Source organism: Bidens hawaiensis, unplaced genomic scaffold, assembly GCF_021521415.1.
Source record: "Bidens hawaiensis isolate Kalapana, Puna unplaced genomic scaffold, B.hawaiensis_p1.1 tig00001088_1, whole genome shotgun sequence".
NCBI lineage: Eukaryota > Viridiplantae > Streptophyta > Magnoliopsida > Asterales > Asteraceae > Bidens > Bidens hawaiensis.
In genome coordinates, this window is record NW_027491063.1 from 2917589 (window position 1) to 2989677 (window position 72089).

General features: G+C 37.1%; 1 protein-coding gene and 1 pseudogene across 2 annotated transcripts; both read left to right on the forward strand.

Annotated features, from left to right (window-relative positions):
* The first annotated feature begins 16063 nt into the window (after positions 1-16063).
* LOC143559183 (rac-like GTP-binding protein ARAC11) lies at positions 16064-18804 on the forward strand. The gene is made up of 7 exons (XM_077047846.1): positions 16064-16202; positions 16272-16359; positions 16436-16545; positions 17349-17412; positions 17519-17583; positions 17844-17909; positions 18388-18804. Exons 1-7 carry the CDS (start codon positions 16104-16106, stop codon positions 18487-18489), a joined length of 594 nt encoding a protein of 197 aa, XP_076903961.1. The 5' UTR covers positions 16064-16103; the 3' UTR covers positions 18490-18804.
* Positions 18805-22253: 3449 nt separating this feature from the next.
* LOC143559323 (alpha-mannosidase-like) lies at positions 22254-53885 on the forward strand (annotated as a pseudogene). Its single transcript, XR_013139917.1, has 28 exons — positions 22254-22454; positions 39595-40235; positions 40716-40800; positions 48191-48424; positions 48492-48575; positions 48665-48746; positions 48830-49003; positions 49080-49284; positions 49423-49494; positions 49575-49688; positions 49783-49883; positions 49965-50058; positions 50143-50309; positions 50380-50460; positions 50545-50610; positions 51188-51244; positions 51309-51528; positions 51608-51732; positions 51815-51871; positions 52469-52525; positions 52601-52672; positions 52745-52801; positions 52846-52935; positions 53034-53144; positions 53213-53311; positions 53418-53465; positions 53554-53622; positions 53699-53885. The product of XR_013139917.1 is annotated as an alpha-mannosidase-like (transcript).
* Positions 53886-72089: the final 18204 nt, after the last annotated feature.

Consider the following 72089-nt stretch of genomic DNA (forward strand, 5'->3'; position numbering starts at 1 on the left):
GGATCGGGGCCTTACATAAACGATTCGTGTCGCGAAAACTGACACGAAAACGTCAAAAGTTGCTATTTTAAGAAAATGTTAACGAAAATGAATAATAACATTTTTTTGTAAAATAACTCCTAATACTTAACTAATATATATGTAAGGTTTTCCAAGACTTAAAAAGTTTTATTTTTTATGAAAAGTTGAACTGTTCGTTTTTAAACGCGAAACCGACAAAAACCGACAAGATCGATTAAAAATAATAAATTAATATTTTCTTAAAACTTTCCAGCAACTGAAACTTTAATATTTTATTATATTTACTTTGCTTATTATTTAATTTAGTTATTAAGACAATAGTTAACAAAACCCGAACTATACGTGCTCGTTAACTTGATAAGAATTTACTTGCTTAAGTGCTTGTGTGGACATTAGACTAGGATTAAAAAATAAAAGACTTTTATAAACGAAAACTCAAACCAAGTTTTATTAACAAAACGTGTACTAATGTATGACACACAATTTTTGGAACAAAAAGCTTCAATCCTGAGCTTCTCTAAAACCCCATCGGTTTTTAATTGAAATGTTTTTATTGTGTTTGGGGGGGGGGGGGGGATGTTGGAATCGGTCTGCCCAAGACACATATTATAATTGATGTGGCTAGTACGTTATGATCCAAGTCGGGTCATACCCAATAACAAGCTAGAAAAACACCATAATATTTATTGTAGATATGATCTAACAAATAAATGTGACCACTTATGATATTTAAAAAATGGGTTTCTAAATATTTGCATTTGAGGAATCGATAAATTATATGGATAATTTATTTAGAAAGGTTATCTTATGATATTATTTAAGTTGGTTAAATAATATATGATAATGACTATGATATATTGCATGAAACTTATGGCATGTTAAATGTGTTAAATGTCACAAAGTTTCAATACACATGCGACTAGTACATGAAGTATTAGTCCTGTGGCTAGTACATGGAGTATTAGTGTGTTGCCAGGAAAGAAAGAGAAAATGTTCCTTGGGACACAACACATGAGATAACCCAATAATATTACATGCAATATTATCACTCTTTCTCTCTCTCCTCTGTCTTTTCTCTCCAAAATCGGCCAAGAAGAAGAACCAAAGCGAGAAGCTTTTGAGGTGAAAAGTGTGATTAAATCTTAGCATACAAGGGTGTTTGTTGGATGCTTGTTGGTATACAAGCTGAGGCTATTCTCTCTTTGAAGACTAGACATTCAATTCATCATCTCCTTCATTTCTTGGAGTCTTGAAGGTATAATACATAAACACCCTTTGATTATATTGGTAAGCATGTAATATCGTATATGGATCTGGGCTTGGGTTTACATATAAAATCGGTTTTATATTAATCTAAATAACAAGATTTAAAACAAATTATCCGCTGCGTTTTATAATCTTGTTAAAACCCAACAATGGCATCAAGAGCCGCTTATACGGATGCATGCTTCAGTAGATTTAAAAAATTTCGGGTTTATGGTGTGGTTCACCATATGGCCGAAATTTTTGGGGCTTTTGGTTACCCCATGGTTTTTCAAGATTATTCTTTACATGCATGTGATAATCCTAAAGATCTAAGTCATTTGGATGCTTGGTTGTTTTGTTTGGACAAAACCCGAAACTTTTGGTTTTCTTATCTTTGGCAGAAACTTTGTGATTCAAAAGGGGAACCATTTTAGACATGTAATACTTGCATATTTGGATGTGCATTTGGATGTTCATAACCTAGCCATGACCTTGTGTTTGGATGTGTGTTTGTGTTGTGATTTATTCAATATTCAATTTGGTTGTAATATTCATTTATTTGGGTTTGTAATCTATTTATTCATTTCATATTGGTTTGTAATAATAAGTAGATTAGTTGTATTTCTTTTACTAGAGAAAAATGTATTATGATATATTTTTGTAAAATAAGAAGCAACAAATCTAGGGTTTTGGTTTTGGGCCTTAAAGGACCTCATAGTCCAAGATGGGATTCTAACCTAATAACCAAAGCCCAAACTTGGAGGCCCATGAAGCAAGGAGCTGAAGTTGGAGCCTAAAAGGAAGCCCAAATAAAGTGGAGAAGTCACAACACAAAAGTGGACACTTGAGGCATTTAGATGCGGAATCAAGTGGGAGTTCACCGACACATGCCGTTGTTCACTTGGACAGGCCTTTGTTCACCTGGATATGACTTTGTTCACCTGGACATGCCTTTGTTCACCTGGACATGCGACATGCCTTTGTGCATTTGGTCCCTAGGAGAGACTTTTGGCACACTTGTTTCGGTCAACAAGTGTAACCAAGATTAGGAGGCTATGGTTATGAACTTGTGGTTGTTTATTTATGCTTGCATGGTTGATTTATATATTTTGTTTTATCTTATTTGGATAAGGATAATTAACAAACTTAATATCAACAACTTGCATAAAATTGGTTCCTTAGAAATCATTAGGTAATAAAATTGGTTTTATTAAAGGTTAATAATTTCACAATAAAATGAGTTTTATTAAAAGGAACTTTGAAAATTGGTTTTCAAACAAAGTACATACATTGAATGCATGCAAGTGCAAGGTACATAAATAGTTTTCCAATCTAGAATTTAGAAAACTTAAATCCCTTTTAAAACAAGTTTAACACTATCCTTTTATACAACACTCGAATCACTTGGGAACTCGATGTGGGATATAGGTCACCTAACCACATTGGAGAAAACTTGTGAGTTTGAGGTGGGTTTGCCATATTTTTGGGATAAAGGTCACCTAACTACTTGTATGTCAAATTCACATGTGTGTGTAAGTAGGACGACTTGATTTGGAAACCATGTGAATAGGGCCACCGAAGCATGGTGTACAAAGGTGTTGATGGGATTAAACATGCCAACTAAACATATGATGTTTAACCGATCCCATAAAACTAGAAGTTGCAAAGAATTGCAATCGTCAAACGTTGACTACCTTGTTATTTCAATAGTAGGATAAAGGTCACCTGACTACTATGTGAATGAAACGTTGGGTTCTAGATTTTAATCATTAATTGTCTTAAAGACATAAAGGGTATTAACGATTAGAATTGATAAATGATACCGAAAATACTAAAATTGAGCTTTGTTAAATTATGTAGATTTCCGCAATCTACAATCCACATAACAAAATTATCCCACCCGTGCATAACATATCACTAAGACCTATAATTGATAAGGATCGTCTTAACTACAAAAATTTTATGGATTGGTATCGAAACTTGAGAATGGTTCTCAAGCAAGAAAAGAAATCCTACATATTAGACGATCCTATTCCCGATGAACCAAACATTGACGATGTGGATGCCTACAACGATTTGTTAAAATACACCGAGGATTCGGTACATGTTTCTTGTCTCATGATGGGAAATATGACTCCCGAAATTCAAAAGGACTTTGAAAATCATGGGGCATATGACATGATCACCCAACTTAAGGAAATGTTCCTTACTCAAGTTAGGGTGGAACGCTTTGAAAGGGTTCAAGCGCTTCATGCATGTTATATGTAAGAAACACAATCGGTGAAGAGGCATCACCCGGAACCTAAAGCAAAGGTTGCTAGAGGTAAGGGACATGTCAAGGGTAAGGTCAAAGGGAAAGCTAAAGCGGAACCACCCAAACCAAAGGAAAAGAAGCTAAAGGTTAGCTTAGACGATCCTCGCTTTGGTTGTGGTGAGATAGGACATTGGAAAAGGGATTGTCCAACCTATCTCAAAGAGTGGAAAGACAAGAGGGATGCGGGGCAAACCTCGGGTACAACTTTCATGATCCATATTAATCTTAATGTTATTTCTTCTAACACATGGGTCTTGGATACCGGATGTGGAACTCATATTTGCAATTTGTTGCAAGAGTTCAAAAGAAATAAACAATTCAAGAAAGGAGATACAAGTCTCTTCATGAGCAACGGAGCAAAGGTTGTTGTCGAAGCCCAAGGAGACTACATTATGAAGCTTCCTTTGGTTCTTATTTAAGACAATATGGTTATGATTTAAAGTTTGTGGACAATGGTATTTGTATTTTCATGAATAATGTCTTTTATTTTAAAGTTATGCCGTCTAATGGCATTTATGAATTAGTTTATGATAAGACATCCTTTGATAATACGTTGTACCAATCAAGCACCAAGAAACTTAAAATGGATTTGAGTACGACTCATCTTTGGCATTGTCGCCTTGGTCACATAAACAAGGGTCGCATAAGTACACTTCAAAAGAATGGTCTTTTGGAATCAAATTATGATTCATTTGATAAGTGTGAATCTTGTTTACCAGGAAAGATGACCAAGGATCCATTTGGTGGAACTAACGAAAGGGCAAAAGACTTATTAGGTATCATACATTCGGATGTATGTGGTCCTTTTAAGGCAATGAAAAGGAATGGTGAAAGATACTTCGTTACCTTTATCGATGGTTATAGTCGTTATGGATATGTGTACTTGTTAAGACACAAAGATGAAGCTTTTGAAATGTTCAAAGTCTTCCAAAATGAAGTAGAAAATCAACTCAATAAAACCATCAAAGTACTTCATTCGGATAGAGGAAGTGAATATCTTAGTGATGCTTTTCAAGTTCATCTTAGGAGTTGTGGAATCATCTCACAACTCACTCCACCCGGAACACCACAACATAATGGAGTGTCCGAAAGGAGGAATCGAATTCTATAGGATATGGTTCGATCTATGATGGCTAGAAGCACATTGCCTCTATCATTTTGGGGTTTCACGTTTCTCTCGGCAACCCGTATTCTAAATATGGCACCAACCAAGAAAGTGGATAAGACACCTTTTGAAATATGGCATGGAAGCGTTCCATCATTATCATATTTAAAGGTATGGGATTGTGAGGCTTATGTTAAGCACAACACCCAAAACAAAGTTGAAAGCCGATCCACTAAGTGTATCTTTGTAGGATATCCTAAAGACTCTATGGGATATTATTTCTACAACCCAACCGAGCAAACGGTGTTCATTGCTCGAAAGGCCGAGTTTTTGGAAACTAAGTTCCTTATGGAAGGAACTAGTAGAACGGTAGAACTCAAAGAGGATCGAGAACCACAAGCCGATACACGTTTGGTTGATACTAGCACTCAACAAGAAGTTGTTGAGAATGATCAAATGGTTGATCAAGACACACAAAACGTTCGAAAATCTGGTAGAATTAGTAATCCACTCGAAATATATGGATTTTTCATGGATGGATGCTATGTAGTAGATTCGGATAAACCCACCACATACCACGATACAATGTCACAATCCGATTGTGACAAATGGCTTGAAGCCATGAACGTTGAGATGCAATCCATGCATGACAACCAAGTATGGGATTTGGTTGTACCACCTCTTAACTCCAAACCGGTTGGAAGTAAGTGGGTTTTCAAAAGGAAAACCGATATGCATGGAAACTTGGATACTTATAATAAAGCAAGACTTGTAGCAAAAGGTTTTACTCAAACTCAAGGGGTTGATTATGATGAGACCTTTTCGCCTATGGCAATGCTAAAGTTTATTACTATTAGGATATTATTTGCCATAGCCGTATATTATGACTATGAGATTTGACAAATGGATGTCAAAACCGCTTTTCTAAATGGATATCTTGAAGAAGATGTCTATATGGTTCAGCTCGAGGGTTTTGTCGATCCACAACATCCTAATAAAGTATGCAAGTTAAAGAAATCAATCTATGGATTGAAACAAGCATCTAGAAGTTGGAATCACCATTTTGATGAAGAGGTTAGAAAAATGGATTCATCAAGAACGCCGATGAGGCTTGTGTGTATAAGAAAGCTAGTGTGAGCATCATTACTTTCCTAGTATTGTATGTTGATGACATACTATTGTTTGGAAATAACATTCCAACCATGGAAGGTGTAAAAGCCTGGCTTGGGAGTTGTTTTTCCATCAAAAATCTTGGTGAAGCCGCCTATATTTTGGGAATAAAGATCTATAGGGATAGATCAAGGCGATTGATAGGTTTAAACCAAAGTGCATACATTGATAAAATCTTGAAAATGTTCAAGATGGAGAACTCTAAGAAAGGTTTGGTACCTATTCAAAGAGGAACGATATTGAGTGCGACTCAATGTCCAATCTCAAAGGATGAGCAAGAGAAAATGAAAGGAATCCTATACGCTTCGGCTATAGGATCCATCATGTATGCCATGATATGCACTAGACCGGATGTGTCATGCGCTTTGAGCATGACAAGTCGATACCAACAAAATCCAGGAAGCAGCCATTGGATGGCGGTTAAGAGCATATTGAAATACCTTAGAAGGACTAAGGATATGTTTATAATATATGGCTCTGGTGAGGAGGAACTCGTTTTAAAGGGCTACACGGATACGAGTTTCCATACTGATCGAGATGATTCTCAATCACAATTGGGATATGTTTTCATTATGAATGGTGGGGCTCTCTCTTGGAAGAGTGCAAAACAAGATGTGGTAGCATTGTCCACCACTGAATCGGAATACATCGCCGCCTCATTGGCAGCTCAAGAAGCTGCATGGATAAGAAAGTTCATTGCCAACCTAGGGGTGGTCTATACCATTCGGGACCCTCTAGAGATCTTTTGTGACAACTAGGGTGCGATTGCTCAAATCAAGGAACCCCGTGCACATCAAAAGACAAGGCACATTGAGCGGAGATTCAACTACATAATTGTAACATCTTGTTTTATGGTTAGAAATAAAATATATAAAGTGTATGTTTTAAATATTGACAAACGAGTAAAATGATTACATGAGGTATGAGATGTTGAGGCCAAGCATTTAGTATTAGAAGACACCGTATAAAATTTATTATATTTGACCTTGTTCCGTTTTTAATAAACCTTAGGTCAAAACGTAGAGAAAAATGAGTATGTTTCAACGACATATTTGTAATTTTATAAAACATTACATTTTGAAAGTTAGAAAAGAAAAACGAAATTTGAGCTAAATTAATTATAATAATATAATAATAATATTATGATCATAAAATCCTTGAAAACAACACTTGGAGTGCACGAGTAATGGAGGAATCTTCCTTATTAAGATTTGTCAAGTATACAATAGAATTTAATATGTAAACCGGCAAAAATGAGTCGGTTACCTTTTCTTATATATTTTGAGATTCCTTCTTTTAGTATTTCACAAATTCTAACTAAACCTTTCGTTCTGCTTAGGAGACTCACACTAATAAGGTATATCGTTTTTCTTTTATTTTAATTATTTAGTTTTAGTGTTTTTTTAATATTAATTTATCCAAGTAATTTATTAGTACAGAAATGATCAACTGTATGATAAGAAATACAATCTTTTAATGTTTTAATAATAAATAACTTAGAGATTTGGAGGTAGTTGTCCATTAGAGTAGGGCGTATGGCATTGACATAACTTGTCTACTACGTGCACAACCAGATTGTGGTATGATATGGTCACTTTGATCATGGATGTTTAAGATAAACTGTAAAATGACTGGGTATGGTTGTTGAACCATACTACGTCTGGACTTGAATGATTGTGCGCGATAATGGCAGTTGTTATGTGAAAGGCCTACGGCTATTAGAATATTACTTAATGGATATAAATAAGTAACCAAGTTTATTAAATTATAGATTCCAGTTAAAGTGGGATAAGCCAGGGTAGTTGAAGAAAGCTTGTTCAGGTGAGTTACTTAAACTATTTTCAAAACTCTGATACATGCTCGTAAAACTGTTTGGACTGTAATTGATCTTGTATTTGCATGGCACATATGGTGTGGCACCCAAGGTGTTATATATATTATAATGATCATTATATTTTCCAATAGTATACATTTAGTTGAACATTAGGTAAACAAGAAATTCGATAGATAGCGATAAGCAAACCCAATGCTAAACAAGGAATTCAGTAGCTAGCAATAAGCAAACTCAATGTTGTTTTGATTTTATAGATGAGCGATACATCCAAAAAGGAATGCCCCAAATTCAAAAATTAGAATGTTAAAGGAAGATCCATGAATACTCGTAAGAATTCACTAAGTTATCACCTAATCTAATAAATGACCATTATTCTTGTACTAGTCGATACTAGAGCTGGATTAAGTTTGGTTTCTTAAACGATTAGGGTTATTTCTTGCCGAAAGACCAATCAATTTAGATAAAAGGTATTCATTAAGTTTATTTATGGAAATGAAAACTGCTATAGTCATCAGTGACTTTATTTTTCTAATAGAAACCCATAAACTCTGTAATTATCTACATACTTATCGAATTAGACAACCTCGATATAGGCATTAGCTAATTATCCGAAAATCATGCTAATATCGTGGGTTCGGAAGGGTTAGTACATTTACCACTCGACAATGATGAAATTCTAGCAATCCATGGTGATTAGTGTGATACCAAATTGATGATTGTTACCAAGACACACAAACTACTGCATGAAGGATATGCCTACAATTTTAGATTATGTAGAAGTTTTCCCATAGATTTCCCTAGATAATTCCTGTCAATACACATCAAGTTTAGACCTTGTGCAAAATGGCGCACCGATATGATATGGTTTGGAGATTTCCCTAGATAATTCCCGTCAACCACCACCACCACCCACCTTCCGCCGCCACCACCATCTATGATATTGTTTAAAATATACATATTATTATATAGATATTTCCCACAGTTTCAAGTATTTTGAGCCAGTTTTTATTTAATATATTTTTATTTGGCTCGTAATTGGATTTTAAAGATTAAATTTTTTTAAACGAGCTAAATTAAAGTATTTATGCTAAACTTGAGACCAAAATGGCATCAAAGTAATAATTGGTGGAATAAATAGCCACATATTTTATGGAGTTTCATGCTCACATGCTTAATAATAGATAAAATTTCACGTTAACCATGCTCCAATTACTTATGATTTTTGTTTTTTTTTATAAAGTGCAGGAGAGCTTGTTGAACTATTTCAAAAGGACCCCAAGGCTAAGCAAGTAAACAAAAAAAGAAAAAGAATTAAGCCTATGAAATTAAATTTGTTGGTGGAGTTTGGAGTGGGGCTCAAGTTGGAGAGTTATTAAAGAAAAACCCTACACTATAATATAATATATAGAGATAGAGAGAACCACAGAGGATTGGGCGGCTACCGATTTTGGTTGTCGTAAAGTATAAAGCACAACAACATAATATATTGAGTGGTGGTTTTTGTGTTTTCTTGGTGTGGACGTACAAGCAAAAGAAAGGGAGCAGAACATATATAATATATCAAATTGAGGTTTCTGGGATTTTGGTCCAAGAGGCGTAGGTTAAAAAGAAACGAAAAAGACAGAAGACTTACATAAGTCAATTGGGTGGTGCAGCTTTGGACACAACATCACATCAAATAAAAAAAAGGCATATTCTATTACTTCAAATTTTGTTTTATGATTTATAAAGACATGGTATATTCTTGTTTTGTGATGTTATTTATTATTATCAGTAGTTAAACTTTTATACTACCTAGGTTTTGGTTGAGTACTATGTTAAATTTGATGGTTTGATGAGCTATTATTATTTGACTTTGGTTGATTTAATATTATGGTAAAATTTTTAGTTGGTTTGGTCATAATATTGTTGAGTGATTAAATCTAGTTTCTTACTTTAATATTTATTCCACTTGTGTTCAATAGTTTTTGGTGATTGTTAGACACATGATTAGGTTGTCTACTTTGTGTTTTCAACTTGTTTGCGGTTTATGGTCGAAAAAATCGTAGGAATAAGTATTGAAAGTGGTTTAGAGTTTATTGTTCTTTCACTAGAGAGGTCGGGAGGTAATTTAGTGTTGTGTCATCTTTGTCTTTTGCGGGTTTGGGTAAAAATTGCACGGGAGTGGGTTGTCCTAGGTCCCTGAGATTATTGTGATACAAGTTGTGTTCAAGTTAATTAAAAATACTCCCTATATATTAATATATATATTGTATCCGAAGAGACCGGGAGGTGATTTGGGTTGTGGGGTACCATAATATTATTAGGTAAGGTGAGACTGGGAGGTGATCCAACCCTTTAACAATTGAGCTTTCACATGTCATTAGAGTTCTAGGGTGTCGTTGGTGAGGCCGTGAGGCGATCTAGCGTATTTTAGTGGTCTTTAGTGTCATATTTTTTTAAGATATTGTTTTTCAACCAAGTCAAGTTCGTTAACTATTAATTTAACTAGTATGATTCCATTACCTAGGTAGTCGTTTCTCATATTTGTTTAAAACCCAATTTTTATAAAGTTTTATTTTTATTTTAATTTTTAATTAGTTAACTATTATTAGTTTTATTAATATAAAAAAAATATAAAAAAATTCAGAAGAAAGTCTAGGTTAGTAATCATTAAGTTTAATAATAAGAGTTTACCCATAGTGTCCAAGGTTCGATATCCGTTCTTACTTGCTAGCTGCATTCCGTCCGGTACACTTGCCGATTGTGTGTAGTTTTTTTTTTAGGTGAATTCGGTAAAACTTGGTTTTAATATTATATACGTTTTTCACACATCAATCTACCACCACCACCCGCCACAACCATCCATCACCACCATAGTCCACCACCCACCACCACTGTTCATCATCACCACCACCCATTGTAGGCCACCATCACCGTCCACCACCCACCATTCACCGCCTACCACAATCGTCTACCACCACCCACTTCCATAGTTCACGCACCACTACCAATTATTTTAGCAGTCTACAAATGTGAAATGACTTTTATCAACTGTAATATATATGACAGGTAACTAATTTTCAGCTTATGCAGACGATATCCAGTTTATAAAACAAACAGTATTAATTTTCAGTTTGCAGACCTTCAGACCACATCTTCAGTTGCATACATTAAATCAGATGAAATCAGATTGCAGACAATTTTTGTCTTCAAAAACAAACAGCACCTTAGTCAAGGTACCCTAGAATTCAAGACTTGAATCCGAGTTCATCTGGGAATGTTAAGACCAGATAAAACATAATTACCCTTGTATTGTCCGAAACCAGTGCCATCTCCTAAATTTTCGGGACAAAAATTCTTAACGGATGAGAGAATGTGACACCCGGCTAAAAATTAGCCTAATTCAGTGACGAATATAACCGTACTTACGTAAATAAAATAATATAATAAATAAGTGATATTATTTTAATCCAAAAACTTTAAACATGCTGAGTTTAAGTTTGGAAAAGTCCAATTTTGTCGCGTAGCGAACACCACTTGAAATGACCGTTGGCGACAACTTAAAAACAAATAGAAGTCCAAAAGTGTCAGGAACAACTAGAAAAATAAAAACCTTTATGAAAATATTTGTAACAATATATAAAGTTATTTTTAGAAGATTCGAATCACGAAAATTAGAAAATAAGCGAACAAAAGCCAGTGTAAGACATCGTATGAGCCCGAAATCAACTATTTCCAAAAATTAGTTTCTTAGGCTTGCACTATCTGTAATCCAATTTCGTTCAAAGTCTGGCAAAAATTATTAAAAACGGGATTCGTTTGATTAGCTAAAGTTCGTTAGACTTTAAAACGAAAACTTAATATTAGTGTTTAAAACCCACATTTTCTCCCCACCCTTCCTCATTGGCCAGCCCACCCCCATGCCACATCACCCCTCCACCTCCCATTCTACCAATCCCTATCCACCACCTCAAACCTCAATCATTACCCATCTAAACTACCCTAATGTGTTGTAAACACTCCACTTAATCCACCATGCACCCTATCACAACAAGTCACCACTCTACTCCCTCCTTACTCTCTTTATATACACGGCACGCACACATTCACATCACATTCAAAATCCAAATCATACACACAGAGAAAACTTAAGATTAGTGTTTAAAATCCACATTTTCTCCCCACCCTTCCTCCTTGGCCGGCCCACCCCCATGCCAAATCACCCATCTACCTCCCATTCTCCCAATCCCCATCCACCACCTCAAACCTCCAATCATTACCCATCTAAACTAGCCTAATGTGTTGTAAACACTCCACTTAATCCACCATGCACCTTATCACAACAAGTCACCACTCTACTTCATCCTTACTCTCTCTATACAAACGGAACACACACACACAAACACATTCACATCACATTCAAAATCCAAATCATACACACACACACACACACTCATATTCAAGTAAGATCAAGATCAAATGGTGATTAGCAATTAGGAAGGAGGAATAGAGGAAGGAACACCACACATACTACCACCACATTCTCATCTTCATCCTAGGATCTTCAAAAACTCAAGTAAGTTATGATTATGAGTTGATTTCCATGATTGATTAGGTTAGATTATGAGTTCTTGAGTTGAGATTGACCTTACAGGTTGGAAATTATGAACGATTGTATGTGTTGAGCCGTGTGCGTGTATGTGTGTGTAAGGGGATGTGTTGAACCCACTTATGCATGCATACATTCATCTTGAAGATCATATTTTGATAGTTAAGATTGATTAGAAGTATTGCTAGAATATTTGATATTTAGGTGAAATCATGGATGAATTTGATGTTTGAGATTGACGTTAGGATGAATTTTGAGTAGTTAATGATCAATAGGATTAGTGATTTGAATATGAATAATTGAATTGCTAGTATTAAAATTGAATATAGAAGGCACTTGTTCATAAGTTGCAATTTGGGGATTTTTGAATTACTTGGATTATTTGATGATTTGATGAATTGATGAAGTTAGAAAGTGATATGGATTTATTTCAATTGATATTTAGGATAGGTTGTATGTTAGAAGATTCATAATCTATTAGTTTGAAAGATAATACTTGAAAAATGTTGAAATTGTTAGATTGCTAAATAAGGAAATTTTGTTGAGTGAATAGTTGAATCTTTGATTATGATTTGAATACTTAGAATATATGTTTTTGATAGACAATGAGTTACTTACTTGATTTAGGATATAATACATTGTTAAAGTGTACATTGGATTATCATACGGATTAATTGCCACTTACTTGTTAGAAATAGAAACTTTGAAAACTTGAATAATGGAAGAACAAAATATAAATAGAACAATAGGATGCATGAAATTATGTCAAACTAGTTGAATGAGATAAACAAAATTCATACTTAATCATGATTGAAAGATTGAATTAGATAGAATTATCAAAGATTAAAAGTTACTATAATAGGAAACTTTGTTAATTGAACACTTAGGAAATTCCAAAGGTTGATAATGAAATTCTTGAATTTGTGCATAGATGATGATATGAATTGATTATTTGATGAATATAAGAATGATCATATGATTGTTGGATTGATTTTTAAAAGAATTTACATGATTAAACACACGTGTTAGAACATTCTAAATAGGAATAAAGAATATAGTTGAAAAGTGTAAATTTGGCTTGTTGTCAGAATCATGATAATGGTTTGAATCTGGATTTTTAAGTATTATAATGATGTTTCTTCATGTATGAAATGATAAGTTTGATTATTGTCATTATTAAAACTTAAGTTATGAATTAGGAGCTTAAAATTGATTTAAATGTGTTATATGATATTATGTGATCAAATCCGGAAATAAAGGTGAATTATATGTTATAATATGCATATTTAGTTCATAGGATAATTGGTGTGGACTTACTTGGTTTATTTTCTTGTTGGTAACTTTAACGGTCAAAAAATCAGCTTTTAAACGTAAACCGACACGACGGTTAGGAACTGTTTTAGAACAGCCCATAAAGTTGAAAAATAATCATATATAACATCGTTTAATATATGATAAGAGGACAAGATAACAAAACTTAGTCCTAAACGGTTCGTGTCGCGAAAACCGACACGAAAACGTCAAAAGTTGCTATTTTAAGAAAATATTAACGAAAATGAAAAATAGCATGTTTTTGTATAATAACTCCTAAAACTTAACTAATATATATGTAACAAGTGTTTTCCAAAACTTAAAAGTTATATTTTATACGAAAAGTCGAACGGTTCGTTTTTAAATGCGAAACCAACAAAATCGACAAGATCCATTGAAAATAATAAATTAATATTTTCTTAAAACTTTTCAGCAACTGAAACTTTAATATTTTATTATATTTATATATATTTACTTTGTTTATTAATTAATTTAGTTATTAAGACAATAGCTAACAAAACCCGAACTATACGTACTCCTTAACTTGATAGGAATTTACTTGCTTAAGTGCTTGTGTGGACATTAGACTAGGATTAACAAATATAAGACTTTTAAAAACAAAAACTCAAACCTAGTTTTATTAACAAAACGTGTACTAATGTAGGACACACAATTTTTGGAACGAAAAGCTTCAACCGTGAGTTTCCCTAAAACCCCCTCGTTTTTAATTGAAATGTTTTTGTTGTGTTAGGGGGGGGGGGGGGAGCATATTCTTTTATCGATTTTATTGAAGTTTTCAAAAAGCATTTTATTTTGCAAACCGTGTAAAAAGTGGGATGAGTCAACAATTGGTTAAATAACTGGTAACCGAATTAATAGGGGCACATAAATTTTGGTAGATCTATCGGGCCGACCCCCCCCCCCCCCCCACTTCCAATCGCGTTGGGTTAAAAGTGGGAATATTTTGAGTATGGTATGTTTCGAGTTATCAATTTTGATAGTCATACAGTTGATGTATTATTTGCTCGTCTACAACAGTGCGATTTGTTTAAAAGATAAAATGCTTCGTTTTTATGGTAAACTCGATTATTATCAAGTTTAAAGATATAATTACCATGTTAAAAGAAAGGTAAGAAAAGATTACTGCCGTTGCTTATGGTAATAGATTATGAAAAGAATGGTCGTTAAACCATTGTATTGTGAGAGTTAAAGGTACTCGCTTACTATGTTTCATGATATGTTGATAAAGTATTATTTACTATGATTTTTATGATGAGTTGTATTGAATTTTCGTTTGCCATACTTTCATAATATATATATATATATATATATATATATATGGATTATTTTTGAATAAAGAGAACTCACCAACATTCATGTTGACGTTTGTTTTAATATGTTTTTCAGGTAAATAAATGAAATACTGAAACTTCGAGAAGAGCGCAGGAAAATAGTGACGTGTGTTTGAATGAAAAATGTTGACTTTATGCTGAACTTATAATTTGATTAAATATCTTGTAATATGACACGTGTAATGACTTGATGGTTAAATAAAGTTCAACTTTCGTTTGAAATATATTCTTAAATATGATTGGCTGAAAACAACGTCTGTCACCACCCGAATGACTTAGTCAAAGTCTTCCGTTGATTAAATTAAGATTTTCGGGGTGTGACAGTAAGGATTTAGTTTTTTGGTTTACATTCAGTGTCATAAGTTAATCGTGCAAGAATTCGCGTTAGTTCACCACTGCGACTCACGGTTTTTGTATTTTATTATTATTTCTTAATTTATTAAGTTAACTTTTTTATTTGGTCGTTTATAAATTTAGTTTTCGGGTTTTGTTTCGGTGTCGTAACCTAATACCGAAAAAATTCACATCTACTTATAGTCGCACTACACGTATTTTACCGACCAACTAGTAATTATGTTTTTTTATCTTTCATAAACTATATATTGTCAATACCATCATTCAAACTACAATCTAGGTTAGTTTCTTCTAATTTCATATATAATAGGTAAGTGTTTATATAATAAAACTTATTTTAAAAATGGTGCTATTAAATAACTTGATTTTTACTAATTCAAGTTTAAAGAACAATAGTATGAGTTAGGATTATTATCAGCTAAGCCAACAACATAAGCAAAATGGAATTTAATAAAATTCATTCATTAATTCTGTTAATAATACTTAATATTTATTTCAAATTTAATTATATTGAAAATTAGAAAACATAAAATTAGAAAGAGAGGAGAGAAAGTTGATGTCCACCACTCAAGTAACGATTCAACAGCATAATTTCGCGCCTAAATTAGCATTAATCACCCACCACATAATCTCTTGTTCCCATTTTCTTTCTCAACCAATTTGGATTACATATTACATTTCTAGGGTTTCAAATAAACCCCACACCCCAAAAAATGCTCTCTTCACCAATCAACCGTCAATAACAGAATAAATTAAGACGTCTTGTGGATACATAGAAGACGATCTGGAGCTCAGTTTTGATCAATATGAGTGCCTCCAGGTTCATCAAATGCGTCACTGTTGGTGACGGAGCTGTTGGGAAGACATGCCTCTTGATTTCTTACACCAGCAATTCATTCCCCACGGTCGTTATTCATTGATTGTCCCACTTTTGCATTTTTGATTTTGCTAATTTCATTAAATTGAACGAACAGGATTATGTGCCCACTGTCTTTGATAACTTCAGTGCCAATGTTGTTGTCAATGGCAGCACTGTCAATTTGGGCTTGTGGGATACTGCTGGTAATTTTTGGCACTCGCAGTCTCTAATAATTTGCTACTTTAAGTGTCGGAAATTGGCATTGTGCTTGTTATACAGGACAGGAGGATTATAACAGATTGAGACCCTTGAGTTATCGCGGGGCTGATGTTTTCATTTTGGCATTTTCTCTTATTAGCAAGGCTAGCTATGAAAACATCTCCAAGAAGGTGGGCTATTCGTGTTTTTGTCTTACCTGTTTACATACAAACCGGTCGATATAGGTTATGCTTTATGGCTAACAGATGTAAAGCAACGGGCCGAGAGTCTTCCTAAATGTATTCAAATGCATAACTCCTCCTATGCTGCTTTACTAAATTGGATTTATTTTTAGTATTTGCTCGTTGGCCCAACTCGACTCAACCCGTAAAGATAGGGGTGGTGCATGGGTCGGTCTGTGCTCAAACCAAACCAAAAACTGAAAATTCGGTTTTTGAAAGCGTTCATTCCGGTTTTGTCATTTGCGATTGGAGTTTTTAAGTAAAAAATAAGAAAGAAAAAAAAAAACAAAAAGAAAAAAACCGGCCCAAAATAATTAATTTGGGCATGATTAATGAAACTTTGAGCTTAAAATCTTTTTGTTACTTAATAGTTAATTGATTATCGCACATTTTGACCTTAAATTTATGGGCTACATTTATAATTATTTTAAAATAAAAAAAATATATAATTTATATATTTAATAACAAAATTTGGTTTAATAAGTTGGTTCGGTTTTTTTGGTACGTGCAAAACCGAAAAGCAAATTTGGTTTTTGAAAAAACATAAAACCAAATCATCGGTTTTGGGTTGGATTAGTCTGTTTCAATTATGTCGGTTATTTCAGTTACAGGTCGGTCCATTATTCTAGTTTTTTGCACGCAAAATTACCCATTTGACTTGTTTCTTAATCCCCCCCTCCCCCCTCCTTCCTTCAACCCCTAAGTAATAGGTATAACATGGTATGCTTACCTTTTGTACCATATGTTCTCAGTGGATTCCAGAATTGACACATTATGCTCCCGGAGTCCCAATCGTCCTTGTCGGGACTAAAATTGGTTAGTTAACATACATTTTTCATACATATAAACTAAATGATTTGATGGTTCAGATTATTTGTTAAAGATTATTGAAACTCTGAATTTGGATGTTGGTGGATTTTAGATCTTCGTGATGATAAGCAGTTCTTTGCTGACCACCCTAATGCAGTTCCTATAACAACTGCTCAGGTAAATTTTATTACTACTAAACTAAAACTATTGTCATTTGAAAGTTGCAACATAGCTTATGTAGTAAATTACTTAAGTATCCTTAGTTGACTGGAATGGCTTGGGTTTGACTTTGGTTACATAATGCAATGGATAGACTGCATACAGTGACTTTCTTCCATACCCTTGTAAACCGAAGCATCTTTGACACACTGAGGCTGTTTTTAAGGAAGTAGCTTATTTCTTTTTATCCAAACATTTATCATTATGACTTATTACAGGGAGAAGAACTAAGGAAGACAATTGGATCTCCCACATACATTGAATGTAGCGCCAAAACACAAGAGGTATATTTAATCTTATGTTGTGGTGAAAATTTAAACCAATTTACGGAATAATCGCTCGATTTGGCCTTCTTTTTTATTCTCATGGGTAAAATGGGTAAGATTGGAAAAAAAAAGAAGCTAAAATAAGAACAAATCACAAAAAAGAATCAGAATATCATTATTATTCTTATTATTTAATATTATTATTTGTGAAAATATATATGTTGCAATCATATTCAAGACATTAGTTATCAGATTCCAAGGCCGACTAGTTGGGTTAGGCGTTCAAAAGTCGGGCTGGGACTCTCTAAAAGTCGGGCTAGGCGGTCAAAATTCGGTTAGGGTACCCTTTTGACGTGAATTATGGTTATTTTAACATATATATAATATCCAAAAATTAAGTTTCTATATGTTTACTGTGTCCGAGTATTCCGAATTCCCCGGTCGGCCGCATAGCGACTTTTGCAACCTTGGTTCTTATATATGTTTATGTTGTCAGAATGTGAAGGGTGTTTTTGACGCTGCCATTAAAGTTGTGCTAGCACCCCCGAGTTCAAAGAAAAAGAAGGGAAAAGCTCAAAAAGGATGCTTTATATTGTGATCTATAACAGAGTCCATGGAGATATAGAATCTACATCTTCTGTTTTTAACATTCTGCCCTTTCGCTCATCAAGGAAGTCTTTTGAGGCTAACCAGTGATCTTTTACCTGAAACCGTCATTTGGCTCACGCTTCCCTTGTTAGGCCTTCCAGGTTCATCCTGCCCCGGGTTTTGATTTGTTCTTATGTGTTAGTTTTGTTTGACCAACTTATTAGATTTGAAAAAGAAAAACAAATAAAACTCGTTTGGATTTATAATGTATTCATTTTGTTCATTTTATTTGATTGTTAAATACTTCTGTTGACATGGCATTCAGTTTTCTCAACCCTCAGAGTCGGGTGGTGCCTAATTCTTGAGCGTTGAGAACACTAGATTTAATTGTGGATGATATCATATGATATCATTTATTTGTATATTTATTATTATTATTATTATTATTATTATTATTATTATTTTCTTTTGTGAATGAATATGGTGGTGTTAATATAAAATGTGAACTAAAACAAATCATTAAAAAGATAACTAATTTAAAGATTGGTCATAAATAAATAGCTGACAAAATATATTAAAACATGTATTTAAGATAGAAATTAAGGATGCATCATGCATGTAAGATAGAAATTTATGGCTTTGAGATAAACTTGAACAATTAATAAATAAATGATTTTAAATGTAAAATTGAATGTTTTTCTGCAAATGATAAAAGTTTTAGTAGAACTTCAATGTTTTTTAGTTTAAATTTGTAAATAAACTAGTGTTTTACCTGGCGCAATGGGCTGGACGGTAAAATCCGGACAGAGGTAAAAAACCCAAACGTTGTAGGTCTCTAGCGTTGAGGTGGTAAGGCGACGCGAATTCGCTCGGTTTCAGTTATATGTGTTATTGCATCGATGCTAAAACCAGAAATATAACAATTTCCTTAATTTTTTTTGGATGAGTATAACCGCAAATCAATGACGTTAGTTGTGTTCATGAAAAGCAAGATTTTCTCATTTATATAAAGTTGTTACAAAGTTAAAAGTATTCTATACTTACATTCACATGTTACTTTATTTTCTAATAGAAACAAAAAAACTAAAACAAAAACATTCACATGCCTATAGTAGGATTTGAACTACATAGTCATTAAAAACATAAAATATACTATATTTTCAATTTAATCACTTTTATAATACGAAAAATACGAAAAAAAAAGAAAAGAAAAACACTCATATACATGTCTAGAGTAGAATTAGAACCATGGCATTGCCAACGCAAACCAACTTAAAGAAATTCACACATGACACCCACCAAAGAGTTAGTCATGACTTCATTCTAAAAGTGTATCTTATACACAAAAAGCTTATAAAAATTTCTTTGTGTTACAAAGTGACAAAACTTTTCAATTATACAAATTAGATAATGAGTGTAATAAAGAGTGTTGACTGCCACATCATTTGAAGATGTTGAGTTGTCGACGATACAAGAAACTTAAGACTGATATTAGGGTGAAAGGGGTCGGGCTACTCAGCTGGGCCTAGTTGTTGCGCGGCTTGTATGGGGAAACCACCCCTCTTTTTGCCGAGTGGTTATGAGCGAGTACGGGAACTTGGAGCCGGGTGTCACACCACAACTTACGGCGGAACATGCCGGAGCGCGACATTGATTCTATCATAGCTCAGAAGACACTAAGTAAAATACACGTGTCAATATCTAAATTATACATTCATATATCAAGATTTAAAAGCACAAACATTGTCTCAAAAGAAATACCGTTACATTTAAAAATATTCGTAACATAAATAACTTAAAATACAAGTGTTCTTCATTCATCAAGCAACCTAAGGTCTCATCTAACTTCCAATACTTGATTTATCCGATAAAACTACCTGCGTCACGCGTGAAAATATATATTTTTGTCAACATAAAGTTGAGCAAGTAAACCACGGTTTTTGAGTATATATAATAATAAAATGACAATTCCATGCAATAATCGTACATTACTACAACTAGTAAACAATAAATAAAAGTTGTCTTTTCAGACGAATCGCATTGATAATGGTTTACTTTGACGGCGTATGATCATACTAATGACGTAAACACATAGTCATATTCGCACATAACAACTAGTCGAGCAAGTTCAATTATGCATATAGCGGAATTGTAGTGAAAGCAATAAGTTGATTTTGAACGCATAACGTCCCCAAAATTTGTAAAGCGGTAAAATGGGGAATGTGAATTTACTTACCTTTAATGAGTAGGATAAACGAGGACGAGATAATAAAAGAAAAGGCTATGATGGAAAACGATCAAGCTCCTCGAGGTTTGCCGACCATTATTCCTAGTTGTTAATGACAAAGTGAGTTAAATATAAATGACAAAAATAATAAGACGGATCTTGGGTCTCGATGAGGTTATTAATATGTAACTAGTCTTGTTATCATAATCATACAGTTTTTGTGATTTATTAATGTTTTTATTATTACTATTATTATTATTAATATTTAATTATTATTATTAATTATTTTTGATATATAAGATAAATATTACTTGTTGACAAATAAGTAAAATATTATGTAATATATATATAAACTAACATTGAGGTTTAAAAGAAAATTTATTATGAACAATCCAAAATAGTTCGGTTTATTAAATAACTTGTATATAATAATTGTATTATATATAGCAAATGTAAAAATGTGATTAAAAAGATTTTAAAAAGATAAAACTTTAAAACCGGGTTTCGTGAGGCTTAGAGGTTCGGTTTCGACAAAAAGTAGCATTTATCACTTGATATTTATGAGTAATATTAAGTATACTAAAAGAAAAAGTAATTAAATAAAATAAAATATACCAAACCGCGTCCAGGGGGTTCGAACCCGCACCTGGCCGGCTTTGAGTGTTTTAAACAAACGCGCACCAGCCATTGGGCTGGTGCCTTAACTTGGGAAAGAAACAGGATTTGTAATATATATACAGGTAGTCCCAATTACACCCCCAAATCAAACGAACCCTAAATCTGGGTTTGTTTAATTCTTTCATAATTGATTCAATTTGAGTTAGGGTTTTTGTTTGTTGGTTAAAAACGATCTAGGGATATTTGGACCATTTATGGGTTCCCGATCGTGAAGGTCTTCGCATGTTCATCCTCGATGAAGCTCATAAGTCACGATAATCTATTCATCCCGGTGCGGATAAAATGTATGCCGATCTTCGTTCCATGTTTTTGTGGTCGGGAATGAATAAAGTATCTTGGTATATGTATCTAAATGCCTCACTTGTTCTAAGGTTAAAGCCGAGCATCAAAATCCGTTTGGTTTGCTCGAGCAACCTCCGATCCCCGTTTGGAAATGGGAGGACATAGTCAAGGATTTTGTTACTAAACTCCCCACTACTCAAAGTCGCAATAATAGTATTTGGGTGATTGTTGATCGTTTGACCAAGTCGGCTAACTTCATACCGTTCCGTGAAAAGTCCTCCATAAGCGAATTAGCCCGAATCTATGTCAAGAACATCATTTGCCGTCATGGAACGCCTCTGACCATCATTTCCAATCGTGATGGACGGTTTACCTCTCATTTTTGGAGATCGTTGCAAACCGCCTTGGGTACACGTATTGATCTAAGAACCGCTTATCACCTACAAACCGATGGTCAATCCAAGAGAATAATTCAAACTCTTAAAGATATGCTCCGCTCTTGCATACTAGACTTTGGTGGAAATTGGGATACTCACTTACCACTTGTAGAGTTTTCCTACAATAATAGTTTCCACACTAGTATTGGCATGGCACCATTTGAAGCTCTCTACGGCCGAAAATGTCGTTCCCCGATTAGTTGGAACGTGGTTGGTGAATTGCAAATCACCGGTCTCGAGCTTGTTCATGAGACTTCTGATCGAATCGCTCTCATTCGTCAAAATCTTCTTGCCGCTGGTAGCCGTCAAAAGAGCTACACCGATAAGCGCTGTAAACCTCTCGAGTTCAATGTTGGTGATCGTGTTCTCCTTAAAGTATCTCCATGGAAATGGGTAGTTCGTTTTGGCAAAAGGAATAAACTATCTCCTCGTTTGTTGGCCCGTTTGAGATCGTTGAAAGGGTTGGCAAAAGTGGCATATCGTCTCAATCTCCCCGAAGAGCTCTCCAATGTTCATCCAACTTTTCACGTTTCCAATCTCAAGAAGTGCTTAACCGAGGGGAATCTCCATATACCCCTCGATGAAGTCCGAATTGATTTATCTATGCGTGCTATCGAGAAACCCGTTGAAATCACGGATCATATGGACAAACAGACCAAGCGTAGTCGTATTCCGCTTGTCAAAGTTCGTTGGGAATCTAGACGTGGTCCTGAGTTCACTTGGGAGCGTAAAGACCGAATGATGACCAAGTACCCACACCTCTTCGTTACTGCATAATGATGTACATAGAAATATACATCTTTTCGGCATCAAATAATCTCCAAAAACTGAAATTTCTATCTAATAACATAGCATAAAAGGCTACTTATCATAATAAAACATAATTTCAGGTGAAACCAAACCCCAAACGAAGAAACAAGCAAAAATACGAAGAAAAACAGAAGAAAACACAATAAAACAAAGAAACACGCCCCCATGCTTCTGACACAAGAAAAGACAAAATCTTGAAACAAAAGCACGGGGCCGTGCTCATCATGCACGGGGCCGTGGACGGGAATGCAGAAAAGACAAAGAAGAATTGAGCACATGTCACTAAAAACCACGGGGCCGTGTCTACTAACCACTGGGCCGTTGCCACCTCAAACAAAAGACAAAACAAATCTGGAACATGTCAGGTGTTCTTCGTGGTTGGCCTTGTTCTTGGAGTAGACGAGGATATCATCAATAAAAACGATCACAAACTTGTCGAGGTACGCCTTGCATACTCGATTCACGAGATCCATAAATACGGCTGGTGCGTTGGTTAAGCCAAAAGGCATAACCGAAAACTTGTAGTGACCGTACCGAGTTCTGAAGGCCGTCTTTGAAATATCTTCTTCGCGCACTCTTAATTGATGGTAACCAGATCTCAGATCGATCTTCGAGTAGTAACTCGATCCTTGCAGCTGGTCAAACAGATCATCAATTCGGGGTAAGGGATAACGGTTCTTGATCGTCACCTTGTTCAGCTCTCGGTAGTCGATGCACATGGGGAAAGTCCCGTCCTTCTTTCGGACAAATAAGACAGGGGCTCCCCATGGTGATGAGCTAGGTCGGATAAAACCTTTATCCAACAAATCTTGCAATTGAGTAGACAACTCCTGAAGCTCTGCCGGTGCGAGCCGATACGGGGCTAGTGCTATCGGTGCTGCACCGGGGGTCAATTCGATTTGGAACTCGACTTGTCGAATAGGTGGGAGTCCAGGCAAATCCTCCGGGAAGACTTCTGGAAAATCTCGCACAATCGGTATGTCTTCGATTTGTTTCTCCTCCGCGGGTTTCTCGAAAATATGGGCTAAAATCGCCGGATGACCCTTTCGTAAATATTTCTGCACCTTCATAAGGGTGATGACGTTGGTGGTCATGCCGCTCTTCTCGCCCTGAGTTGAAATGATCTCGCCGGAAGGGGTAGTGATGTAGACTATCTTGTCATGACATATAATCTCGCTCGGTTCTCGGATAACCAGTTCATGCCGACAACGACATCGAAACTACCAAGTGTAAAAGGTATGAGGTCGATATCAAAAGTATAACCCGACAGTTTCAACTTACATCCCGCAAGTACATGAGTTGACCGTCAGCTAATTCAACAGGAAACTTAGCATCTAACGGGGTTGGAGTTAAGTCTAAGAGTTTACCAAAGGCTTTCGATACAAAACTCCTATCAGCTCCGGTTACGGATCGTTGCGGGCTTGGCCCGACACAATGACGAAAGCTCTACCTTTACCACTGCTTCCGCCACTGTTGCTGCCTCCATTGTTCTCATTCTGCTTTAGTTTGGGGCAACCTTCTTGAAATGACCCTCTTGACCACACTCGAAACACCCTTTAGTCGCAGTAGGATGTTTAGGAGCACCCCTTGCCGCTAGGTCTCCCCTACATTCCTTAGCCTGATGACCCATTTTTCAGCATCTCAGACATTTGATACGGTCGCATGGCCCAGCATGGTGATAGTTGCACTTGTTGCATTTCGGGTACTTCCCAGCATAGCCACTCGAAACTTGTCCGCCACCGTTGTTGTTATTGTTGGAACTCTGATTATTGAAGTTCCGAGCGAGTTCGAGCTTACGGTAGTGTTGTTGCTGTGGGGGGTTCGATGATGAGGACCTGGCGTTGTCAAATTTGCTCTTTCCATTACTCGGGTTGTTGTTGCTGTTGTCAGTGCTCGGGTTGTCATGGGTTTTAGAGGTTGAACCTCTAGGTGGTAATGCACCTTGGGTCACTGCCTGATCCGTTAGTTTGTGAGCTAACCGGATCGCTTGTTGAATTGTAGCCGGTTTGGAAGACGTCACCATACCCTGAATTTGTGGTACCAACCCATCGATATACATCTCGATTCTCTTACTCGGCGGGTCTACCATCCGTGGACACATTACTGCTAGCTCATGGGAACGGTTGGTATAGGCTTCAATCTCGGAACCCACCATTTTCAACGACCAAAACTCAGATTCCAACTTCGCGAGGGACAATACTCTTCCCGCATCATATTCTTGAACTCTTCCCAGTCCTTAGCGTTTGCCAATTCCAATCCAAGAATTTGCACATTGGAGTTCCACCAAGTGAGAGCAGAATCTCCCAGTGTTCCAGTAGCAAATTTGACCCTACTGGCGGGTGGACAGTTACACATTTCGAAAGCTGATTCGGTCTTCTTAGCCCAACGCAGGAAACCTATGGCTCCCTCAGTGCCCTTAAACGAATTGGGCTTGCAATCCAGGTAGTTCATGAAAGTACACGTTCCAGCTGTACCTCCCGCTTGATTTTGAACATGTGCGGCTAGAGCTGCCGCCGCATGGTCATTCAATAGGGTTTGGAGTTCTGCTGTGGTTAGTTTAATGTTACCGCGACCATGACCAACGTTTCTTCCAGACATCTAGGTGTTATCATCCTGAGATGTCGTCGCCTGAGGACACGTCCGAGTGTGCATCCTCCTCAGTATCTTCCTCGGGTTCTTCCTCAGGTTCTTCTGTATCCGGGGCAATCTGCTCCCCTAGTGTGTCGCATCGGGCTAGAGCTGTCGTTGCAAGGGCTCTTGCACTAAAAATTTGGTCACGCAAATCTATCATCTCTGCTTGCATTTTGTTCATTATCTCCATTTGCTGTACATGAGCATCCTGAACTTCCTTCATGGCTTCAGTCAGGTGGGAAATTCTCTTCCTAGACTTTGCTCCATCCCATATCAATCTAGTAACATTCACTCTCGTCGAGTACATAATGTCAACTTCACGCTCTAAGCAGGAGGCGAGAGCTGCGAAAGAACGCTCCATTGGTTCGGTTATGGGTGGTAGCGTGTTGAAGGACATAGGACAGCCCGGGTGAGGTAATGGGGGAACTTGCTCACGGTAAACCATACGCTGGATCAAACTCGGGTACCAACTCCAGCTAACGTTGTCTTCGTACATGTTTCCAGATAGGCGATGTCTCTTCGGTGCAGGGGCTGCTAGTGTCGGGACTACTCGAGGTGGCGATGAGGTAGGTAGCTGCGGTTCCTTTCCATGAGCATGAGTCATATGGTCGGATGATGATGATGATGGCGTCGACATCCTTACAGGATACGTCGTGTATGGGTTACGCGCGAATGAGTGAATGAGGAAAAAGTTAAAGAAAACGAATAACTAAATATATAATACACATTTATATATGCAGTGCGTAAATTTATAACTAATGGGTCGTTGCGGTTATAGTCATGTATGAATGCATTTCTAGGTCGTTGCGGGGCCGTGCCTACTAACCACGGGGCCGTTGCCACCTCAAACAAAAGACAAAACAAATCTGGCACATGTCATAAAAAGCAACGGGGGCGTGCCTCAGGAAGCACGGGGCCGTACTTACCTTCCAGAAACGACAAAAACAAATCTGGCACATGTCATAAAAATGCACGGGGGCGTGCTCAGCAAGCACGGGGACGTGCCTCACCATCCAGATTGCCTATAAATAGTGGCTCATGTTGCATTCATTTGGTGTGCCTTGAAAAGAATTCTCTCCGGTTTTCACTTATAAAAACACACACTAACACTCACTTTGAAGATCTAGTGAAGAGTTTGAAGGTTTGGAGGTCATCACCACTAATCATCATCATCAACCATCATCAACATCATTAAGAAGAAGATTCATCTACATTTGGTTAGATTGTTCCAAGTTTAATCCCGATTAGTCGGAACGTGGTTAGTGAATTGCAAATCACCGGTCTCGAGCTTGTTCATGAGACTTCCGATCTAATCGCTCACATTCGTCAAAATCTTCTTGCCGCTGGTAGCCGTCAAAAGAGCTACACCGATAAGCGCTGTAAACCTCTCGAGTTCAATGTTGGTGATCGTGTTCTCCTTAAAGTATCTCCATGGAAATGGGTAGTTCGTTTTGGCAAAAGGAATAAACTATCTCCTCATTTTGTTGGCCCGTTTGAGATCGTTTAAAGGGTTGGCAAAAGTTGCATATCGTCTCAATCTCCCCGAAGAGCTCTCCAATGTTCATCCAACTTTTCACGTTTCCAATCTCAAGAAGTGCTTAGCCGAGGGGAATCTCCATATACCCCTCGATGAAGTCCGAATTGATGAATCTATGCGTGCTATCGAGAAACCCGTTGAAATCACGGATCATATGGACAAACAGACCAAGCGTAGTCGTATTCCGCTTGACAAAGTTCGTTGGGAATCTAGACGTGGTCCTGAGTTCACTTTGGAGCGTAAAGACCGAATGATGACAAAGTACCCACACCTCTTCGTTACTGCTTAATGATGTACATAGAAATATACATCTTTTCGGCATCAAAAAATCTCCAAAAACTGAAATTTCTATCAAATAACATAGCATAAAATGCTACTTATCATAATAAAACATAATTTCAGGTGAAACCAAACCCCAAAAGAAGAAACAAGCAAAAATACGAAGAAAAACAGAAAAAAACACAATAAAACGAAGAAACACGCCCCCATGCTTCTGACACAAGAAAAGACAAAATCTTGAAACAAAAGCACGGACCGTGCTCATCAAGCACGGGGCCGTGGACGGGAATGCAGAAAAGACAAAGAAGAATTGAGCACATGTCACTAAAAACCACGGGGCCGTGCCTACTAACCACGGGGCCGTTGCCACCTCAAACAAAAGACAAAACAAATCTGGCACATGTCATAAAAAACCACGGGGGCGTGCCTCAGGAAGCACGGGGCCGTGCTTACCTTCCAGAAACGACAAAAACAAATCTGGCACATGTCATAAAAATGCACGGGGGCGTGCTCAGCAAGCACGGGGCCGTGCCTCACCATCCGGATTGCCTATAAATAGTGGCTCATGTTGCATTCATTTGGTGTGCATTGAAAAGAATTCTCTCCGGTTTTCACTTATAAAAACACACACTAACACTCACTTTGAAGATCTAGTGAAGAGTTTGAAGGTTTGGAGGTCATCACCACTAATCATCATCATCAACCATCATCAACATCATTAAGAAGAAAGATTCATCTACATCTGGTTAGATTGTTCCAAGTTTAATCATGTATTTGTTATTATCAATCATCTTAATGTTTATCATCATGCTCATTATGAGCTAAACTCCTTTTACCATCTAAAATCTATGAAGAAGCTTTGTTTTACTTGATAATCAATCAAGACATGTGATGTAGTCTAGTAAAGTACATGGTTATATTACAATTATCTTTTGATAAGAAATGTTTCACCATCTTAAATCACTAATTCAAAGTTGGTGGTTGTCAATCTCATTGGCTATCGTTCATGATCGATTCATGTTCTTGAAAGATAGAAATACTTTGATACATTATCGAAACATGGATCCTTATATTGTACTTAGAAATGATGAGATATAAGTTATGGTGTATTTTTCTAAACCTTGGTAATCCGAAAATGGCTTTGCTTAGGATATCAAATTAGTAAAGGAACCATATGTTAACGGAATGTGTAATTATAACCTACTTAAATCAACCAAGGGGAGGTTATGTGATGAACTACAACCACCCGAAGTTGTTAGAATTGGTATTCGAGAAATTGAAGTCAATCCTAATCTTTCTACTTTACGAAACTACTTGCCAACTTAAATTGACATCAATGAGACGGTATGACATTAGGAAAGGGTGGACTTTAAAATGCGCATATGCCACACCCTCAAATCCACTAACGGAGTTTTACAGTCAGAGGGTGTGAACTAACAGGATCGGAATCATTAGTTATAATCAAACATCATAAGTAAAGTTTTCAAACCACGAAACATTTAAGTGTAAATAAGTGCGGAAGCGTAAAATCATAAACCAAGTGTTGCGTCAAGCAGGACGACTTAAAACCCAATTGATAACAGTTTAAAAACAAGTTTGCAAAAACGATAGAGTTCAAGGTAATGCATGATCCTATACCGCGCGCCCGCCTCGGCTACCTGAGAATAACATACTAAAAGTGTCAACACGGGGTTGGTGAGTTCACAAGTTTATATAAATAAAGCGTTTGCGTTTGCGTTTACGTTTTGCGTTTGCGTTTTGCGTTTGCGTTTGCGTTACCAGATAATGTTAAATCAATTATATATCTATAGGTAGCTAGCCTATAAAACAAGTATTACTAAGTGTTCGACATCGAAGCTGACTGTTTATCAATTGCCTTGACACCATGTCTATCCAGACCATGGAACATGTGTTAGCCAAGATTACACCCGCTCGACCTCCAGTCGAGTTTAGCGTTGGGTGGGGTTTGTCAAACCTAGTAGTACTACTCAACAGTGACTCGCTATTATCCAATACTAAACGGTTCGATGTTATGAAGGACTTTTGTTGTTTCGTTTGCCACTTAGCCTTTACAAGTGATATATAACTAAATAACAAAATCTAAAGCGGTTTGGAGTATGTATTCTCCCCCAAGTAAAAGCGTTTAAAAGAGTAAAAGGGGAACGTGAAACTCACTGTTTGCGAAGAATTCAAAAAACAAGTCAACCAAGAGATGCGCGTCACAGAAAATCCTCACTAGCGTTCTAAAACAAGAATGAGATTTTCTAAGTGTTGGAACTATTATTGAGTCTCTAGACTCGGCACATAATACCTATGCATAAGATACGTTTCGTGTTTCGTTTGTGATTTTGTGTGACTCAACAAACACATTGGTGGTACGTTACATGTGTGAACAACTACTTACGTGTCAAGTATTAATATTGTACATTACTAGCAATCATTCCCCACAAGGGCAATTTAGTCAAAAACATGGCAATTATCTAGCAACAAGCACGTTTCATGTATTTTCATATAGTTCAGCAGCTAGTTCTATCAGGACAGATTTCTACTTGAAAGATTACTCTATTCAACAGATCATAACATATAAATTAATTTACCAAAAATCGTCATAAAAGCACACATGAGTTAGGTTTCCAGAACTATTTTTATTGTATTTTTATTCCACATAGGTTTCTCACAATGGTCAAAACATTACAGTAAACTCACAGCAGTCAGAATCATGCGCAACAGAATGTTATTTGTTATTCCCGTTAAATGAAAAATCCAATTAATGCAAGACCAATTAGGTTAGTTCCTAACTCAATGTATTTTCTTCCAGAAGTGGAACCAACCCATATGGTCTTGTAGTTTATGAGATATATTTGTCGCAAAACAGCCTAACAGCAGGTCTCCCAAATCAGCCTTGCACAACAGTTTTGTAAAATAATAAAAACAGACTTTTATACGTCCAAAAATTACAAACTCGGACTTTTCAGAAACTAGACTCGACCTAGTATACTGTAGAATCAACAATCGTATCAAAACATAAAATTAACATCGAGTTACAGCCGCCCAAACACGAATTCAATAATCTGTCCAGCATCAGTTTTCATCAAAACTCAATAAACAATTAACCTATGAACTAACGATCTTGCATGTAACCCTAAATCATCAACAAACAACATATTTAACACTTAGGGTTTATGATTACAGGTTTAATCATACAATTAAATGATAGAATGGATTAGATATGGTGTTTATATTACCTAATTAGCTTCTTAACTCTTCGATCAAGCTTGAAACCGAGTTGTATACGTGTGTGTGTGTGCGCCTTGTGGCTCGGTCGACGAGAGAGGAGAGGGGGGGGGGTGAGGGATACCGCCAGGTGAGAGGGGAGGGAGAGAGGGGATTAGGGTTTAGGTTATTAATATGTTGTTTATATGTATAATTATGTTACACTTAACCCCCTTAAGCTTCTAATTAATCAATTTCTAGCATAACATAGACTTTTGCATCTTGAGTTAGTGTTTTACATATGAATATCAAATAACACATAAACCTAACACATAATTCTCAAATACTTATTGTTTGGATGTTTGTCGTTTATTCACCAATGGTTTGCGTCAACTCGTTTGCGTTTCGGTGCAATCTCGAAAGATTACATGTGTAGTGATTGTCAAGCGTCATTTAAAACCCTAGTTTAAATGTAATGAGATGTGCGTTATAGATCAAGTGATCTTAAGTTTGAATTGACGGAGTTTGAATTAACGGAGTTAACCTGAAATTGATGAGTGTCACAGCATATCATCTCCTTAGTGCCAAAGATGCTAACTTAAGGTTTAAGGAGCTATCTATCATATATTGCTACGGTAAGTTTATCACATGTCTACATATTAATTATCAATGCTAAAATGGAGTCGATTCTTGATCTTAGATGGTAACCTTCGCATAATTGAACAACTCGTTTAGAATTTCTTACCTTGGTCACCTATGTATATATAAGTATTTATATTTTATAAAAAGTTCAAAAATTAACCCCAAAATGATTAAAACCTCCGATTAAAGTAAAACAACGATTTATTATGAGAAACATTTGTGTCCACGGATTGATACTTGGTTGTTACCAATACTATTCTACATATACGATAGGTACACTTGCCTATTTTATGTGTGTTTAGTCTTTGTAGAAATCACTTTTATAAATTTAAAACACGATCTTGTGCTAAAGCAACTCATTCCATCCTTTTATATTTTATACCACACGCACGCACGCATCAAAGTTTTTGGCGCCGTTGCCGAGGACACGGTACGTTTCTAAGAACGATCCAAGTTTTAATTTAATTATTGTATATAATTGTACAAATTTTTTTACTTCTAATTTATTTTATCTTTATTTTTTTTACTAAATACTAAAATATATAATTTTACGGCTAGCCTAATTTTTACCTTTATTTACCTTGCCTTACTCTAATTAATTTAGACCTTAGTTTAGTTTAGTTTAAAGTAGCTTAGCTTAACTTGTAGCTTAATATTAGACTTACCTTTTAGACTAACTTTAGCTAACTTTTAATTTAGTTTACTTTTGATTTAGTCCCATGTATGTCCTCTACTTCTGAGCCTGAGCTTGTTTCTCCAATTTCTGAACCGGAACGACTCCTTCGTCGACGAACTCGTAAACAGACTACAGAAACCGCCGAAACAATCAAAGACGAATCAGTAGACGCCACCACATCAGGAGAAAATCAAACCGAAGAAATGATGGCGGCCTAGAACAATGAACCGAACATGAGCCAGTATGCCAAGCCAACTCTCGAAGGCTACGACAATGGAGTGGCTCCACCCGAAATCACCGAAAATTTCGAAATCAAATCTAGCACCATTCATATGATGGAAAATTCAGTTCAATTTCATGGTCTCCTCGACGAAGACCCTCTTTCTCACATATCCCGATTTCTACGAATTTGCGGAACCTTTAAAATCAAAAACTGTTCAGAAGATCAAATCAAGCTTAAACTCTTTCCTTTCTCTAAGGGGCCAAGCCCTAAAATGGATAGAATCTATTTCTTCTGTTTCCATTACCACCTGGGACCAGATGGTTGAACAGTTTCTCCTCAAATATTTTCTGCCCGATAAAACTGCCAAATACCGAGCCAGCATTACCGGATTCCGGACCGATGATGATGAATCGTTACACGTAGCATGGGAAAGATACAAAAGTCTTCTAAGAAGATGCCCACATCATGGACTGAGCGTAATGTTACAAGTTCAAACTTTCTTTGACGCAAAATCCAGTCAAAACAAACAGGCCATCGACCAGATCGTTGGTGGAGACTTGGGATCCAAATCACCTAACAAAGCATTTGAAGTCCTGGAGAAGGCCGCAAAGAAGAGTTTCGCTTATAACCCACCAAGATCTACACCTACCCATAAAGGAATACACCACGTTGATTCCAACACTCTTCTCATAGCACAGCTTGAAGCTCTTTCCAAAAAATTCGAACAACTTCAAGCCGAACTATCAAAAACCAGACTCACATGTGATACTTGTGGAGGAAATCATAAGACAAGTGACTGTAAAAAGTCAATATTGCCATGAAAGAAGTCGATTTCATCGCTCGACAGAACAACGCTTTCAGCAACAACTACAATCCAGGATGGAGAAACCACCCGAATTTCAGCTGGAAAGACGGAGGCAACACTCAACCTTTACCCGGATTCGAAAAGACCAATGAATCAACCCTTCCAGCCAAAACCTCAATTTCAAGATCAAAGTTCTAATAGCCATCAAAACCCAAGCTACTCAAAGATCGAAGAAATGATGATCCAATTAATGACTAAAACAAATGAAGTAAAAAAGAAAGCCGACTCAAAAGCTGTTGATATCAGCGGAGTATTATTAAAACATGAAGCTGATCTCAAAAGTCAACAAGCATCACTTCAGAACCTAGAAACCCAAATCGGACAAATTGCCCGACAATTATCCGAAAGACCACCTGGCACTCTTCCAAGCAACACAATCACTAACCCGAAGGCAACAACTAACGCCGTTACACTCAGGAGCGGTACGACCACTGTTGTCTCACCAACTTCAGAATCAGTTATGGAGAAAAAGTCTCCTGATGAAACGCAGGAAAAGCTGGACCCCAACAAGCATAGTCCAGCCTAAGGAGCCAGTCCGAACCTATGTTCCACCTATTCCATACCCCGGAAGACTGAAGCAGGAACGATTGGAAGCCCAGTATGGGAAGTTTCTAGAACTCTTTAAACAACTCCATATCAACATCCCTTTTGTCGAAGCTATTGCTCAGATGCCAAAATATGCCAAGTTTTTCAAAGAAGTGTTGACAAACAAAAAGAAGCCGGAGGAGCTCTCGCATGTCACCCTAAGTGAAGAATGTTCAGCAAACCTCCAAAGCTAGCTACCGACAAAGATGACCGATCCAGGGAGCTTTACTATCCCTTGTCTCATAGGAAATTTATCTGTTAGCAATGCCCTGGCTGACCTAGGAGCTAGTATTAATTTAATGCCTTATGAGGATTTTGCAAAACTAGGGATAGGAGAACCAAAGCCCACCCGCATGGGCATTCAGTTAGCTGACCGATCCGTTAAATATCCTCGGGGCATTGTTGAAAACATGCTTGTCAAAATTGAAAAGTTCGTTTTCCTAGTAGATTTTGTGATTCTAGAAATGGAGGAAGACAAAAGTGTACCTCTAATTTTAGGAAGACCCTTTTTAGCCACTGCAAAGGCTATCATTGATGTTTGCACCGGTAAACTCACTCTTAGGGTCAATGACGAGGCAATCACTTTTGACATAGGAAAATCTATGCAATATCCGCAACAGCACGATGACACTTTATATTGTGTTGACATCATAGACTCCATCATGAGTTGCTATATGCGAGATTCCTCCATCAACACTCCCTTAGAAACACAAGTCTTAGACAAAACACTCAATAAACCCATTTTAGAAAACGAAAATTTCAATAATAACCACCAAGAAGAATCAGAAATTATATACAAAATCATTGAAAACAATGAAAAATCAAAACCATCAATCGAAGAACCACCAGCCTTAGAATTAAAAGAACTACCAAAACATCTCGAATACGCCTTTCTAGAGAAATATTCTCAACTCTCAGTAATTATTTCATCTCACCTTTCTAAAGAAGAGAAAGACGAACTCCTTAAGGTTCTCAAAAACCATAAGAAGGTTATCGCATGGAAGATCATGGATATCAAGGGCATCAGTCCTTCCTTTTGTACTCACAAAATCCTCATGGAAGAAGAATACAAACCCATGGTCCAACATCAAAGGCGTCTCAATCCAAACATGCAAGATGTGGTGAAGAAGGAAGTAATCAAACTGCTTGATGCCGGATTAATCTACCTAATCTCATATTCACCTTGGGTTAGTCCCGTTCAAGTAGTACCCAAGAAGGGAGGGATGACGGTCGTAATGAACGAGAAGGATGAACTAATACCAATGAGGACCATCACAGGCTGGCGAGTTCGCATTGATTACCGGAAGCTTAATGATGCCACAAGAAAAGATCATTTTCCACTTCCTTTCATAGACCAAATGCTCAACGATTATCTGGAAAAATGTTCTACTGTTTTCTTGATGGATTTTCCGGATACTTTCAAATTCCCATTACTCCTGAGGATCAGGAGAAAACCACTTTTACATGTCCGTATGGAACCTTCGCCTACCGAAGAATGCCATTTGGACTATGTAATGCTCCAGCCACCTTCCAACGCTGCATGGTGGCCATCTTTCATGAAATGATCGAAAACTCTATGGAAGTTTTCATGGACGACTTCTCAGTCTTTGGAGACTCCTTCGATCATTGTCTGAAAAACCTAGACAAAATGTAGCTAGGTGTGAAGAAGTAAATCTAGTACTCAACTGGGAAAAATGCCACTTTATGGTAAAGGAAACATTGTTCTAGGACACAAGATTTCTCAAAACGGACTAGAAGTTGATATGGCCAAAATAGAAACCATATCCAAACTTCCGCCGCCAAATTCAGTCAAAGCCATTAGAAGTTTTCTAGGTCACGCAGGTTTCTACCGCCGCTTCATAAAAGACTTCTCAAAAATCTCAAGACCTATGACCAAATTTCTATAGAAAGACGCACCATTTGTCTTTTCTGAGGAGTGTGTTGAATCATTCAATACATTAAAAGACAAACTTGTCAATGCACCAATCATGACCACACCCGATTGGACCATTCCATTCGAAATCATGTGCGATGCAAGTGACTTTGCAGTTGGTGCCGTACTCGGACAACGCAAAGAAACACACTTTCATCCAATTTACTATGCCAGTAAAACTCCTACCGGTGCACAAGAGAATTACACCACAACAGAAAAAGAGTTACTATAAGTAGTTTTCGCCTTTGAAAAATTTAGATCCTACCTAGTTCTTTCCAAAACCATAGTTTACACCGATCATGCCGCAATACGGTACCTATTCAACAAACAAGATGCCAAACCTAGACTCATCCGGTGGATCCTACTACTCCAAGAATTTGACATCGAAGTTAAAGAAAAGAAGGGAGCAGAAAATGTAGCCGCAGACCATCTTTCACGTTTAGAATGTCCAACTCCCAAGGAACTTCATAAAGAAATTATCAATGATAATTTCCCACATGAAGTCCTCATTCACATTCAAGAAGTGATAGAAGAAAAGGACGAAAGTCCTTGGTATGCTGACTTCGCAAATTACTTAGCTTGTAGGATCCTCAGAAAAGGACTTACCCATCAACAGCAGAAGAAATTCTTCTCCGATCTTTAGTTTTACTTTTGGGAAGATCCATACGTATTTAGGATAGGTGCGGATCAAGTCATTCGTAGGTGCGTAGCAGGCAAGGAGGCCTTAGACATTCTCAAACACTACCATGAAGGACCAACAGGCGGACACCACGGTACCGTCACCACGGTCAGGAAAATGTATGATGCAGGATTTTTCTGGCCCACTATATACAAAGATACACATACTTTGATCCAAGCATGCGATGCTTGTCAAAGAGCCGGGAACATCTCATCAAAAAATGAGATGGCTCAAAAAGGCATTCAAATCTGTGAAATCTTTGATGTATGGGGGATAGATTTCATGGGGCCATTTCCTAACTCATTCGGAAATAAATACATCCTTGTAGCAGTCGACTACGTATCTAAATGGATAGAAGCACAAGCTCTTCCCACCAACGATTCTCGGGTAGTTGTAAGATTTCTGAAAAAGTTATTCTCAAGATTCAGTACTCCAAAATCCCTCATCAGCGACAGAGGTACTCACTTCTGTAACACCCTGATGGACAAGGTCTTAGCACGATATGGGGTCCATCACCGATTGGCAACACCATATCACCCTCAGACCAGTGGGCAGGTAGAAGTCTCGAACCGAGGAATTAAGAGAATTTTGGAAAGAAGTGTGGGGATGAATCGCGAAAATTGGGCAGAAAAATTAGATGACGCATTGTGGGCCCTCAGGACGGCCTACAAAACTCTCATAGGAACGACACCCTTCAAGCTCGTTTACGGGAAGGCATGTCATCTACCAGTAGAATTAAAACACAAAGCCTACTGGGCCCTCAGAGCAGTGAATTTTGATCTAACATCCGCCGGAGCAAACCGGGAAGATCAAATTCATAAGCTAGAGGAACTGAGAACAATGGCCTACGAAAATTCCTGGTCCTACAAGGAGAAGACTAAACGCATACATAACGCTCATTTAAAAGGAAATAAAAATTTTCAAACTGGCGTTCGTGTACTATTATATAACGCTCGTTTACGTCTGTTCCCAGGAAAACTGAAATCCCGATGGACAGGTCCATACGTAGTCGAAACAGTTTTTGACTATGGAACCATCAAAATTTCAAATTCAAATGGCCAGATGTTCAAGGTAAATGGGCATCAATTAAAACCATATATCGACGGTCCACTTAAAGAAGTGTTGGAGGTATTAACCCTCCAAACTTCTTGATTAAAAAATTAAGGAAATAAGGTCTTGCCAAGACCTTCTCAAAACCAGGTCTTGTAAATATAAAAAAAAAAAAATTATTAAAAACACGGGAGCGTGCTTCCAAAAGCACGGTCATGCCTAAAAAATGCGGGCCGGCATCTTCGCTGCAAAAATCTCAGTCAGACTGGTTTGTAACATAATTGTCAGAACAAAAACACGGGGGCGTGCTTCTAAAAGCACGGTACCGTGCTCGGTTTCCTGTTTGGTTATAAAAGGCACCTTGTGTCATTGCATTTCTTGCACAAACCAAAACCAAAACCAAAACCAAAAACCTCTGAAAATTCAGCATGCCAACTGAGATGAATGAAGCAATTCTCATTTCCCGACATCCGAGAAATGATGCCACCATGTTTCCAAAACCGAGCTTCTCTTGAAACTTCAAGAACTCGTGAAAGAACTCCCCGAAATGAATCCCCTTGCGGAGATGCATCTCGTGCAACTCACCGAATCGGTGGAAAACATGAAAATGGAACTCCGAGACATCAACGAGCAACTCCAGTTTCAAGTTCTCGATTTCACGTATTTTCCTCCACCAGGACCATTCGGAGGAGGAGAGCCTTTCGGGGAACTCTAGGAAACCTAATTTTATGCTTTTATGTGTAAACAAGTGAATTAAGCACAATGTGTTAGGACTTCGGGCTTAACCCGATTATTTTCTTTTCTTAGGAAACCCGGGCTTATCCTGAAATTGTTCTAGTATCTTTATTTAATGAAAAGTAATTTTTAGATGACCAAACTTCCAAATTATCACAATAAACGTCATTCTAAAAATTTCGGATCTTAAATCGTGTTGAAAATTTAAAAGAAAAAAATCACTGTGACAAAATGCACGGGCCGTGGTCACCCAGAATCTTCAGCATGATACGCGCTGACTCCGTACAATTCTCTGACTCAGAAACATTTATTCCTCTAGCAGCACATGGCCGTGCTTCCAAAAACACGGGGCCGTGTTCAACTTTCCAGTCTCTATATAATGCATGCATAAATTCACTATTCCATTCACACCGAACAAAAACTACCTAAATGGAAGGAAAACGGGTTGAATGGAGGCCAGTGAAGAAGGGGAAACAACATGAATCTTCCTTCCTCGAGGAACAAATCATGAAACTCCAATGCATCATAAGAGATCAAGTTGAGAGCAACATGCAAACCGAGGCTCGAGTAGTCGAGTTGATTAACAAAGTCGACCTGCTTAGGTTCGAGAACTTCCATGTTGTGGATGGCCACTACAAGGATGTGACTTCCAAACTTAACTTTCTCAACCGAGAAATCGTCACGCTCAACAAAAAGCTTGACGAAGTTTTGGAAGCCAAACGAGCACCACCACACATCCAAGACTTGTTCGGGAGTGGTGGTCGTTGAAGTTCTGACTTTGTTTCATGTTTAAGTTGTTCCCGCTAGTGCTATGTGTTAGGACCCGCGAATTGTTGTTGTACTTTTCATTTCATCTATCTTTAATTATGTTTTTAGTTTTATGTTTTTAATGAAAATTAGAATGTTTAATTACCAAGTTTAAAATAACCAGAAAATAAAAACCCAGTTAAAAACAAACCAGCTCGACAAATAAACAAAACAGTACTGTCTGCACTAAGCAGCAAGGTACCGTGCTTCTAAAATCACGGGGCCGTGTTTTTGGTGTCATGGCAGTTACGAGTTTTAACTTGATAAAATAACTTTCTCACACAACCAACCCTATTTTTCATTGCATTCTAAACCGAAAACCGCCGACCTTCAATTGTTTTGCTAATTTCTTCATCAATTCGTCAATTCTAAACCTAAGGTATGTTAATTTAACAATTGTGTTGTCCAAATTCGTCATTCTAGGTTTAAATTAACCCTAAAATCGTTCAAATTGACCAAATCGGGTCAAAACCCGAAGAGGGTATGGGTTATTAGGCTTGTTTATGATGAATAGATTGTTGAATGATTGATGGTTAGGGTTTAATTGAAAGAAACAATTCGGGTTTTTGGGTTTTTGCATAAATACCCGACGCACCATTAAAAACGAGGGTTTGAGTCTGAGTAAGTTAGAATCGATATTAAAAACACGAGCCGTGCCCAAAATAACACGAGTCGTGGTCAACCAAAAGTCAAACATCAAAGGAACTGAACCAGAAGCAGCAGCACGGTACCGTGCTTCTGAAAGCACGCCGCCATGCTTTGCTTTCTGTTTTAGCAAAATGAAAATTTTTCATGAAGTTTTGACTAATTTAAGTGTGAATTGCAGATGGCTGAGTATGGGGAAGATTTTCATGCATTCCTAGTCTTCGTAAACCGCAAGACAAAGGATCGATCGGAAAACGAAAGATTAACGTATCTCAACAACAGATATCCAGAAGCCCACTTCCGTGCATGTGAAGACACCCTAAGAAACGTAAACCAATGGGACCGCTATCAAAGCATTGTGAAGGGACCTAGGAGACGGGTTTTTAACCAGACAGGGGATTCAGTAACGGAACTCACAAAAGAATTCCTAGCCTCGTTCAACATAAAGAAGAAAAAGTTTGACATGTGGGATGCCAAGGCAGTCGAGTTCCGATGTGGGGGTGTTTGGTATACAACTTCTGTCACCCAGCTGGGAATTGATTTGGGTATTTACACGGCCGAGGAAACTGACACCGACATCTGGTTCGAAGCAAAAACAACATTTACAGATGAAGGTGACGATGATGAAGCCGTAGCAGGTGCCATAAGGGAAGAAGCTTGGGAACAATTGAGTTATGGAACAACAACGTATAGACCAAGCGTCTCTAAAAGCACAGCCCAACGTGACCCGCTGATGAGGTACATCCACCGTTTGCTGAGTCATACCGTCAACGCTAGAGGGCAGAGTGAGGGAGTTGTTAACCTGAAGGATCTTTGGGCATTGTACTGCATAAAAAACGAAATACCATGCAATATCACTATGCTATTTTGCAAACTTTTCATGACAAATGCTACTGCCCGAGGAAATTCCTCGATCTTCGGTGGTCCCTGGATCTACAACCTCTACCAGGCCTATAATGCAGACACAGAAGGAACTCCAAGCCCAGACACGATCGCTCTCAACCTTGATTACTGTGAGAGCATGAAGATGGTTCAGCAAATCAGCCCGGGTGTGTGGAGATTTTGTGACAAGAACAACCAAGTTTGGGACCCAGAAGACCCGTCAGAGATGATGATACAGGATGTGCATGAGAGACGACAATCACCGCCCAGACAATACCGCCGCCGAACTTACCATCAGAGAGGGGGCCCATCTTCATCAGGGGCCGGCCCCAGTTCATCACACGATAGCCGATACTCTTTCGAGGGTATTTATGGACTTATTGATTAGTTCTCAGCTAATACTACCGCCTTATTTAACAGGATTACAGACCAGATGACTGCCTCAGATGCACAGCGAGCAGCTGAATATGCAGAGACGATGCGAGAGATTGATCTTTGGGCTATCGCATGGACAGGCAGTGGGGACCATTTGACCCGGATGCGGGTAACTGATGACTGGCGGCACTGGTAGGTCGGGCACAGGCACGGGTTGGTAATATTTTATGAACTTATTATGTGTGTTTTGAACAATTTACTTTTCGTACTTGTTTGTTTGTTTTTATGTTGGTTTGGATACTTTTATGGCCGTGGGTGCCAAAGACATTATGCTAGGTACTAATTTAGCCCGATAGGGCAAGGGATGGATGATTCCATACCCAATTTTCAGCAGTTTATGCTTGGTTGTTTATGGACGTTTGCAGTTTTATATTATACAGGTACAAAAACAGGAAAACGGACGAAAAACAGGGGACACTCTGTCGAAATTTCATTAACCCGTAGGGAAGTAACTCTCTATTTTTACCCAGAATACTTATTTAGAATTTTTATATTTTCATGAATCTTGTCACATTGAGGACAATGTGAGATTCAAGTATGGGGAGGGGAATTACTTGACCAATTGTTTGTCCAACTAATTATTAAAATTCTCTAAACAAATATTTTTGCAGCAAATAAAGATTACTTAAAAACCAAAAGAGAAAACCAAGAAAATTTTTTGCAAATAACCAATCATTACATAAAAGTGAAAAGGTAAGAAAAAGTTTTGTAATATTGAGAATAAATTTATGCAAAATATGGCGTTAATACCCAATTCCTCCGTTACTGTGAGATAAACCTCATGCCATATAAATATTTTTTCGGAAGCTTTGAGTGAGTCATATGTTTCATGTGATTTAGAACTTGTCGCAATTATTCATTTCAAGACCACATGAAGCGTTGTATAAGGAAGAAGGTAATATCCACACAATTCCATCAAATCCATTATCAAATTACAAAACCCAAGAATCCGATCACCTTATCCACTTTCACTGGTAAAATACAACACTGGTCTTTTACCGGCAGACCCTAAAGAAATGGAAATGCATTCTTTCGATTTCAATTTCCTTTGTTGCATACACTTCAAAAAACCTAGGTTGCCTCCAGAACTTAGGGAGAGAATCTTTCTCTTTAGCAATGAGGTGAGGAAAAAGTGGCGCCAAAACGAACAAAGGCCACCATTCTGTGGAATTTCCAAAAACGCAATGAAGAGAAGAGCAAAAAGATATGAACGATGTTTAGGTTGCGGAAACTGGTCCCACGAAGGAAGATGTAGAAAAGTCAAACTCAGTCTCAGCATGAATATACCGAGCTAATGAGGGTGGGGGCTATTAGGCTCAAAGCCGAAAGATCCTTTAGAGTTGGAAGTTATATTCAGAATAGGATTGAGCAAGAATGGATCCACATCCTCGTTAAAACCGGTCTTGACGATCTGACCTTAAAAGAGTCATTAGGTTAAAAAAAAAACTCAGAGAAAAGGAGCTAACCAATGAAGACATCTCAACCTCCCGAGAATCAGTTGAAGTTGTATTTACCATTAACCCTTGAACCGCCACAAAATACCAATTCTTACTCACACTAAACCAAAACCCTTTTTACCTTCTGATCTATGCAACCCTTCAAAAGGTGGAGATTTGAACTTGTTACAAGCTTATTTATCACAGGTTGCATTTTGGCTAAGAGTGTTCACATAACTACATCACAGGTATGATCAGATATAAAACCGAGTGTGAGTGAACATTGTGAGAACGTGACGTTTTGCATAAACGGAAGCTCATAAAAACAAAAGTTCTCTCTCTTTTATCACTAACATAAAGATTGGTTATTTTGTTTCGTCTTCTTGGAGATCACTTAAGGGATAGCTATAATCTAAATTTGTTGTTTTTAGAGGATATTTATAAGAAGATTGCTTGAGGACAAGCAATGTTCAAGTGTGGGGATGTTTGATGTACATAGAAATATACATCTTTTCGGCATCAAATAATCTCTAAAAACTGAATTTCTATCTAATAACATAGCATAAAAGGCTACTTATCATAATAAAACATAATTTCAGGTGAAACCAAACCCCAAACAAAGAAACAAGCAAAAAGACGAATAAAAACAGAAGAAAACAAAGAAACACGCCCCCATGCTTTTGACACAAGAAAAGACAAAATCTGGAAACAAAAGCACAGGGCCGTGCTCATCATGCACGGGGCCGTGGACGGGAATGCAGAAAAGACAAAGAAGAATTGAGCACATGTCACTAAAAACCACGGGGCCGTGCCTACTAACCACGGGGCCGTTGCCACCTCACACAAAAGACAAAACAAATCTAGCACATGTCATAAAAAACCACGGGGGCGTGCCTCAGGAAGCACGGGGCCGTGCTTACCTTCCAGAAACGACAAAAACAAATCTGGCACATGTCATAAAAATGCACGGGGCGTGCTCAGCAAGCACGGTGCCGTGCCTCACCATCCATATTGCCTATAAATAGTGGCTCATGTTGCATTCATTTGGTGTGCCTTGAAAAAAATTCTCTCCGGTTTTCACTTATAAAAACACACACTAACACTCACTTTGAAGATCTAGTGAACGGTTTGAAGGTTTGGAGGTCATCACCACTAATCATCATCATCAACCATCATTAACATCATTAAGAAGAAAGATTCATCTACATTTGGTTAGATTGTTCCAAGTTTTATCATGTATTTGTTATTATCAATCATCTTAATGTTTATCATCATGCTCATTATGAGCTAAACTTCTTTTACCATCTAAAATCTATGAAGAAGCTTTATTTTACTTGATAATTAATCAAGACATGTGATGTAGTCTAGTAAAGTACATGGTTATATTACAATTATATTTTGATGAGAAATGTTTCACCATCTTAAATCACTAATTCAAAGTTGGTGGTTGTCAATCTCATTGGCAATCGTTCATGATCGATTCATGTTCTTGAAAGATGGAAATACTTTGATACATTATCGAAACATGGATCCTTATATTGTACTTAGAAATGATGAGATATAAGTTATGGTGTATTTTTCTAAACCTTGGTAATCCGAAAATGGCTTTGCTTAGGATATCAAATTAGTTAAAGAAACCATATGTTAACTGAATGTGTAATTATAACCTACTTAAATCAACCAAGGGGAGGTTGTGTGATGAACTACAACCACCCGAAGTTGTTAGAATTGGTATTCGAGAAATTAAAGTCAATCCTAATCTTTCTACTTTACGAAACTACTTGCCAACTTAAATTGACATCATTGAGATGGTATGACATTAAGAAAGGGTGGACTTTGAAATGCGCATATCATCTCCTTAGTGCCAAAGATGATCACTTAAGGTTTAAGGAGCTATCTATCATATATTGCTACGATAAGTTTATCACATGTCTACATATTAATTATCAATGCTAAAATGGAGTGGATTCTTGATCTTAGATGGTAACCTTCGCATAATTGAACAACTCGTTTAGAATTTCTTATCTAGGTCACCTATATATTATATATAAGTATTTATATTTTATAAAAATTTCAAAACTTAACCCCAAAATGATTAAAACCTCCTATTAAAGTAAAACAACGATTTATTATTAGAAACATTTGTGTCCACGGATCGATACTTGGTTTTTACCAATACTATTCTACATATACGATAGGTACACTTGCCTATTTTGTGTGTGTTTAGTCTTTGTAGAAATCAATTTTATAAATTTAAAACACGATCTTGTGCTAAAGCAACTCATTCCATCCTTTTATATTTTATACCACACGCACGCACGCATCACTTAATCTCTAATTTCAAGACGAAATTTCCAAAAGTAGGGAATGCTGTAACATTTCGGGTTTCCGATTTCTTGCATTTGTAATCATTACTCGACCCGGGTTCGGGTATTTTATCAATAAAGTTACATATTCATTTAGTTTTTACTTATTTATTTCTTTTATTAACAACTATAAGAGCTGTACAAAATCAAACCCCAAACTAACAATTTATCCAATCTTGCATCGAACACCATAGATCGAGGACAAGACTGCAAATATTATTCAACTTTTCCCTCCTCCTTCCTTGATCACCGTCGCGGGCATACCCCCCCCCCCCCCCCGATTTCGGACTGATTTACGCGTAATTGATCATGCCCTTATTATTCCTTACCTTAATTCGATCCTACCGACACCCTAAAACATGGAAAGCCCTAACTAATTGACCGTTTTTTTTGTTAAAAACGAACCGCGGACCAAATCACTCCTAAAACTCTATATAAATTCGTTTATATTTCAATTAAATATGTACACACACTCTCCTTCACCTCGCGCATCTAAACCCTAACATGTTTACATCACACCATCCTTCATCAAGATCGTTCTATACCAAAATAGAGCCGCGTCTTCTTGTTCTTCATTCCCCGTCAGTCCGTCACCATATCAGGTAATTAAATCACGCATCATGATCGCCTTTAACCAATTAACATTAAACCTAAATCAGTTTAAACAAAACTTGAACGAATTGGTCAATTTAATTTTTAGGGTTCATAAGGGAAAGAACGAAATCAGTTTTAGTATATAAGAAATGGGTGTCAAGTTATAACCGTGTTAGACACCTGCCCCAGTGGCAGGTGCGTTTATTTTAAAGCCTTTAAGCCGGCCTGGGAACGTGGGTTCAAGTATCCCCAGGCCCGGTTTTGCTTTGTTTTTTTTTGTTATTATTCATTTAGTATTTTCGTTGTTATTTTTGGTGTTCAAAACGTTAAATAAATTATTCTGATAAACCGAACTCTAAGATAACTCTTTTCTTTTAATATTTATGAATATATACATATATATATATATATATATATATATATACTTTGTTTAAATGTTATGAGTGAGACTACATATATATTATACACCTACACTTTATAAATAAAATGTATATTTATATCCCTTTTGCGACTCTCGTTAATGAACTAAATTATATTAGATACATAAACTATTCCATTTAACTTTTCTTTAATATATATAATCAATAATAATTATAATTAAATACAAATAATAATAGTAATAATTAAAAAATTAAACACAACAGCCATATGATTATGATAATAAGACTAATTACACATTAATAACCTCGTTGAGACCCAAGATCCGTCATATTATTTTGTCATTTATATTTAACTCACTTTATCATTAACAACTAGGATTAATTGTCAGCAAGTCTCGAGGAGCTTGACCATTTTCATCATAGCCTTTTCTTTTATTATCTCATCCTCGTTTATCCAACTCTATAAGGTAAGTATATTCACATCCCCCTTTTTACCGCTTTACAATTTTGGGGGCGTTATGTGTTCAAAATCAACTTATTGTTTTCACTAGCAATTCCGTTATATGCATAATTGTAATTGCTCGATTCGTTGTTATGTGCGAATATGACTATGTGTTTATTTTATGTTGGTTGATACCACATCCTCATTAGTATGATCATACGTCGTCGGAGTAAACCGTTATCAATGCGATTCGGTTGAAAAGACAACTTTTATGTATTGTTTACTAGTTGTAGTAATTTACGATTATTGCATGGAATTGTCCTTTTATTATTATATATACTCAAAAACTATGATTTACTTGATCAACTTTATGTTGACAAAAATATATATTTTCATGCATGACATAGGTAGCTTTATCGGGTGAATCAGGTATTGGAAGTTAGATGATACCTTAGGTTGCTTTGATAAATGAAGAACACTTTTGTTTTAAGTTATTTATGCTTTGAATTATTGATTTGTAAAGATATTTTTGAGACAATGTTTGTGCTTCTGAAATTTTTTTATATGAATGAATAATTTAGATATTAACACATGTATTTTTTACTTAGTGTCTTCTAAGCAATGATACAATCAATGTCGCGTCCCGGCATGTTACGCCGTAGGTTGGGATGTGACAGTGGTTTTGTACATGATCATATTAAAAGTTACTATTAGATATTTAGATATAAAATTTAATATATTAAAAGTTACTATTTAATTATATATAAAAATTAAAATATTATAAAAGTATTTTTATTTGTTTAAATATAAAGTAGTAGGTGATGATGTATTGGTTTCTGAAGGTTTGTTGTTATGGAAGTAAAAGCATCTACAACAAGCCACACCCCAAGGTTCGGGTGATGTGGAAGAAAGCAAACTTGATATGGCAAGGAAACACCATTGTGGTGCCGGTCCAAGGAAACAAAGTCCATGGCTGCAAATATGCTTCAAACTTGTATAGTGAGTCCCTCCCCTCTTATACACACAAATACTATATATACATATGCATACATATTTAATATTTTTAATAAAGTTTGTGGAGGTTTATTGTTGTGGTAGAAAGTTGAGGTTTTTAAGAAAAGTTTGGAATCTAATGTGGCGATGATGTGTCGGTGTCGGTTTGTATGAGTTTGTTGTTGTGGATGCTCTAAGAGCATCCACAACGGGGTGGGTTGCCCGAGGTCCAAATCCAGGTGGCAGGAGGCGGATGAAGATCCGGCAGACGTTACCGTTGTGGCGCACAAGTTTGGTGAAAAAGTCTGGTTCTGCAGACTTGATACAAACAAGTAGGGTGGGCCCTTTTAGATCTAATAAAAGAAATTCTTGATTTCTTACAATCGATCGACGGAAACCTCACCAAAATCTATATCAACCGCCATGGTTTCAGATCTAATCGATATGAAGGTTTAGAGCATTCATCTTCGATTGGTTGCGGTAACTATACAGTCTCCACCACGATTCGATTTATGGGGAGATCAATTTCTGTTCGTCGGCGACTGTTTGCATCCATTAATTTTGAAGCTCTGGTGAGAAGTGATGATTTTGTCTTTAGATAGAAGGGGATGCTATTGGAAAATGGTTCAGATCTAAAAATAGTAAAATGGGAGTGGTGCACACTGCACTGTGGTTTGTGGGTATTATATAAGATTAATATTAATTGATTAACTATAAAATAAAAAATGTTGTAAAAGTATTTTATATCTGATTAAATATGAAGTAGTAGGTGATGATGTGTTGATCTGTAGAGGTTCGTTGTTGTGGAAGAAAATGAAAATTTTGAGAAAAATTTGGAATATGACGTGGCGATGATGTGACGGTTTGTATGAGTTTGTTGTTGTGGATGCTCTAAGTATGAGTTTTTGAAAAATGTTTGAGATATGATATGACACTAATGTGACGGTTTGTTAATGTTTGTTATTATAAATGCTCTAAATTGTTTTCTAAAATTTGTGGCTCATAGCCCTTGATTTATTTTAACCCCCCTTGGCCTATGGACTATAAAAAGCATCGTTGAGATATTGCATTAATGACAAAATAATAATAATAATAATAATATACCTGAACCATAATCATGATTATAATTAGCCGGCTGAGGGACAAACAGTCTGTGTATATTTTGTTTGTATCCCACCAAACTAATGGCCAAAAGTCATTACATTTTGTCATCTTTCTTTCCATACTTGATCATAATATGTGGATGTAGATTAGGTTGTTTGAATTTGTTGAAAACATGTCTAATTTTTCAACATTTCCTTATCTTTTATGGGCTTTGGCGGTTTGTGTTCTTGTTTCTTGTGAGTTGACTTCTGGGTACAACACTGGAGGTGGCATTGTTGAGGGTAAACTGAATGTTCATTTGGTTCCACACACACATGATGATGTGGGTTGGTTGAAGACAGTTGATCAGTACTTTATTGGATCAAATAACAGCATTCAGGTTCATTCATTGTCATTTCAAGTTACTGTCATAGCGTACACTTGAATTTGAATTTGTTCTTATATAGGTTGCTTGTGTTGAAAATGTGCTCGATTCGGTTGTCATGTCGTTGCTTCGTGATCCGAACAGAAAGTTTATATATGCTGAAATGGTATTAATGTATTATTATACTAACCTCAATTAATCTGCTTTACATTAATCAACTTCATAACTAGCTGTTGAATTTTTGATCTACAACAGGCATTTTTCAGTCGATGGTGGCTAATTCAAACTGAAAAGATCAAGTGAAAAAGCTCGTTTCTGATGGCCAATTAGAATTTGTGTATGCAGCCAACACACGTTTGATAGTATAGTATCTTATAATAGTTAGAAACTAATGCTTGGAATAATTAATTATATTATTAGAAATGGAGGCTGGTGCATGCATGATGAAGCCGCTACACATTACATTGACATGATCGACCAAACAACTTTGGGCCATGGTCTAATAAAGTCAAACTTCAACGTGACTCCTCGGGCCGGTTGGCAGATTGACCCGTTCGGGCATTCTGCGGTTCAAGCTTATCTTTTAGGAGCAGAGGTAGGATAAAGTTAATTCTCGTTTATTATCGAATACATTTGAACAAGTTTATATAGATGGTTTTTGTGATACTCTGGTCGGGTTTGATTCAATGCATTTTGCACGTATTGATTATCAAGATCGAGAAAAACGCAAGGGTGATAAAAGTCTTGAAGTTGTGTGGCGAGGCTCAAAAACGTTCAGTTCGTCATCTCAGATATTTACAAATGTTTTCCCGAGACATTATAGTCCCCCCGATGGATTTAATTTTGAAGTTAGTGGAGATTTTGAGCCCGTTCAGGTATTGATATTAATTGTTTAGTTTGTCTATTAGAACCTGTTAGGGAAAGCTCATAGGACCCAACAATACCATGCTAACAAGGGGGACTAGGTAAATGTAACAAACAATTTTGTTTTATTTATGATGATGATATCACAGGACGAACCTCTTCTCTTTGACGTTAATGTTGTTAAACGAGTTAATGATTTCATCGATGCAGCACTCGCACAAGTAACTTTTTTTTAAGTTGTTTAAAAATAATTTACTTTTTTTTTTTTGGAAATAATGATACCTTTGGAAATATCAAACAGACAAATGTAACAAGGACTAATCATATTATGTGGACAATGGGAGAGGACTTTAGATACCAATATGCAGAATCTTGGTTTAAGCAGATGGACAAACTAATACACTATGTTAACATGGTATAATACTGATTACAATTATAATTATAATTTTCAGTTTATCCTCATGATCTTTAACTCAAAATTGATGTAATATGTTCATAACTAATTCCAGGATGGTCGAGTAAACACATTATATTCCACTCCATCTATATACACAGACGCAAAACTTGCTTCAAATATGTCTTGGCCACTCAAAACTCATGATTATTTCCCGTTAGTTTCTTCAAGACCTTAAATAGTTAAATCTAATCAGATACATCATACTTCATTATACTTCTTGTTTATTGTGTGAAGATACGCGAATAATGAAGATTCTTACTGGACGGGTTATTTTACAAGTAGACCGGCTCTCAAACGTTACGTTCGTTCATTGAGCGGATACTATTTGGTAAAAAACTACGAAATTAGATTTTTACTAACTTCCCATATTTAGAAAAAAATTATAATAAATATTTAGTGAGAAATTAATCAGGCATCAAGGCAGCTTGAGTATTTTGTGGGAAGGCGAAATAAGGGTCCAACACTTTTAGTCTTGGAGATGCTTTAGGAATTGCACAACATCATGATGCGGTTTCTGGTACTGCTAAACAACATACAACAAATGATTACCAAAAACGCTTAGCAATTGGAGCTCTCGAGGTAATACTATAATTAATATTTTATTACAACACGTTTTAGTTAACTCGGATTATGAGTTTTATTGCCATAGGCTGAGGCTGTCGTCAATTCAGCTTTATCATGCCTAACTAGTTCTACATCAAACTGCACCATATCCACATCCACATTTAGCCAGGTGTTTATTATTCAAACTTAATCTTTAGGTTTTATAATTTAGTTTTTGTAATTATTTATATGATGGTTATTTTGTATCTGACAATGTCCATTGCTCAATATAAGTTATTGCCCACCAGTGGATAACATTCCTTCTGGGAAGAGTTTGGTAATCCAGCTTCCAAAATATAAAAATTAGTTATTATGATAAAATTTGGATTACAGTTTTTGTCCTTATGTATGGTTAAGTGGTTTACTTGCAAATTGGGTCTTTAACTTCATGTTGTCACACTTTCATCCTCTCCACTAACCGATGTGAACTTTATCTGTTAGCTTTTTTAAAAGGACCATTTTGCCCTTACAAGTTACAACTAATGAAGGTGCATTGGTCCACTAATGAGAGGGCATTTTCTTAATTATGCATGTCGTCCTCTCCGCTAACCGTTGTTAACTTCTGTTATGAATTTTTTAAAAATGACCAGTTTGCCCTTACAATGAAGGCATTTTGGTCAACTAAGTATGTAGGTAGTTTGTTTAATTGCACATTTTGCTCTTTAGTCATATGGGCAATACAGTCATTTGAAAAAGCTACCACCAGTTCGTAGAAATGACAAAAAGTGTGACAACATATGAACTTTAAGGACGTTTCTTGTACTAATTAAAGTTGACACGAACTACAAATCACCCATACATAAAAGACGAAAACTGTAATCACCCGTTGATTAAAAAAATTTGTTCCTTTTCAGGTTATTGTAGCGTATAACGCTCTTGGATGGAATCAGACAAATATTATCAGGATTCCCGTAGGTCTATATAATTATCAAAATAGTTTCAACACTTGTTTTGACCTGTTAGCTGTTTTAACAGGTCCAAGATGCTAACTTCATTGTACAAGATAACGAGGGCAATACGATTGAATCCCAATTCATAGAACTTGACAACATAACAAGCAACTTAAGGAGCTTTTACATGGAGGCTAATTTGGGAATTTCATCCAAAGATGTTCCAAAATATTGGCTTTTGTTTCAAGCATCTGTGCCACCTTTGGGTTGGAACACTTACTTTGTTACCCAGACACATGAAAAAGGTACTTTTATGACTGTTTATCGTGTCTATAATGATTATTATTGTTGGTTTGTTAATTTATAACTTTGTTGAAAATGCAGGAGCATATGTTTCTGTGGAAGATACTCCTCAAAATGATACTATTGAAATCGGACCGGGAAGTTTAAAAATGTTGTTTTCGTTACAGTCTGGACAGTTAAAAAGAATTATTAATTCTAGGACCGGGGTAAGCTTTGGTTTTAATAAAAAAAAAAGATAATAAAATGCCAGGTTTTCTAGTTTATAATGATTTTTATTGGACTTTCCAGATTGATTTACCGATACAACAAAGTTATCTTTGGTATGGTAGCGGAACTGGCGACCAGGTTCAATAATATATATTGGCCCGTTTTCATTTTGTGGGTCACACTTCCATGACGGATGTGCATGGAATCAAAAAAAGCAATCTGTACATAAACGAACCCAACCCTAAACCAACAGTCTGGTTTTATGTTTTTTCAACCTAACCCTTAAAAACTGAAACGCCCACTTTTGTTATTGAATTTATGGCTTGTAATTTTGAATTTTGATTTTTAAGTCATAAAGAATTAATAAATGGTGTATCCCAAAAAATTTAGACCCAATGTGTTTTAATCCATTAATCATCACTTTAAATAATAAGAACCAAGCCCAAAGTGGGCAAGTTCATTATTTTGGGCCATTTTTTATAACTCAAAATTTCAGGTTCAAATACCAAAACCAAAACAACCGAAACGAACCCATTGCAACAACCAGAAAACCAAGAAAACTAAAACAGAATGATTACCAAAAACCCAAAAACTGAATTTTTGGTTTGAGCCCAAAACCGACCGATGCACAGCCCTAGATATAAGTCCTGCATAATAAAACCAAAAGCACTTTACGTAGGTAAACGGCCGTCCATAGTATCTTACCATTCCTATACTTGGTATGTTTTGCTATAGCCTTCGGGAGCATACATATTCCGTCCCAATGGACCCGCGGTTATTGTTTCAAGATCAGTACGTATTCTTTTTTTCTTTAATCTTTTTGGACCGGCTCGGCCCATTAGAATAATATAACGGGGTCATTTGTAGGCACCTGTTAGAGTCATTCGTGGACCACTTGTCGAAGAGGTACACCAACAGTTCAACCCGTGGATCTATCAGGTCAGAATCTTGATTCTTATCTAAAACCTTAAGTTTTTGTTTGAAATTTCTTGTTTGTTTGTTTGCTTACAGGTTGCTAGACTATACAAAGACAAAGAACATGCAGAATTTGAGTTCACTGTAAGTATCACCAAATGGGTCGCTAGACTATACAAAGACTAAATGTTATTTTTTAAAGGCGTATGCTGTATGACGATCATAGAGGGGTGCGTGAAGCCCTTGATGAGATTGTGTTTAATAAGACCGCGTGCCAAGGACTTGTGGTATGGTAGTTTAAACATTGTTACTTTCATTTATCTGATATTAAGAAAATAGATATGCTAACTGAATACTAAAACGATAAAACCTCGTAATTTTTTAGATTCGAGGGAATTATTATATGAGCGTGGACCACGTTGGTGTTGGCTCAAGGTGGCGGAGAACAATAGGCCAAGAGATATATTCACCCCTCCTTCTAGCCTTTACTCATGAGGTATCTTCCGGGTTGGGCTTTTTTCTTTTTGGGTAGATATCATAATCTAACAACTATTTACTTAACAGGATCAAGAAGATTATAAATCTTCGCACTCAACAAGGTCAACAACAATGGTGGATCCGAACTATGTTTTACCCCCAAACGTTGTGTTAATTACACTTCAGGTATATAATATAACCTTTGTTTATAATATAACCTTTCTTTTTGGGTAGTCATTACACACGATTTAAAATGTACTTTTGATATATAATATAACCTTTGTTTATGTAGGAAATGGAGGAAGGAAGTGTACTTCTTCGGTTAGCCCATCTATACGAGGTGACTCGACCTTACTTGCATATTATTCTTACGTAATTTTGATTTAGTTCTTCAAAATCATTTTGTTATATTTTATGAATGTTGTTAGGCTGGTGAAGACGTTGAGTTTTCGACCTTAGTCAAAGTGGAACTGAAGAAAATGTTTGCTAGAAAATCGGTACACTGTCAGGTCAATAATTTTTAAAATAAGCGAATTATCATGTTATTGTAACGGTATCGAATGTTTTTAACAGATCAAGACAATTAAAGAAACAAGCTTATCAGCAAATCAAGATAGGTTGGCCATGAAGAGGGTGCCATGGAAGGTTGAAGGCGGAAGTGAGAACGAACCAACAACGGTTCGAGGTAGACCCGTTGACCCTTCAGCTCTTATTCGAGTTGGGTCCTATGGAGATTCGTACATTTGTATTACAAGTTTGATCGATTAGTTTATGTTGAGACCAATGCTAAGTTCATGAATTTGAATTTTATAGTGTGTGTGCATGTAATCATCTACTAACAAAGTATCAAAATGTACCAATGCATGGGGTAAACAGTAAACACGTCCATATACGAGTTTCATCATAAATGTATTGATAGACGTATTTACTTAGAAAATGTCACTTTTTGGTATTTATTATATATATGGTAGTGTACGTTCAGAGACGGATCCAAAAATTTTTATTACGGGGTACAAAAAAGACCAGGTAAAATACCGGGTCTAGTAAAAAAGAACAGAGCCTGCCCAATCATAATGGACGCCCTAAATGAATTGAACTTTCGAGGCCCTATCTTTCCGGATTTCATTGAAATATTTATGTATTTATTAATACGAGATATAACTTTTCTTTTAAAGAAATTGTTCAAAGTTTTTAAATATAATTCAAATAAAAATCTATTGCAAAACCACACAATTATATAAGAGGGTAAAAACAAACCTTTATTTTTGTTTTACTTACGGAAACATGACCAAATCATTAAACAAGTAAAATGCCGGCTAGGGAAGCAAAGTAATAAACTCAGTCTAGCCTCGAGTCCGTAATTCGTTTACGAATTGAGTAAGGACTCGCCCTTAAAAGAGGGGGAGGGGTCCGGGGAGGGGGAGATGAAAATCTCACCACTCCAACCGGGAAATCCCTCCAAGAAAAAAAAACCAAAAGAAAAAACCGCTCCCTATACCTTTCCAGGGATATTGAACCCTTTAAAACTTGGAAACCATACTAATAAATTAGTTATGGAATTATATAAACATATAAAATAAAAAATGTATAGAATAAATTTATAAAACACACTAATAACTATAAAAACAAATAGACTTTTATTATCTATACATATACACCTAATAAGAATTTTTCTTCAAGAAAACATTCAAATATTATTTTATAACAAACTAAATGTTTATAAAAAATTAAAGTTGATGTTAGAAACAGTTGACGTAGTTAAATCAACCCACATCTCTCTAATATTGTTATTTTAATTATTTCACTACATATTTAACTTTTACCTTTCAGCATCTACTTTATTTTCATCATCTGTGTATCTGTTTCATCTTCATCATTCTTATCTTTCTATTTTCATTTAACAAGTAAATAGATACTTAAGTTATTTCAGATTTGGTTTCGACAGGAAGAATATGTTTTCGGAGTTTTGGAGGGTGGGCATTTTTGCTTAAACAAAAGAAGTGAACTATTAACTACACTAAGAATATCGGTTGGACGGTGGGCCTTTGCCCACCCTCTCTTGGCCTTGGATCCGCCCCTGTGTACGACTAGATACTGTTATTTTCTCTCGAACCATAATTATATTATTTCATCTAATCATTGAATCACTTATTTATCTAGTTTCTATTGCTGTTGAAATCTCTTCACTTTTTATTTCTACACGTCTTTTTATTTCACGGGTCTACATCTATTATGTTGTCGCACCCAACCTAAGGCGGAAATGTCGGGGCGCGAACTGATTGTCACAACTCTCAAGGTACTATCATGCAATATTAAAAGTTTCGATATCTATTAAATAAATTTCCAAATAACAAACATCCATGCAAAATTCAAATACACAAGTACATATATCAATCAATTACAATATGTCTCATTAAGTTTTCCTTCTAGCATAAATCCTTAAGTGATCTTGTACTTCACATCAAACAAATACCTGCATATGCGTTGAAAACAATATAGTTTTGTCAACACAAGGTTGAGTGAGCAACTGAAGTGCTAAAAGTAGTTATAAAATAAATAACTAAAATTATACTAATCTAGACACTAAGTAATACTCTAGACCTTTAAACTACTAACCGGGAAGTAAACCGGTCGACTCTAGTACAGCTAACTAAGTCTGGATATCGAACCCACGAGACTCTTTAAATTACGAAACTAGCAAATTAGACTCGATTACAAGACACGACTATTTATTAATAATATTTGAGAGAGATTTTAAAACTAATTAATTAAAACTCTAATAATAATTAACTAATTATTACTTTAATTAAACTATTAATAAACTAATTAATATAATAATATAACAAACCCTAATTATTTAAATAATAATAAAACATAATCATTACTTATTAATTAATTAATAAAACTTAAACCTAATTTAAATTAACTAATAAATAATTTAGAAAACTTGGATTAATTCAGATGATGAAAATAACTACCCAGGCCAGAATCCCCAAAGTTACGGTTATTAATTAAATGAAAGAACACAAGTTATGGAACTGGGATCATAAAATAGACCCTTGAAAGAAAACCCGAACAGGACCCTTGAACTTCAAGAAGACGCTTATGGATTTCTAACAAGTTTTAAGACTCACCAGTTTTATATTAAACTTCCTTACGGTTATTTAATTGCTTATGTCTAAGTATCGTTTATGATGAAAACCTACCTTACAGCGCGGAATTCAAAAGATAGCAAAGCAAACACAATTAATTTAATAGACTAAGCTGACAATCAAATCTAGACGTACTTCTTACGAATAATTAAATCTAGCAATCCCGACAAGCAAAGATCTATTAATAGCCTATCACTTTACAGTTTTTTAGACTAGCAGCTCACTTTTATTTATTTACTTGAGTTTTTTGTTTCTAAGATTTTAATCGATATTAGTCACAAACTAGTCAAAAACACAAAGTAAATGACCTAACAAAACCCTATCCTAATGAAACAATCAACAAGGGCAATGTGAAACAATAAATTCAAGTAAACAAAACCAAGTAATCATACGCATCAACTAAATCAAACTCAACCGTTTACTTAGAACATAATATCCATAACGAAGCGAAAATCCAAATAAAATCAAACCTAACTAAGGTTCATCGCGACCTAGGTAGTCTAATAAGTTTAGCCTAGCATCATAAAGTCTAAATCAAACAAAACGAATAATAACGAAAACATGGTGAAAATCTAAAGAACGAAGGATTAAAGGCGATAAAACCCGTAAAACTTCAAACGTAAACGTGTAGCTCTTCACCGGCTGTCCTCTTGCCTTCAAAATCACCACGAGACTCGAAAATATGCTCCAAGAACTCCCAAAATCGGCTGGTGGCTTTCAGGTTATGTCAGGTTTAAGTTAAATGTGTTTAAATAGTGAAAACAAGGCCCGACAAGAAGCAAAAAACGAAAACTCTAACTTAGATGTGCCTAGGCGCCGCGCGGAGGGCATTTGGACTTCCCCCTTCGCGCGGCGCGGCGTGCTCTTCCAAGGGGGCAGGTCAGACCGGCCCGGTTTGACCGGTTCTCTGTTCTGGTTCTTCATGACGCGTTCCGGATCTCCGTTTCGGCTCGTTTTAGCTCGTTTTTCGCCCTTTTTAATCACGATCAAATCCGGGAACCTACGACACACAAAAACGTTAGTAGTATACAAATCTTGACCAAAAACCAACAAAAACAATTAAAATATTAAATAAAATATACACGAGAAACATAAATATTTAGCATTATATCAAATATCCCCACACTTATTTTTTTTTCGTCCATGAAAAAGTTTGATGTAGTTGGATCAGAATCGGAAAATTATAGTCTAACAAACATATAAGTTAATTTTTAAAGCTCAGAAAAACGCAAAAACCGCGATCACCGATATTGTTGTCCACTTAAACCCATGCCTTAATCTTTACCGGGACAAAGAAGATCCGACAATTTTTTTACTCAGTGGTTTGCACAGTTAAGACTCGCTTATTTTCAGCCTTTGCCGGACCAGACCACCCCAACTTGACTTAAACCTCAAAATTAGCAGATTTAAAACTTTTTGTTGCTCTATTTTTTTTATGTATAGTTAAGATGATCAAGGGTATTGTTTATCCACCTAAGCTTAAGCATCAAAGTCTACCAAGCAGCCATTAGATATTATTAAGGTACAATTAATTAATTAGCTAGTGTTCCCCACAACATTACATACCCCCGTTATCAAGCAATACACCGAACCATTACCATAGGTGAGTATGCAAAATTTCATCTGTAGGGCTTACATGTAGCGTGTCCCTTGTGGTCCGTTTCTTGATGGTAATGAGACGCGAGCAAGGGGACCCCACATGGCTAACAGCGTGGATGATCAAGTCTGTAATGAGTTTGTACTTTTGTACTTATTGTAATCATGTTTATAGACTTATGTGGCAGATAGCTGCGGGTTTGCTCTCTTTTTTTTAGCTTAATTTTAAATATTCACAACCCCATTTTGAATTGTGAATACCCAGATGAATAGACTGCATACAGACCCATGGTCTCCTGATCTGGGGCATCCCATCAATATAAGATTTAAGGTTATAAAACCATACGTCAATGATGTGTAAAACACTATAACTAGCAGTTTAAGATTTATATCACAGGCTACACGGCATACTCTAACGTTAAACCTACCCAAGCATCATATGATAACGTATTCAAATTTTTTTAAACTTTTCAAACTTTATGATATTTTCCACTTTTTCATATCAAAAATGAGGCTTGAGTATGGCTGACATTTCATTACTTATTTTCTACAGACAAAACGCTTTACCCACAAGAGATTTCCGACCCATTTTATCAAATTTACCGTTTCATTTTCAAGGTTGAGCCTACCGACACATCCCAAGTTAAGTGCGCTTTCTTTTATTTATCTCATATTATTAGTAGTTTGAAAAAAATTTCCGATAAATTCATTATATCCCACTTTCACGCAATAAAAACTAGACTCGAGGGACATTTTTTTAAAACTTTTTCAATTCTTTTTTGATTTTTTTATTATTTTAGAACATAAATACGAAAACGAAAACAAAACTCAAATTAGTTGAAACCCTTGTGTCCCATCCCCACACTTAAATTTTGCATTGTCTTCAATGTGGGCACGGGAAACATGACTCGAAAATAATTAAAAGCAAAAGCTAAAATTAAAAAATATAAAATAAAAACCTAAAAAGATAAAAACAAAAACATAAAAAATAAAAGCATAAAAAACATAAAAACAAAATACAATGGAAAAGACTTAGCTGGTAATATGCAAGACTGTCAATGTGCCAGTCTATTTCCATGGGTGCTCTCCTTACCGACCGCTCAACATAAATTGGTAACTCAAGCTCTCTTTCTGAACGGACACGGCCTCTCCTCTCGATAAACCTAAATAACATCAAAAATAAAATCTAAAAATAAAGGTTACTTATAAGTTCCAAATATCCACCACTTCCAACCCGAACCCAACCAAAAAGTCTAAAACAATAATCCGTACAGACCAAATAAAAACAAAAATATCATATAAATAAAATAAAAACATCACAAAACAAAAACTCCCATGTCAGCTCGTCAACTCAATCCTCGTATTCTTCCCCCTCCGACTCCGACTCCTACTCAAGAATACGGTATGGCTCAGCATTATCCAATTCTGGATCACCCGTCCTATAAATAGGTAATCCATGACCATAACCCGAACCACCCGGAGCGCCTGACCCGCTCGGACCCACATCGTCCAGCTGTTGAAGAGAAGCAGGCAAATCAATACTCAGTGCACTCATCATATGCCTCATGTGCTCATCCTGTCTCCTCTGGTTCGCCTCTATCATCTGTCTCAACTCGTCTTGACTCTCGGTCACATAACCTCTGATCTGATCAAAACCGGACTCCATCCGGTCAAATAACGAATCCAACGTAATATCCTCGGGGCGAGGCTCTCTGACCGGGAACTGAACACCTGGTCTCTCTGATCTATGAAGCGGCCTCTGGTTACGGGAAGGTAAACCGGCTCGCATAGTAGCAGCAACCGCGGTCCTCGCCGGTGCTTGAATCTGTGGGCCTGTCTTGACATCCTCCCACACTACCGGATCGGTACCTTTCAAAATCCCAGCATTCCTCAAATCCTTAACCTCCAAAAACTCTCTACCGGGTCCCTCTGTCAATATTTCCGGTTTAAACCTATCAAACACACCCAAATATCTAGCAATCCGTGTAACGTACGGGCCCATATCCAACTTTGACCTATTTTTTGTTCTCCCACATCTCGTCCGATGAAACGACCACGCCAAAAGACTCACGTAGTTTATCAAAACCTTATCAACCATAGCCATCAAACAAAAAATATCCAACCAATTGACTTTATTGTCGCCCGAACCGCGACCAATCAAAGTGTTAACCAAAACCCGATGGATAAACCGAAGCACGGGATCTCTAATATTTGACGCCACATTCGCTGCCAAAAATCTTGTTCCAAAAAGTGGCCAACTCGTCCGAACCGATACTCACATCATGCTTATTCAAAAACGCACCCTGTAGACCCGTCACAAACCTGGTTCTCTCACTTCCGCATCCGTATAAAAACCACTTGCTATCACGAACTGTGCGATAGTCATATTGTACAATTGTCGACCCAATGAAAACGACACCGCATTTGACTGAGTAAAATTTCCGTCTTTGTATTTAAACGTGCTCAGGAACTCAAGTGTCAGCTCGTGAAACTGCGGTTCGTTTAAATCCAACATCGCCTTAAATTTTGGGCCCAATAACTCTTCAATGCGCTCTTTTTGACCAATCGAATCCAATAAATCCCAATTTATCGTTTTAAACGTGAGAAGATCCGAATTAACCAACTTACATAACTGCTCATACTCGGCCAAATCAACATCAAATTTGAGTAATGAATTTTTCTTAAGGTTGGCAGTTTTTCTAAACACAATCTGTCCGGGTTGATACTCAATCACCCGAGCTCTCGGATCCATGAAGATAACCGGTTCCGGATCACCTCGTGCTCGCGCGGCCGGACCTCGTTTTCTCTTACCGACTTCTTTTGACATCTAAACACATTTAAACAAGCAAACCAAACATGGGAGTAAGTAAACGAACTAAAAGGAGTAAAAACAAAATATTTTTTTAATTTTCGGATTTTTTTAATTTTTTTTATTTAAAAAAAACTGAAAATAGAATAAAATTTTTGAAATTCGGGTTTCAAAATATTTTAAACCGACTCATTTAAATGAAAAACGAGTAAGTGCGAGTGGTTTTATTTTTCACTTAAAAGCTAACGGATAACCAACTTGTTAAGACTTTCACTAGCTTAAAAATCCGAAAACGATCACACTGACTCAACAAACATCACCTCCTCCCGGCACTTTGTAATTGTCCCAATTAAACCCAAGTGCCAAAAACCCGCAAAATTGAGTCGAAAACGAGCGAAAAACCACACTTTTAGTAAAATATATATTGCTTAAAATTTGTTTTCCGGCTCGTTTTAACCACTAAAAACACTAAAATTCAACATCTCAAACCAAAAATCCAACGCTAGATATACTCGTTTAGACCCCAAACCGACAACCTGACCGCAACCGAAAATAAAGTTTCAACAAAGTCCAACCCAACAACCGCACCCAAAAAAAAATCCTAACGAAACTGCCAGCCCTTCAACCCGCACACAATAATCTAACTTAAACAACTTACTTGAACAAAACCTAACAACAAAGTTTGCAAAACTTAAGCTAAAACTAACATTAAATTATACAAAGATTACAAAAATTACAAGAAATCATACCTTGGATAGTGAAAACCGGGATGAACTTGCAAATAATTAAGAACTAAAGTGTGTGCAAGTGAGAGATTTAGTGAGTCATAAGTTAAAATTAATGGTGGGTTATGGTTTTAGGATGATATGTAAGTGATTAGGAGGTTTAATTGGATGATTAATGGTGAAAAATTGATGGTTTTAGTGAAGAAGATGGTGTTTTTCGGTTAGGGTTTTGAAGAAGAAAGAGGGGTTTTGAAAAAATATGAAAATTAAGCATAGAATGGTTTGAAAATAAAACACAAATTCGGAATAATGGAGTTGAGGGCGCCGCGGCGCGCGAACCCTGAGGGCCAAACCGTCCGCGGGCCGCCTAGGCGGCACTGTAGGCATTTTTTGTTTGCTGCTTGGCTTGGCGCACGCGGAGGCAAAATAAGACCCCCGTCGCGCGCGCGACGGGGTGTTTTTACAGAAAGTTTTGAAGTTTTGGACTTCAATTTGCCTTAGAAAAATTTTTAGAAGATTACCCACTTATTCTTTTGCCCATTGTATGTTAATTTTACGTGCAAAACTTACCTGGCAACCTTCAAATCCTCGTACAACCTCTCGTTTATGTAAGGCCCCATTACCGGTAGCCCTACTTTGGTGTTGGATTTACTCATAAACACAGTTCTTAATATCAGAGTTAATTAAAACATTCGCGGAACATTAAAACTTCAACCATAATATGTTACCTAACCTTCAAATCTTGTCTTATAAAACATTCATGGTCAATTAAATAAAACATAGTCTTTAAAACATCACAACATTTCTTCGAGATGCCAGTATCTTCGATTCCATGCCATGTGTCTTCAATCACGCGAGCTGCCTCAGCCTATTTGCCTACGTGCATACTAAAAGTCAGCTACACTGAGTGAGTTCCAGTTAATCACATAACTTACTTTACATACACATACATTTGCCCAAAGGTACACATTACATACTTAACCGGTCCATCAATCATTCATACACATACATAACTAACCTTACATTATAAAGAGCATTCACCCTACATACCTCGGATATTATAGGGTCCGGTACCCTCCATCCTCGGATATTATTAGGGTCCGGTTACCCTTCATCCTCGAATTGTATTAGGGTCCGGTACCCTTTCTTCCATACTTCCTTAACATACTTTCTATATACATAATTGTAAGTTTCACACATACATACATCATTCATTCTTCATCTTACAACATACGTATAACATCAACCATTTCCTGACAGTACATGCAATTCCGAAGATCGTTCATGTATCGATAAGAAAACATTCATACATTTCACATAATACATATATGGCATACACTTATCACTTAGGATAAGTGTATTAACTAATCACCTCGAGTATGCACACAGCCCCGAAAGCATAACAAGGAATGGGGCTAGAAACTCACCTGAAGTCGGTTATGTTCACCGTTAATGGTTATTCCTTTCTTGAGCTGTGCACAACTGTATAACAATTACACATATCAATTAACTATCACTATCTATATCGCGTTTCTAGTTTATTCATAACCCACAACGAACGGAGGTCAGGGGGCAGTGCCCCTGGCAATGGGGTCTAGGGGCGGCAGCCCCTAGCAGGGTCCAAGGGGCAGAGCCCCTGGCTGGGGTCGAGCTTCTTTGTAATTAATTCATTCTTTTCTAAGTTCAGGGACCATTCAGTCCATTTGTTAAACTTCTAATTCGTTATATTAATGAATTGGCTTATCTTGGCGAAATGGTCCATATAGCGAATTGAACCCTTTAACGAATTGGCTATTAAGCGAACTGGACCTTATAACGAACTGGTCCTTGACAAATCAGTTCATGTAGCGAATCAGTCCATGTAACGAACTGGACCTTCCAATTCGTCATCTCTTTTAACGAATGACTATAACGAATCAAGGGTGATTCGTTATCTTTTCCCTTAACGAATTGAACACGAACTGAAGCAAGTTCGCTATGCTTTCTTTAACGAATTACTTGGCGAATCGCCCCTAATTTGTTAACAAATTAGGGTTAGGGTTTGTTAGAGAATGTCAGGAACATTCCCTGACATCCTTAAATACATACGCCGCCTTTCCGGCGCCGCCATGCCGGAAAACCGGGGGGTGGCCGGAAAAACGCGGTTTACCCCATTTTACACCGTTTTTCGTCGTTTTTTGTCCCGTTTCATCCAGATCTGAGCTAGGGTGACCCCTAAGCTCATCATTGGTTCGGTTTATACCCGATTCCACCCGGATATCGTGACTTAAACGGTTTAACGGGGTCGGCTCGTCGTTTCGTGACTATATCTAACGGGTTAAGCTCATACAATATTAAACTATCATTACCTCGGGTCGGTAATAGGTTTCCTTCTTGGTCTTGGCTTAGGCAAGGAGAGAACTAGAGAGATATCTTAAGTGTGTGTTTTGGTGGTGTATGGAATATGTGAGAAATGAATGAAAAATGGGTAATTAAGGTTTATATACTTATGGATCATGGGCTTAAGCCCATGGTCTTTTCCTTCTTTCCTACATAACCCAAGTCCATAACCCATATCCATTATACCCAACACTAGCCCGACTTATAATAATTCATATTCTTATTTTATTAACCGAAACTAGAAAAACAGGATGTTACAGTTTAGTTGGTGATAATCTCTTGCAATGACTCGACGATGCAATCAAACTACAAAAACAAAAGTTAGTGACTCAAAGAAACGAAAATAAAGTAAAGTGAATTATACAAACTTTACACTTGAGTTTTCACTCAAGAACCGGTTTTGATGATTCAGTTCGATGGATCAAGGGGAGTTTCTTCCACTTCGGTTGAATCCTACGGTCTTACAAGATAATGCTTTAGACGATGACCGTTCACTTTCCACGAAGTTCCATTGTCCGGATTCTCTAACTCCACCGCTCCATACGGGAATACTTCTTTCACCAAATAAGGTCCCGTCCACTTGGATCTCAGCTTACCTGCAAATAACTTCAAACGAGAATTATATAACAAAACTTTATCACCTTTCTTGAAGTTTTTACCTCCCTTTAAACGTCGATCGTGCAACACTTTCGTCTTTTCCTTGATATCCAATGATCGAGAATATTCCGCATCACGAAGCTCCTCTAACTCATGAATTTGAAAATATCTCTTTCTTGCGGCCTCAGTAAGATCAACATTCACCGTCTTCAATGCCCAAAACGCTCGATGTTCCAACTCAACGGGCAAATGACAAGCTTTACCGTAAACTAACATAAACGGTGTAGTACTCAATGGTGTCTTGTACGCGGTTCTAAATGCCCACAACGCGTCATCCAACTTCTCCAACCAATCTTTCCGACTTATCCCAACCGTCTTCTCTAATATTCTCTTCACCCCTCTATTAGCATTATCGACTTGACCATTCGTTTGAGGATGGTAAGCGGTAGAGGTGCGATGAGTAACTCCATAACGAGCTAATGCTTTCAAAATGACGGAATTGCAAAAATGGGTACCTCGATCACTAATAATTGCCCCTGGAGTTCCGAATCGAGTAAACAACTTTTTTAAGAACTTCAAAACAACTCTAGCATCATTCGTGGCCAACGCTTGGGCTTCAATCCACTTTGAAACGTAATCTATCGCCACTAAAATATACTTGTAACCACCGGAAATGGGAAACGGTCCCATAAAATCGATGCCCCAAACATCAAAAATTTCAAAAGTTTGTATGGGGTTTTGAGGCATCTCGTTTTTTGATGAAATGTTTCCGGTGCGTTGGCAAGCGTCACACGTTTTAACAAATTCCATCGCGTCTTTTACAACCGATGGCCAATAAAAACCACTATCAAATACCTTTTGAGCTATGACATGCGCTCCATGATGACCGCCCGTTAAACCTTCATGAACATGCTTTAGAATATTCAACCCTTCTTCTTTCGACACACATCTTCTAAGAATTCGGTCACATCAATCTTGAAGAGATAAGGATCATCCCAAACATATCGATTGACATCCCGGAAAAATTTCTTCTTTTGTGAGTAGTCATCCCTTTCAACACAAGGCCCGTAGGCAAAAAATTAGCAAAATCGGTGAACATGGCAAACCTTGCTTTTCGGTCGTAACAAAATCAATTGACTCATGCGGGAATCTATCACCAATTTCTTCTTCACGAATCTCTTCTCTCTTCTGATCTTCTAGACGAGAAAGATGATCCGCTGCCACGTTCTCCGCCCCCTTCTTGTCTTTAATCTCTATATCAAACTCGGAAAGTAAAAGAATCCACCGTATGAAACGGGGCTTCGTGTCTTTCTTGTGAAAGAGAAAACGCAACGCCGCATGATCGGTAAAAACGGTGGTCTTTGAAAGTACAATATAAGACCGGAACTTGTCAAATGCAAATACAACGGCTAAAACTTCCTTTTAGGTGGTGGTGTAGTTCTCTTGGGCATCATTCAACGTCTTGCTTGCATAATAAATAGGGTGAAAATGCTTTTCACGTCTTTGTCCCAAAACCACTCCAACCGCATAATCACTCGCATCTCACATGAGCTCAAACGGTAAATTCCAATCCTGTGACACGAGAATAGGAGCACTTACAAATTGATCTTTCAGAAACTTGAACGCCTTCAAAAAATCTTCATCGAACACAAACGGGACATCTTTCTCTAATAATCGGGTCATCGGGCGGGTAATCTTTGAAGAGTCTTTAATAAACCGCTGGTAAAAACCCACATGACCAAGAAAACGTCTTATAGCCTTAACATTTGTCGGTGGAGGAAGCCTACTAATCGTATCAATCTTCGCCCGATCCACCTCTGTACCATCTCTTGAAATTTTATGACCCAAGACTATCCCTTCCGTCACCATAAAGTGACACTTTTCCCAATTCAATATCAACTTCTTCTCAATACACATCTTCTACATTTTCTCAAGATTAACCAAGAAATGATCGAACGAATTACCGTACACCGAAAAATCATCCATAAATACCTCCATGGACGTCTCTGTCATGTCTTGAAATATTGCCACCATACAACGCTGAAAGGTAGCCGGAGCATTACACAACCCAAACGGCATGCGAAGATAAGCATATGTTCCATACGGACACGCAAAAGTCGTATTCTCTTGATCTTCTGGTGCGATGTGAATCTAAAAATAACCTGAAAAACCGTCAAGAAAACAATAAAATTGCTGACCTACGAGACGCTCCAACATTTGATCAATAAACGACAACGGGAAGTGGTCTTTGCGAGTAGCATCATTCAACCTCCGGTAGTCAATACAAACCCGCCAACCGGTAACCGTACGCGAAGGAATAAGTTCATTTTTCTCGTTCATGACAACCGTCATCCCCCCTTTCTTCGGAACAACTTGAGTTGGACTTACCCATGGAGAATCCGAAATCGGATAAATCACTCCGGCATCCAACAACTTAAGCACCTCTTTCTTAAAAACTTCTTGCATATTCGGATTCAAACGCCTTTGGGGTTGAACCACCGGTTTATACTCATCTTCCATTAAAATCCGGTGGGTACAATAAGCGGGGCTAATACCTTGAATATCCGAAAGTCTCCATGCAATCGCCCCTTTATTAATCTTCAACACTTCTATCAACTTTGACTTTTCTTCCTCACTCAACTTAGACGAAACAATAACGGGCAAGTCCGAGCCCTCTTCAAGATACGCATGCTCTAAATGTGACGGAAGTACCTTTAATTCCAATGGAGCGGGTTTTTCCGCCTCTTTCTCACAAATAATTTCACTAACCTCCATGATCTCCGCCGAACAAGTAACGTCATCTACTAATTCCTCCTCATCATCCTCCATAATTTCCATCAACTCGTCATCCAACTCCATCCCAACCAAATCGGTTCCACAAATATAATCAAGACACTTATCAAAACCCGGAATAAAAGAGTTAAGAAAATAGACCGAATGGCATGGACCGCTAACATCATCACTATCATCCCGGTGCTTCATCGATTTTGCAATATCATAAGTAACATTCTCATCACCCACCCGAAGTGTGATTCGCCCCTCATACACATCAATAAGAGCTTTAGCCATTCTGAAAAACGGCCAACCAAGAATAATGGGGACTTTCTCGTCGGCCTCCATGTCAAGTACCACAAAATCAACCGGAAATACAAACTTGTCAACTTTTACTAATAAATTTTCAATAATACCTGTGCTTTAGATTTGATTGAATGAAGGTGGACGAAGCATTTGGTTTAGATAATTAGCAGACCTCAGGACATAAATTGAACAGGGATTCGATAAACGAAAGTATGTATACCGTAGGGGACAAGGTGCATGGTCCTACTATTAATCCTGTTGTCACTTTACTTGTTGGATCCTGGTACAAACGATCTAGCCAAATTACCTGTACTCTAGAAGAGTAGCCCCCCCGTCATTATCAATGAATTCCCATTTTCCTCTGATGCAGGTAAAGGGATAAAAAACCTACTTTGTTTGGAAACGTCAAGTCCCGCCTGCTTATGCGTACCTTCGTTAACTGCAAGGGTTGTCGTAGGCTCACTAAAATCTTTTTGAGTGCATGTTTCTCATCTGATCGCCTGCCAGGTTAGCGAATCCCTTCGTTGATACTTAACCGAACGATCCAACAACGACAACGACATACGATTCGGTGTAAGCTCACCCAACTCCAACTTTTCAAACAACGAATATGGCATGAGATTAATACTCGCGCCCAAATCCGCCAATGCTTGACTCATCATATCACTTCCGAACGTGCACGGGATTGTAAACACACCCGGATACGACAACTTTTCCGGGACCCGGTTCAACACTACCGCCGAACAATCCCCGCTAAGCGGAATAGACGAAACCTCTCCCAACCGATCTTTTCTCTTAAGTAAATCTTTCAAGAATTTTGCATACTTTGGCATGTGTTGGAGGGCTTAAACAAACGGAAGATTAATCTTTAATTGTCGGAACATATCTAGAAAATGCCCGTATTCCCTCGTGTATTTTTGATTCTTGAGACGTGAGGGATATGAAAGATGGGCAATATTAATATCGGGTGGTGGCCGAAATACGACCGGCTCTTTCTCAACTTGTGGCTCAATAATTGGTGTTTTACTATGTGACTTACCCGGAGCCTCCAACTCGATCTCTTCATCCACCGCTTCCTCTTCTTCAACTCCACCCGTTTCTTTAACTACCTCGGGACCCAAAACCCTTCCGCTACGAGTAGTAATCTCTTTCAATTGAGCGGTTGGATTAGTCTGAGTAGAACCCGAAAACTGTCCTTGAGGCCTTTCTTCGAGACGACGAACAATATCACCAACGGTTCTTTGATTATCGAGAATAGACGATTTTTGATTCTTGATGAGCATATCGTGTTCGGTCAACTTTTTCTGTGTGACTTGATCTCTCTCCAATATTTGCTTCATCATCTCCTCTAGACGTCCAATGCTTCCACTAGGATCCTGCACATTATTTTGAACATTAGTACCACTGTTATTATTATTATTATTGTACTGACCTTGTCCTTGATTATAAGAATTTTGATAGCCAGGTGGTGCGCCTGACGGACGCCAGTTGGAGTTATTCTGATTCGGGTTCTTGTAGGTGTTCCAATTCTTATTGTTGTTGAAGTTGTTGTTTGGAAACCTATTCTGCCCACCAACATAATCGACTTGCTGATTCATCACCGGGCACTCCAAAGTGCTGTGTCAACCTCTACAAAACTCCCACTTTTCCACCTTTGTCTTAAGATCCTTCACCTCTCGGGTTAGTGATTCCAAAGCAGAAGCCATAGTAATATCCAGATTAACCTGGTGTACACCTCGTGAAGAAGAGGATGCACTGCTAACGGGAATGGAATTCCCGCGTCGTGGCCCTTTGGCGAGGTCCGATTGAGGGAAGCTCTCAAACATCTCGTTACATTCGACGACATTCTTCCTAGCCAGTAGACTTCCTCCCGCGGCCGTGTCAAACCGAACTTGGGTTTCGTAGTTCAAGCCATTGTAAAATTTCTCCACGAGAGCCCATGGTGTGAGACCATTCTGTGAGCATCGAGATAACAAGCTTTGAAAACGCTCCCAAGCATGACAATATTGTTCATCCGGCTCCATGTGAAACGAGTGAATCTGATCGCGAAGAACGGCCGCTTTAGCCGGTGGGAAGTATCTCTTGATAAATGCAGAACGTAGTGCCTCCCAAGTGGTGAACGTGCCAGGTGGCTGCGTGTCAAGCCAAATAGCTGCTTTACCTGTAAGTGAAAAAGGAAAAATATGTAAGAAAATTGCATCTTCAGTAGCACCTTGCAATTTAAAAGTTTTCAAAACGCGGTAAAGTCGGTTAATATGAGCCGGCGCATCCTCGTCATCGTTCCCATGAAACTGATTAGTTTGAACGATGTTGTTCATGACGTATGACGAAATCTGCCACTAGTTGGGGTTGTCGATCGCGGGGACAACGATGCATGACTGGTTTCCAGTGAAGCCATCGAAGGCTTGAGCAGCAATTATCCTATCGTCGGCCATTGGAACTTGAATTCTAGGACTTTCAGGTGGTGAACTGGTTGGGGAAGACTTTGGTGTAAAACTGGTTTCTGACAGTAGCTTCTCTGCTGACGAGCTGGCTTCGGTCTTCAACGAAGAAAATTCCAGGTTTTCCAACGGCGGTCCTTGCGAACGAAGACGTGGCATAAACCTGAAAAGCGCAACAGACTAAGTAAGTAGACGAAAATTAAAAACTAAACGAAAAAAATTAAACAAAAATTAACTTAGACTCCTACGACTCAAACGAAAATGACAAATAGCACGTATGTAGCAAATAAGTCCAATTAACGCAAATAACGCAATCGCCAAGAATCCCCGGCAACGGCGCCAAAAACATGAAGTGCTAAAAGTAGTTGTAAAATAAATAACTAAAATTATATTAATCTAGACACTAAGTAATACTCTAGACCTTTAAACTTAACTTAAACTACTAACCGGCAAGTGAACCGGTCGACTCTAGTACAGCTAAGTAAGTCCGGATATCGAACCCACGAGACTCTTTAAATTACGAAACTAGCAAATTAGACTCAATTACAAGACACGACTATTTATTAATAATATTTGAGGGGGATTTTAAAACTAATTAATTAAAACTCTAATAATAATTAACTAATGATTACTTTAATTAAACTATTAATAAACTAATTAATATAATAATAAAACAAAGCTTACCTATTTAAATAATAATAAAACATAATCATTAATTATTAATTAATTAATAAAACTTAAACCTAATTTAAATTAACTAATAAACAATTTAGAAAATTGGATTAATTCAGATGATGAAAATAACTACCCAGGCCAGAATCCCCAAAGTTACGGTTATTAATTAAATGGAAGAACACAAGTTATGGAACCGGGATCATAAAATAGAACCATGAAAGAAAACCCGAACATGACCCTTGAACTTCAAGAAGACGCCTATGGATTTCTAACAAGTTTTAAGACTCACCAGTTTTATATTAAACTTCCTTACGGTTATTTAATTGCTTATGTCTAAGTATCTTTTATGACGAAAACCTACCTTACAGTGCGGAATTAAAAAGATAGCAAAGCAAACCCAATTAATTTAATAGACTAAGCTGACAATCAAATCTAGACGGAATCCTTACGAAGAACTAAATCTAGCAATCCTGATAAGCAAAGATCTATTAATAGCCTATCACTTTAGAGCTTTTTAGACTAGCAGCTCACTTTTATTTATTTACTTGATTTTATTGTTTCTATGATTTTAATCGATATTAATCACAAACTAGTCAAGAACACAAAGTAAATGACCTAACAAAACCCTATCCTAATGAAACAATCAACAAGGGCAATGTGAAACAATAAATTTAAGTAAACAAAACCAAGTAATCATACGCATCAACTAAATCAAACTCAACCGTTTACTTAGAACATAATATCCATAACGAAGCGAAAATCCAAATAAAATCAAATCGAACTAAGGTTCATCATGACCTAGGTAGTCTAATAAGTTTAGCCTAGCATCATAAAGTCTAAATCAAACAAAATGAATAATAATGAAAACATGGTGAAAATCTAAAGAACGAAGGATTAAAAGCGATAAAACCCGTAAAACTTCAAACGTAAACGTGTAGCTCTTCACCGGCTGTCCTCTTGCCTTCAAAATCACCTCGAGACTCGAAAATATGCTCCAAGAACTCCCAAAATTGGCTGGTGGCTTTCAGGTTATGTCAGGTTTAAGTTAAATGTGTTTAAATAGCGAAAACAAGGCCCGACAAGAAGCAAAAAACGAAAACTCTATCCCAGATGTGCCTAGGCGCCACGCAGAGGGCATTTGGCCTTCCCCCTTCGCGCGGCGCGACGTGCTCTTCCATGGGGGTCTCCAGACCGGCGACCGGTTCTCTGTTTTGGTTCTTCCTAACATGTTCCGGATCTCCGTTTCGGCTCGTTTTTCGCCCGTTTTAATCTGGATCAAATCCCGGAACCTACGACACACAAAAACGTTAGTAGTACACAAATCTTGACTAAAAACGAACAAAAAAAATTAAAATATTAAATAAAATATACGCGGGTATCACACCCCATCTAAGGCCTAGGAGCATGACCCATAAGTTGGTATCGTGATTGTAATTAAATCAGAGTTACGTTTATTTGCGGAAGACTTATAAACTTTAAGGATCGAAAATGTAATATATGTAAAAGACGGGA

Excerpts from the sequence above, each read along its gene's own strand:
- LOC143559183 (XM_077047846.1), top strand. The coding sequence starts at position 16,104 with ATGAGTGCCTCCAGGTTCATCAAATGCGTCACTGTTGGTGACGGAGCT. Across the intron at positions 16,546-17,348 it reads ATGAAAACATCTCCAAGAAG|TGGATTCCAGAATTGACACA; the intron begins GTGGGCTATTCG and ends ATATGTTCTCAG. Across the intron at positions 17,584-17,843 it reads TTCCTATAACAACTGCTCAG|GGAGAAGAACTAAGGAAGAC; the intron begins GTAAATTTTATT and ends GACTTATTACAG.